General features: G+C 33.2%; 2 protein-coding genes and 1 long non-coding RNA gene across 4 annotated transcripts; 1 reads left to right on the top strand and 2 right to left on the bottom strand.

Moving 5' to 3' along the window:
* Nucleotides 1-21,532: 21,532 nt before the first annotated feature.
* On the bottom strand, nucleotides 21,533-63,478 carry LOC132744967 (uncharacterized). 2 transcript variants are annotated; one of them, XM_060733777.1, is made up of 9 exons: nucleotides 61,082-63,478; nucleotides 59,095-59,122; nucleotides 57,636-58,208; nucleotides 57,312-57,386; nucleotides 54,055-54,444; nucleotides 36,776-36,997; nucleotides 31,307-31,422; nucleotides 24,270-26,398; nucleotides 21,533-23,990 (listed from the first exon to the last, which is right to left on the bottom strand). In XM_060733777.1, the coding sequence occupies exons 1-8, from the start codon at nucleotides 61,697-61,699 to the stop codon at nucleotides 24,314-24,316; spliced, it is 4,107 nt and encodes a 1,368-aa protein (XP_060589760.1). In that variant the 5' UTR covers nucleotides 61,700-63,478; the 3' UTR covers nucleotides 21,533-23,990; nucleotides 24,270-24,313. The 2 variants fall into 2 exon arrangements, with proteins under 2 accessions (XP_060589760.1, XP_060589759.1); XM_060733776.1 differs by having other exon boundaries at nucleotides 21,533-26,398.
* On the bottom strand, nucleotides 41,057-44,106 carry LOC132744966 (uncharacterized). Its single transcript, XR_009627773.1, has 2 exons — nucleotides 43,789-44,106; nucleotides 41,057-41,191 (listed from the first exon to the last, which is right to left on the bottom strand). It is a non-coding gene; the product is annotated as an uncharacterized LOC132744966 (long non-coding RNA).
* On the top strand, nucleotides 44,839-46,479 carry LOC132744964 (uncharacterized). The gene is made up of 2 exons (XM_060733775.1): nucleotides 44,839-45,245; nucleotides 46,035-46,479. The coding sequence occupies exons 1-2, from the start codon at nucleotides 44,990-44,992 to the stop codon at nucleotides 46,241-46,243; spliced, it is 465 nt and encodes a 154-aa protein (XP_060589758.1). The 5' UTR covers nucleotides 44,839-44,989; the 3' UTR covers nucleotides 46,244-46,479.
* Nucleotides 63,479-72,089: the final 8,611 nt, after the last annotated feature.

Here is a 72,089-nt window from a genome sequence, read left to right as displayed (position 1 = left end):
GTAAGAAACATGCGAAATTTAAGGTGAATCATTGCGGACTTTTCTTATGAGCATAAAGTTAAACATGTAACAAATTCAACGTTGAATAGCGCCAAAAGTTTTTTTCGAGAATGTAACATCTCACTACTTTATCTATAAAATACGAAAGGGCGACACAAGACTTTAAGAAAGTATAGGTGTATTTTATCTGTCCCAGACAGGACACCGTATATTTCAGCTAGTAAAAGTTATTCAAAGACGTAAGAAGACACTTTTTGAATAATAGCTCTGCTGGGGGTATAGTCGTATAATTACTTTGATATTCTTCTAGGCTTTATAAATAGCCTTTTTCAGTTAATCTGTATTTTAACTATATTGTATTTCTGATTATGGTGTAAACTTTAAAAAAAAAAAAACATGTGTAGCAAAGGAATGAAAATAGAAAAATATAAATGTTATTTGTGAAAAGTACTGCATGATGGTAAAAAAACGAAAAATGCGTATGCTTAAAATATATGTTAATTATATTATCTGTATTTTCCATTTTAAAACGTTTTAGTAAATATGCATATTTATTGACGTTAGCCATGTCAAACAGACCGAGCTAAAGTATATAAAAGAAGAAACAATGTATGTATTGTAACGGTGCCAAAAAAAAAAACTCCTAACGCCTTCATGGCACGTACACTATGTACAACACTCATAACCGCAAAGTTTGTCAAACTAGCCAAAGAGTTATAGTATAACTCACCTTCCATGGGCTACTGTGCTCTGCTAAGTGGCAGAGCTGCAATGTACCGTTTAATTTTTCAATATCATTTTCATAAAGCGGTTCAAAAATTCCATGAAAAGCATACAAGTGTATTGTTTTATTATGCATTTCATTAAAGCATCCATTATTTTCATTTTATAAAATTCCTGCAAAATTCAGGCAAAGTTGGAAACTTCCCTCGTTTATTTAAATAATATTTATACAAAAGACCCTTAAAGCCCCATTGTCTAAATCTACTGGTTAGTTTCATTTAGAGTGAAATAAAGTTTGTTTCCCAAAACTCCATTTAGAAACAAATATCCTACAAATGATAGAGTGACAATCAGTTTATAAGTTAAATCTGAAAGTTAAAATATCGTTTTACCTAAAATGCAAGTTGCGTAATGAATTAGTTTGAGATTTAGTTATTTTATTCGTTCTCGTTAGTAGTATAGAGATTTTTTATTTTTTCTAAAAGTTAATTATGCTGGAACAAGAAGTGTTTTGCCAATACCAGCATGTTAACCAGGTATTTTACTGTTGGCACCTCATTTTTTTGTATTTTGTCAATGAAATCCCTAAAAATGCAAATGGACCGTTCCAAGTTCAAAGAAGGAAAAGTCTACTACACAAATTGAGGAGGTTATAGGTTAAAATATAACAAAAATTAATCACACGTAAAGTCGATCAAGATCGAGTGTTAACAAAACGGCGCATGTAGATAAATAATTCTTATATCAATTGATTTTCTTCAAAGCTTTATAAATAGCCTTTTTTCTATTGTTAACAATTTTTTTGCATTTGTAAGGGAGATTTATCATTACGACATAAACTTTTTAAATACCATGTGTAACAAAGGAATGAAAATAGAAAATTATAAATTTTATTTAGAAAAAGTAATTTATGATGGTAAAAAAACGGAAAAATGTGTATGCTTAAAGTATTTGTTAATCATATTATCTATAGTTTCCATTTTAATACGTTTTGGTAAATATGCATATTTATTAACGTTACCAATGTCAAACAGACCGAGGTAAGGTATATAAAGGAAGAAACAACTCGCATGTTGTGACGGTGCACAGACTTCGAAACACGCCTACGTGGCGATTTTCAAATACAATGACGCCGTTTTCGGCTACGTCAACTAACGCCTTTCGGCACACCAACCATGAGCTACTGCGGTCCTGCTAAGAGGCAGAGCTGCAATGCACCGTTTACGTTTTCAATATCATTTTCATCAAGCGGTTCAAAAAATCCAACGCGCGCATTCTTAAAGATATACCATGCCCAAATTTGATATTACAAAATATGAAATGGATACAGTGCCGTTTACTATTTCAGTATCATTTTCATCAAGCTGTTCAAAAAGTCCACGACAGTCATACAAGCGTATTGTTTTATTATGCATTTCATTAAAGCATCCATTATTCTCATTATATAAAATTCACGCAAAGTTCAGGCAATGTTGAAAACTTCCTACGTTTAATTAAATAATATTTATACAAAAGATCCTTAAAGCCCCATTCTCTAAAACACAAATTGATTTAATGTTCTACTGGTTATTTTCATTTAGAGTGTAATAAAGTTTGTTTCCCAAAATTAGATCCTACAAATGATATAGTGGCAATCAGTTTATAAATTATAGCTGAAAGTAAAAAATATTTTCTTCCTAAAAATGCAATTTGCGTTATGAATTAGTTTGAGATTTAGTAATTTTATTAGTTCTCGTTAGTAGTATAGAGATTTTTTGATTTTTTTCTAAAAGTTGATTATGCTGGAACAAGAAGTGATAAACTTTTGCCCATACCAGCATGTTAACCAGGTATTTGACTGTTGGCACCTCATTTTTTTGTATTTTGTCAATAAAATCCCTTAAAATGCAAATGGACTGTTCCAAGTTTAAAGCAGGAAAAGTCTATTTCACAAATTCAGCATGTGATTGGTTAAAATAGAACAAAATTAAATCAGATGTAAAGTTATCGATATCGATTGTAAAACTCCCATAGATCTACATAACTTACATTGATCTTTTACCCATACGAAAAAAATTCAGTTTGTGTATTTAAACTACATTTAAATGTATTTTTAAATTTTTTTATTAAGATATTACTTTTTATTAACCATGTAGAGTAAAAGAAGGAAAATAAAAAATTACAAATTTTATTTGGAAAAAGTATTGCATGATGATAAAAAACGAAAAAATTGCATATGCTTAAAATATATGTTAATTAATTATCAATATTTTCTATTTTTAAACGTTTTGGTAGATATGCATATTTATTTACGTTAGCCATGTCAAACAGACCGAAGTAAAGTATATAAAGGAAAAAACAATCAAAATTCCACGATGGTGCACAAACCTCGTACGCCTTCGTGGGGATATGCTTGAACGATATGCTTGAACGCGCATTACAGAAAGGCCTAAAACGGCAGACGTGGTGTTCCTACACTAATTAACCATGTGCTACTGCGGTCCTGTAAAGAAACAGTGCTGCAATGTACCGTACATCTTTTACTTAGTTATTGAACTTATTGTCCTTGAAGTGAGATGGCCGGCAGTAAAAATTTCATCTAGCCATGGCGGTGTGGGACGTTGGTCGAGAAGCCTTGAAAACTGTGTATTGCCTCCAAGAAGCTATCATAAATCACAAACCTGAAACAAATGCATTTCATATTTAATATATTTATATGTATCTCACTACAAACAATAAACAATACATGTCAAACTTGTGCATTTCTTGTAGACAGTCATTTGTTTTATATTGTTTTGGTCGCGAAAATAAACAAGAAAAAGAGTGGATTACCCCTATTCACAAAAAGACAAAAATATATTAATGTCGATAATTAGAATCACAAGCTATAGTGTTTCTTCCTTCTTAAACAATGCACAATCTTAAAATATCACTCAAACCGGGTGACATGCACCTTTTTTTCACTGTTTTAATGTGTGTGTGTATTTAAGTTTATTTATAACCATTGTCCGATATTATAGCATCCTTGCCGGTCCACTACGGTAGTCACATCGGGGACGTCTTTTTCAAGCAGAAGCTTCCTGGTAGCCCATTCTTCGTTCGTTGGTGGTAAAGAAGACGACAATACTGTCAAGGCATCAACTTCCTGACTGACGACAACAAAAACGGCCTTCGTTAGCGCCAACCCTCCAGAGATAGTCACGACAGGTCAACCAATCACCTTTGGTACTTAAGATGACTTGACCTTGACCTGCCGTGTGCCTTCTCCACGACGTGCACGCCTCTGGAGGGATTTGGAGAAGGACTGTTTTAAGTCTTCTGCATAACCTTTAAATGGAAGAGATGATTCACAGGCGAGCTCCAAAAGCCACACATTCGCATCCGACAGGTGCTCTCGCAAAATACAAGGGTACTAAATTCAATTTTACTTATATTGAAACACAATATAGTCACTAAAAAAATTAAATATAGTAACAATCAATATTTAGAAGTTTAAATATCCACTTCAATTTCAAAAGTGTCTCTTATTTGTAAATGATCCTGGCCAATTCGAAACTAAACAACCGAAACTGTGTCACAGATCAAAGCTAAGCTAAGTGGCATCGCTGATATAAACGTACAAATGTATCATTTTTCTAAGCGGGTAGTTTTAAACATGGGTCACTGCAGTCCTGCTAAGAGACAGACCTGCAATGTATCGTTCCCTGTTTCCATACAAGTGGTTCAAATAATCAATCATCCAGCGCCCGTATTCTCCACAATTTTTCCGTTATAAAGCTACATGTCAATGTGGCCATACCACGTGACTTTTCGGGTACGGAACACGCCGATTTTTCCCCGATTCAGATATGTTTTTTATTCATAACTTATTTATTACTCAACCGATTTTGATCAGATAAGGCGCAGAGTACCCGTAATTATATCAGTTATCCACGGTATATCAAAATTCTGAAAACCCCTGAATGGTTTTTGAGAACATTCGAGTACAGTTTTCTTTTCATAGCCTGGGCCGAGGGGAACGGTACACACTCATTTGACATAACAGGCGATTCTAGCAAGTTACATGTATATGTTTTTTGACACTATTTCATAGAAAAATACATGTTAAATCTGATATATTTACTATGTCCAATGTATTTAGTGAATGCAGTGATGTTTTAGCATATTTTCATAAAGTTATGTTGAAATGATACGGAACACACTGTTATTTCAAAAGATACGGTACACACACAATTTCTGTCTTTGAAACAATTCTAAAATAAAATATATAAAAAAATTAATTTAAATTATAATGTGAGTGATTTTTTTCATAGTTATACATTTTATTAATTTAAACGAGAACCCTGGGACCTGTTTTGCAAAGTATCATTATGCCTACAGTTTGATGTAAACAGGATTATTCAAAAAATAAAAGAACATTTTGAGCAAAATTCGATTTTATATGTTGAGCAATTAATATTTGGCTATAAAATGTTAAAATTTTAGGGAGGGATACGGAAGACATTCAAAATTTTGTTTTGTTTTGATTTTCATTTGAAACAATTAGGTTTATTCTTTTGGATTATAAAACGAATTGTGAAATTCATGGACATCTGTTATGTGCGATTATTATTTCATTTAATTTGTTTGTTCGAATATATAAATGACTGTCTAAACGTAGTATGAATATATAAACAAACAAGAAGTTAGGAGTAAGTTGGAAATATATGTTCCTTGCAAAATGTTGTTTAAATAATAGAATTTGGAGAAAAAACGCTGGTTTTGATGTAAGTGGATTTTTTTAAATCACGGAAAGTGTAAAGTTTTTTTCGGCCACATGATATTTGGTATGAATCATCTGCCAGGGTCCCAAACTAACTGCATGTATCTTAATTATCAAATTATCTACATATGGACAAATATATTTCGCAGTTTTACGTGCAATCAAAATTAATAATTTGATAATTTGAAGAACCCATATGGGAACAATGCCTGTTATATAACGTAACGTAGTTTATACAAGGTAACCTTGTTACATATACATGATATACATGTTAGGAAATTTGGTCAAATTATGCCTATCTTGGACTTTCATTTCAAGATGCATTTAACACTTGAGTTCATGGATATGTGTGCTTGCGTGTTTGTGTTAAAAATAAAATGATATTTTAATAATACCCATTTTGTCAATCAAATGCTATGGATTTTGGAGACTGCGTTCTGTTTTATATACTACATGAAGTAGGTACGAGACCACAAGTGACTTCGATGTTTTGATTTTTTATGTGAGAAAGTTTTCTTACTACCGTACAGAATGTCGGTCGTTTTACTCAGGTGCCCGTTCGTTCCTTTATTTATACCCAAAGGGGCACTTGTAAAACTCGAAAGTCGCCACATAATAATGTCAGTTTTATGAGACGTGAAACCAAACCAAAAATGACCTAATTACCTGAATTAAAAGTTATTTTTAAAGCTTCATGCCTTTAAACATTAAAAATTTAAGCAATGGCGACTACAGTTTTATTTGTTTGGGTCGTCAGACCAAACAAATAATGGTAGCGAAATTTCAGGCTCTGATATGCTTATTTGCAAAATAAGAAAGTAGTCCGAACCCCTGGAAGCGGTTACTTACCTTTATATGTACTCTAACGCTGAAAAAATAAGGGGGGATCACTGTGTTAAGATTGTCAAATGACGGGCGCATTAATTTTCAAGCCTTCTCGGGAGAAGAAAAAGTAGTTCCCGATTGGTCAAAGATTTCAAATATTGTGTAATTCTTTACAGATATACATGTAATATTAAGCTCCATGATTATTTACATCAGTGTCAAACGAAATTAATAAGGGTTCCAAACCCTAATTTAGAATGATATGGTTTTCTTCAGGCTGTTATCTTATAACTTCCCCGTGGTCGAGGGGTTACACGCTCGTTTAGGAAGAGAGATGTCCTGAGTTCAAATCCAAGTTAAGGCAACTCATGTTTTTTGTTTTTTTTTTTTTTTTTTTTTAATTTTTTAAGCAAAATAAACAATGAATTACATATCAGTGTTGCAATAAGCCTTATAGCCAATTTACTACAGTTATGACACTAGAAACAACATTGGTGGCACTATACAAAAACAAATTGGTTTACAATCTCACAGCCTTCACCTTTCTGACATTTTGAGACCCAAACAAATTCAGCGCCTTCTGTGCTTTGATTTAATTAAACATGACCATGATATTGCAAAACTGTACCTAATGACTTGCTTATTATTAACAAAATATAAATATATATAAATTGTTATCAAGTAATGATACTTTTCAGCGATTTAGGTCATTTTTTCAGGATGAAGCAAAAAGACATATCTTACTTCACTTAAACTAAAAGAAATAAAAAAAAATAAACAACAATAAACACAGCATTTTATAACAACATTTTCTTTCTATAGAGCGCAACTACCTGATTCTGTGAAGATCGAAGTGTTTAACATACCCTAGGTGATTTTAAATAGGACAATTACATGGAGGTTGTAAATGTTAAGCGTGATCTCTTGAAATATAGTGCACAAATACATGTAAACATTAAAAGTAAGCATTATGATACATTGCAAAACAGGTCCCTGGGTTCTCGTTTAAATTAGTAAAATGTATAACTATGAAAAAATCACTCACATTATAATTGAAATTAAATTTTAATATATTTTATTTTAGAATTATTACAAAGACAGAAATTGTGTGTGTACCGTATCTTTTGAAATAACAGTGTGTTCCGTACCATTTCAACATAACTTTATGAAAATATGCTAAAACATCACTGCATTCACTCGATACATTGGACATAGTAAATATATCAGATTTAACATGTATTTTTAATATGAAATAGTGTCAAAAAACATATGACTTGCTAGAAATTGCTTGTTATGACAAATGAGTGTGTACCGTTCCCCTCGGCCCAGGCTATGAAAAGAAAACTGTACTCGAATGTTCTCAAAAACCATTCAGGGGTTTTCAGAATTTTGATATACCGTGGATAGCTGATATAATTACGGGTACTCTGCGCCTTATCTGATCAAAATCGGTTGAGTAATAAATAAGTTGTGAATAAAAACATACCTGAATCGGGGGAAAATCGGCGTGTTCCGTACCCGAAAAGTCACGTGGTATGGCAACATTGCATGTTATAAAATATTTTTACAAAAATGAAATATTTATACAAAATTGAGGTAGAGAAAATTATATTGGTTTCATAATCTTAAGGTCAATTCTTGAAAAAGTTTTAGCATAGAATGTCTCTGTTATTTAACACACATAAATATTGTACAGAAACTGAATGAAATTTTCCGTAATAAAATAAATATACATGTAATTCTACTATTTTAAGTAGGATTTTAACCGAGCAATGAGTTCGTGCATGTACAATCCCCATGCTACCATAAATAATTCATACAAGCAGTTTTGAGGCATTCTTCTTTAAAATTCAGACAATAATTGTAAAGATATTAAGCTTTAAGCAATGACTGAAGTTTCAATCTAAGGCTCCTGAAGCAATTCTAACTTATTATTAGTTCCTGTTCTCGGCGTTGACGCAGACGTCGGCGTTGGTTAACATTTTATTTAATTAAGGGATCCTTTCTTCAGGAAATACATGTATTAAAGCTATTGACTTTAAACGCATGCATGTTTATTATCATAAAATGCCACAATTTCAAAAAGGAAGATAATCCTAAAATTATTCTGTGGAAAGTTATGCCTTTTTAAAGTCCTGGTAAGCGATTTATATTTGTCCTTATTATACAGCCACGCCAGAATGAACATCCGTGTGAATCTGACCAGTTTATGTTGGTGGCTATTTTCATGCATTTTGTCAATGAAATCCCTTAAAATACAAATGGACTGTTCCAAGTTTAAAAGCAGGAAAAGTCTATTTCACAAATTCAGCAGGTGATTGGTTAAAATGTAACAAAATTAAATCAGACGTAAAGTCGATCGATATCGATTGTAAAACAAATAGATCACTCGTGTCGTTACATACCTACATCAATAGCGTTTTATGTGTTTATGTTTATTTTAATTACTCGGGGAGATAAATCATTAACGAAACAACCTTTTCAAATGTCATATGTAATAAAGGAATGAGTATAGAACATTATTAGTTTTCTTTAAAAAAAGGCTTTGTATGACGACGAAGAAACGAAAACACAAGTATGCTTAAAAATATATACATAATTTTACCTCTTTTATTCATTTAAATGCATTTTGGAGGATATGACTATTTATCAACGTTAGACTTGTCAAACTGACAGAAATAAGGTATATAAAGACACCTTTATCAGTTTTAGTGTGAGGACGGTGCAAATGAAACTGTTCACTTGCTCGTGAATTCGATGCAAGGATTAAATATTAGATAACTTATAATTCGATCGTGTCAATAAGTACACACATTCCCCCATGGATGAGAAAGATAGATAAAGATTATATTAGGTTACCTCACCATGGGCTGCAGTCTAGCTAACAAGCAAAGCTGCAATGTACCGATCCTTTTACTTCCGTTCCTTGTACTTGGTTCTTGTCCTTGATAATGAAATGGCCGGTGTAATATTAAATCTTGACTTTGTTCAAAAATGACCATGGGCCATTTTAATGCATTTACATTAATTTTCAACGTTGAAGTTTAATTATTATTATTATTTAATGATCACCCACGCGTAAAAAATTATCCCCATTGAAAACTAATCAACATTGTTGTAAAAAATGTAGAAAGATGTCAACTAAATTGTTGTTGAAATATTCATATAATCAAAGCACTGAAAGTACTGAAGTATACATTGCTTGATAATATAATCCATTTTTGTCATCTCACTGACCTCGAAAACAATAGGGGTGATCTTCTGACCAAGGTCAATGTCCCTAACAAGTGACTCACATGCACCAAGGCTTTTTTCTTCCAAAATTATTTATGAGACAAGGAAGATGTGATGTTCCATCTGTGTATTGCTAGGCAAGCTGAAAGATGAGCAATAAAGAAATCATTTTTTGAAACACCCGTTAAATGGACTGCAGTATAGTATATTGAAACAGTCATATTGAGTCTCCAGTGATGCTCTCCAATAAAATACATGATCTGACTTGAACTCTATACAAAGTCAATTAATTGAATCATCCTACAAGACTTAATTACCAAATTATAGTACGTCTATGTACTGTACTTTGATGCATTAATACATATATTCCGGTGTGTTGTACTAATCTCTACACATTAATTTTCAAATGCATTATTTATCGTTTATTAATAATAATGAAATCTATAATCAAAACAATTCAAATGTACTGTAATATTTTCATTATTCAATAATTGTTACATATAGTCTTCATATACAACCTTTCCAAGAAATTCATTTATATTTGACAGCAAGTTAACAAGGGTTCCATAATCAGGCTGTGTTACCAACTTCTTAACTTTAGATGAACCATTGAGCTAAAACATATTTTCTATTTTTTGGCTACTGTGACCTACTTCTGATTTTCAACCAAGGTGATCCATGTTCAAACTCGAGCAAAACCTGTCACACACATTCTTACGATGTTGTGTGACAATTTGGACAAAAGTTTGACCATAAGAGTGTTAAAAAACTAAATGACCAGCAGATTGTTAACAACTATAATGTCATCGTCGGATACACATGGTTGATTAACATTTAACATGACATAACTGATAAATGTAAATGGTTCGGCCGTGGGACTATCCGACGATGCTAAATATGGACAGACCAGACTTGACATAAGATGGATGGCCGAAATTCAACAATCTAAAACCTCACCCTTAGCCAACCTATAAGTTTCACCACTGACTTTTTCATACTGTACTTATTACAAAAAAAAATAACTGACATTTTACAAAGGTAAACGGTTGAAAAATGTATTTAGTAGCACTTTTTTTAAATATTTATTTTATTGCAAGTAAAATGTCTTGCTTGTTGTTTTGTTGTTGTTTTTTTTTTTTTTTTTTTTTTTTTTTTGCTTTTCTATGTTTTGACGCAGTAACATAGTCGAAAAACACTTTCATACAATGTTTATTACAAAAATATTACTGATATTTTACATTGCTTACAAATATAATGTTATAATCATTCATTTAGACAGTTGAAAAATTTATTTAATAGTTATTTTAAAAATGTCCATTTCATCGCCAGTAAAATGTGTTGTTGTTTTTTTTGTTGTTGTTTTTTTTTTTTTTTGGCTTTCCATGTTTTTGACGCTAGACCGTTACGTATCCGAAAAACACTTTCATATCGTATTTATAAAAATAATATAACTGACATTTTCCATTGCCCAGTAACAAAAGAAAGTAATAGTTATTCATTCAAAAGGTTGAAAAAAATTAATAGCGGCTCATGTTTTAACTACGACTATTTAAACGCCCGTAGAAATGTGTTTTTCGGCTTTTCCATGTTTTTTTTTTTGACGCTAGACTGTTACTTTGCCGAAAAACACTTTCATATCGCACTAAATACAGAAAAGAATCATTCTCTAATTTACACTGGTTGCAAAAAGAAAGTAAATTTTAATCATTTAAAGGATAGAAAAAGGTAAATAAAACTAATTTTGTTGGAATTATACCAATTGTATATATCATCGATTTAAAACTGATATTATTGAATCCATTTCTTTCTCTAATTTACACTGGTTGCAAAAAGAATGTAAATTTTAATCATTTAAAGGATAGAAAAAAGAAGATAAAACTTATTTTGTTGGAATTATACCAATTGTATATATCATCGATTTAAAACTGATATTGTATCATAGTTTGGGGACCTTTCTGTTGAAAAAGTGTCAGAGTTAAATCGTATACATATACATGCACAGTGCGGTAACTGGAGTGAAGGTATCAGTTACTCGCACTCCAGATAATGCCCGTGGATTGGTTCATTTTTGCCGGGGTTTACATATTGTGACGGCAGAGAAAGGGAAAGGGGCAGAACTATCATATTCAAATGCTCGTTCATTGGTTATTTTTTTCCGGGGTTTCATATTATGACAACAGGGAACGTGCTGTCATGTTTGACTATGATACAAAATAGAAAGAACACCAAAACACTCGGCAATCTGATTTATACTCGGGGGCTACGCCCCCTCGTACAAATCAGATAGCCTCGTGTTTCGGTGCTCTTTCTATTACTTATTGAACCCATTTCATTTTCTAATTTACACTGGCTGAAAAAGAAAGTAAATTTTAATCATTTAAAGGATAGAAAAAAGGAGATAAAACTTATTTTGTTGGAATTATACCAATTGTATATATCATCGATTTAAAACTGATATTATTGAACCCATTTTATCAAAGGAAGAGGCTTGCCGTACGGCTAGCCAAAAGGTCTAACCGTACGTGAGTCACGTACGACTAGCCTGGGCACATTGTATTGTCTAGCCGTACGGCACTTTTTCAAAATTGTAAGAAAGACGAAAATGTGTATATTATTTTGTATCTTTAAACCGGTTATTTTATCCAAGAATCCGCATTTTGTCCACTTTTAATGCTCCACCATTTTGTCAAAAAAAAAAAAAAAAAAAAAAAGAAAAAAGAATACGATGGAAATACAAGCGTTGTCATCTTGATAAAAGTGTCAAAGTTACATGGCGCATAATTATTCAAAGTACATGTACATCCGTTGTATATGTGTATGAAAAGTTATATTTATGATTAAATAATAATAAATATTTAAGTTATAATTAACGTCGTGTTTTTTTTATGCTTATGATTTGTTGTTTTATTTGTATGAAAGTAAATCATTTAATCATTTTTTGTTAATTAAACACATGGAATAAATAATCATATATATCACGGATTTATATTAATCTATATAACGGCCAAATCAAAATCAATTAGCCTAAATTAAAAGTGCGCTGTAACACCGTACTTTGGGGTCAAACGCACTTTGGGGTCGGACCCCAGAGTGCGTTACGCACTTTGGGTCTAATTTCGACCCCAAAGTGCGTTAAACAGGAACATATGCATTTTCTAACATCAGGCAAACGACCGCACTTTGGGGTCATAGAAAATTAATGTTCATTATGTTTTAAATAATATATTGTCAATGGTAAACAAAAAATCAAGGTATTATTGATTGATTGATTTTCTTTAGACCGGGCGGTCAAGGATAACCTACGAAAGTGCAAGCACTTATTTCCAGTAGGGTCCTTACCTCAGCAGACACTAGAGACAGCTATGAGATACAAGGAAATCCGGGAACCAGTCCCTAGCTCTTATTGAATAGATTCCTTGGTTCTTTTACATGCCCAGTGTATAGCACTGATACATGCGAGGATTACCTGGGTTTCGTACCAGTAAACCTCTAAATAGACGCAAAACATGTGCTCTGAATTATAGTAGAATCAATAGGGATTTAAATGTTCCTGATTAGTAAGTGAAGAACTTTCACTAAATAAATCACTAAATAAAGAATTTGTTTCAATTACAAAGCTTAAAATATTTTAAAAGAATCTACACCTTTCATTAACTCCATTGTTTTTAGCTAAATGCATTATTTTCTCGTTTTTTATTTACACATTTTATAGAAGTCTTAGCATAGACAAAGGTATAAATTCTGGGTAATTTTAGTAAGACATTTCAGTAAAAAATGTGCCTGATAATATGTTGAAAGGGCCATTTATTTAGCTAAATATGACATATAAGAAACTTGACTAGGTGTAGATGCGGCTATAAGAATATAGTCCGTACAGGCAGTACTAAAAATATCAACTATTTAAGTAGTCGCACATTAAGAGAGGAGCTTCAGAATAATGTAAAATTCCCACTGGGGTATAGAGGGGATTGTGGGGTATCGATTCCCCCGAAGGTTAAAAATAACGTTTTAAAGGCCCATTATGCTTTTATTTGTTTTCTTAAAAGCTTTTTTATTTTGATGTTCTTCTATATTATCCAAAAAACACATTGGCCAATTACCTTAACCATCTTTTTCATCTGTTGCTTTTTGGCAATGATGAGTACAGTTATAGTGAATTAGTATTTTATATGGAAGTCAAATACTACATTGTTTTGAATAGTTTTATGACAAATAATTTCACATTTCTCGCTACTTTATTCAGGTAACAAGCATCTTACATTTCTCTGAAATCATTTTTTTAACATTATAAAATTCATGTTTGCTCTTTCTAAAGAAGTATGTAAGATTTCCCATAAAAAAGCCTCTAGCGAACGGTTGTTACGGAGCTTACAAAAACCCTTAAGTTTGTTCATAATCTTAATATTGTATTTGGAAAAATCACTATATATAGTCCGATCGAAAAAAATTGATGTTTCGCCAGAACATTGCAAGAGAGTATATTTATAGTTCTTTGGAAAAAAATATTAACAGCATTTTATTTCATTCCCAACATATTTAAAATGGGGCTCAATATGGCACCAAAAGTTATCAAGTGAATGACAGATATATTTTTCGCAGCATCTTTTAATTTAAGGAATACACAATTTCTGTACTAGAGTATTTTGAACGGCGGCATAAAAGTGACATTTTCATTTTTTTTATACTTTATTGTTTTTCGTACATATTTTTTTGTTTGTTTGTCGTACATTTTTTTTTTAGTTTTGAATACATATTCTTTTTTAGTTTGCATACAAATTTATTTTAGTTTTGCGTACATATTTCATTTTAGATTTTTGTACATATTTTATTTTTATATTTTTACATGACGCCATTTGCAAAGTAGATGTTTGGATAATAACGCCATTTGTAAAACACCATTTTCAAATACTTCGCCATTTGCCATTTGCAAATGCCATTTTCAAATACCAACATTTTCATTTTTGGAGGCATCAAAAAATAACAACAATATATATATATAGTCCGCAGTAACCCAAAGAAAGGTTCTGCATATGGTCTCGATGTGGTTAATATTTGACACAAGATGCCTTAAAATCCTTCATGGGGTTTAGGAAATAAGGAGCGGACATGAAACCCAAGACCTGTAGGTGTGACCCCGACCTTGAGCCGGCACACCTGGCGTATAAGTTCTGCACATAATCTGGATGTGCGAAAGAATTGACCCAAGTTTCATAAAAATCCTTCAAAGCTTTAAGCATTTTTCTCTAAGTCAGTGGAATATAAGGACCTATTTAGATCTTTTATTGTGTATTATTGTAATACACCAGTCATTTGTAACCACCTTTCTTGCCCCCGGGGGTGTGTGGTTAAAAGAGAATCGTGTGTTGATGTTTGCGCTGTTCCGGAGCATAAGGCAGGAATGTTATAATCTGAGTATCCCCTGCAGGGCGAAGATTTTACCAGTGGTCGGCTTGGTTTAAAGTCAATGCCCCCACCTCCCGCTATTCTCAGAGGGTGGGGTTGAGTGGTGCATATTCATGGAATAATAACTGATCACCAATTAACAGCCCTTTCCAAATAGACACATATATAAAAGTATATAATAATAAAAAACAATAATTATATAAAATACATATAATTTAAAAAATTGGCCGAAAAGGGTCGGCCGAAACCAGACTTGCCGCCGAAAACGAATGGGCCGATTCTAAAAATGGGCCGAAATTCGTCCAAACCACTGTGCTAGTTTTATACTCAAATATAGGCTGTTATGAGATGTGAATGCTGTTTTGATTGGCTTAAATATTTACGAAAAACAAAAATAAAATATGTACGAAAAACTAAAATAAAATATGAATGCAAAACTTAAAACAAACAAAAAATGCAAATGTCACTTTTATGCCACCGTAATTATGTTATATGAACACAATTTTTAGATATTTCAATTAGTAAAATTAATAAAACTTTTGTCACTTAAGCATCATAAAGTATTGACCGCCATCTTGAACTCTACCTCAAATATTTCAATGTCGCAGATCAAAAATAAGTCAGTACTCAGTATTTAAGCAAAACTCAGATGACACCTTTAGACCTCTGGAACCCAAAGTGCGTTGATATGTAGCATATTAACGCACTTTGGGGTCAATTTCTCGATTTTGGCCCCAAAGTGCGTTGGACCCCAAAGTGCGGTGCGAAGTTTAACGCACTTTGGGGTCGGACCCCAAAGTGCGTTTGACCCCAAAGTGCGGTGTTACAGTGCGCTTCACGGAACATGCAAACTTTCCTTTAAAACTGTCAGTAATTGATTATTAGAGTCCAACAATAAATCAAATAACCATCAAAAACCCATTTCATCAAATAACCATCAAAAATTGTTTATATTGCTGAATTTAATCACAGCCTTAATATTTCTTTGTATTTTTTTTTTGGTGTTTTTCGGTTTTTCGGTATTTTTCGGTAATTCCATGCACCCATTAATATAAGCAGATTAAAATAATTCCTATTTTCTGAACATAAATTTAATGTATTTATTTCTTAATGCTTACACTGATTTACAGTTAGTTTCAAATAATTATTTTTTATCGTCGAATCTGGCCACATATGCCTATATTTAGCTCCGTGCTCTGGCTTAATCGTCAATATCCCAAGTTCGACGAATTGTTATGGGTCGAACGGTCGAGCGGCCGAATCTTTATTTTTACCCGTACTGAATCAGGCAATCTTCGCTGAATTTCGAAACATATTTCTTTTCAAAAATCTAAGGCGTTCTGTTGTTCGGTAACACATTAACCTGTATCTATTTCTGAGATATAGCTTATAACTCTGTATACATTGCAAGCAATGTATACAAAAACTAAAGACAGTTTTATTGTATATTAAATCGAGATTTATTATCATTCTGAAAAAAGTAAGAGCACGTGATAACAAGAAAACCACTCTCGGATAAAAATTGTTGTTTACTTACATGATGTTATTTCATGACCCGGTCATGCGGGGATGGGGGAGGATAATCTTTTCTGCGCATGCCCGAATATTGAGGCGGCCCTTTATGGGTTACTTTTGATAGGTCTTACTTTTACATCTTCTCTATCTACGCTTTCTCAGCAGACAGTCATAACATAATTTAATGATAAAGAATATATTTAAATTTAGTCCAAACATTATTCTGTTGTTGTCTTTACAAAGAAATGCGAGTTAAAAAACACATAATGCCAGATTTTTAAAAAAAAAGGAAACTCTACATGAAAAGTAAACAAGAGCCATCAACGGACGGGGACAACGCTCGACTTTTTACTTTTTCTAAAAGCAAACATAGAAACGTTTGAACAAATCTGGACAGTTCCTTTTAAAAATTTGAATAGGCCTGTTTTGTCACACTAGTTTTGTCAAAGTATTAATCCTTTCCATAAATAAATGACCATGTTAACCTTTTCCCGCGTGAGCATACTTGAGGCAATGTTTATGACACATTCGCTTTTAGGTCTCAGCTCCCCAGCTTCTGATTTGACAGTTATTGAAGGTTTAAACTTGTCATGTGCATATTTTGAGATTTGACTAGTGACTTTTCTTGCATTATATTTTTGGTATTCTGATAAATTATTGAAAAAAAGCCACTTATTGGCTAAATACCTGAACCATCCTTTGCTTATATTGCCTTTTAGTAGTTAATAAGTAGAGTAACTGTTATAGAAATAAAGTATCATGTAGGGAAGGCAACATTTCCCTTTTTGGACAATAAAATACCTTTTTCATCGCTACTTTTATTTGATGAACAGTTATTTAAACAATATCAAACTCATGTTTGCCTTTTAAAGAAAGAAAATGATGTATAATTCTGAGAAATAATGTGTCTTTAATCAAATCATAAAAAGGCTTAGAATAAATATATCATTTCCATTACACAACATTACAATAACATACAATCGTTACTACTTAGAATTTTTATTTGAATAAAAGGGTTGATATTCATTAAATGTCAATTACAAAACTGTGTTCAGCATACATAAAGAACATACCATTAGCAAAAGAACAAAAAAATCATTATAATATGACTTCTTTAAAATGGATCAACATATAAAGAAACAAATTATAACAGCCAGGATATCTAGTGTCGTTTATCTAGATGCTAACTTAAACTAAAAAAATGACTGTCTGTGGAAATATATATTGAATCAATATATTATATTTATTGTCGTGATAATTTTTACAACAATTGCATCAATATAACCATAAAAATGTTTGGTTTTCAATGATTTTTACGGATGACCCTCGTATCAATTACATTAATAAAATTGAATACAACCCAACAATCAGTATTAACATGAAATACGAAATACGATAATACTGAATTTTCTTACATTATTATCATGGTTGGCCACACAATTATTTTCATTTATTCCACAAAGAAACCTAAAAACGACAGAAATAATGTAATACAAAAATTATTGGTTTTTGTGCATAAAGATATACAAAGTTTTACATTTAGGTAAAATACATCTTTTAATGAAATCTAGGGTTTTTTTTACTGAATTTGTATAATTGGAATAAGATACATAATATCAAAACTGCATTATTCAATATTATTTTATGCTTTTCAGTGGATTACTGATGTATCCGTGAAAATTATATTTGATAATTTCACAGTGAAAATTATCAAAATATAATTTCACACTTTTCAATGACGAAACTACTTTTTTAAGATTTTCCCCATGTTGTACCTCAATTTTATTTTTATTTTGTCAGGCTGTTTAAAGAAAAGCAAAGCTAAAATTGATAAATAACTTAAATGTCAAAAGTAATAATAGGAAGAAATCTTACTTCTATTCATTCAAATTCCAATCAGCAAATTTCGTCTCTAAATTTTTTGTTTCATTTTTACAGTCTGAAAAATACATTCCTTCCACATGCAAAACTGCTCTTGATGACATTTGGGCATATTAAAGTATCCTACGAGCAATAACTGCCGTATGCTTTATGAAAGCTTGAAAAGCAATGACAGCTATCCCCGTAGAATAAGTAAACAACCCAGCGTCCCTGAGCCAGCCTTTCATTAGTTTGAAGTTTTCCATTTTCCTTGCTGCTATTTAAATGATTTCACATCTGTCAACACTTATTTTTTGTCTGTTACAATCCTCAAATAAGTTTTCTTTCTTTTAAAAAGGTGTATTACCAACAAATCCAAATGATATCCTTCTGAATCAAACACAATTATTTTCCTCCCGTAAAATACACAACTTTAAAAAATGGCTGCCGCTTACAATAACAAAGCCAGGTCTAATATAAATTCGCAGTAAGTAACGGAAATATGGATGGATGGTTGGACTTTTTCTCCTAAAAGAATTGTTTGTTTTTATTATTAAAACAAGCGATCATTCATATTTTTTTTTATAAAATGAATATTATCACCGTCATTTAACGTTGATTGTGGAACTAATTTTTCAGCTCAAGACTTCTTGTATTTAATGAGAATTCCGACTAAATGGGGCTCTCAATGGGGAAAACAGATTTAAATATATTAACGTTAATATTATGAAAATTTCGTTTTAACTTGTTTTTAAGCATAAAATAAAAATAAAATGTGTTTGTTTGTTGTGTAAGATGTAATTTTATTTCATCTCGTGAACTTTAAAAATAGTATTCTCACTCGTGGCTACGCCACTCGTGAGAATACTGTTTTTAAAGCCCACTCGATGTAATAAAATTTCATCTTACACACAAAACAACAAATATCCTACATATTATCAAGTTAATTTGGGTCTTTTATAAAAAAAATATGCAGGAATTTTTGTAATGATATTGTGTACTCATACCGATAGCGTGTTTACCGATAACGTTTAGAATTCAAAACATAACATTAGTATCTTCTCTTTGTGAACTCAAACTTATTTTACATTTGAGAAGAGACTGTTCAGCAAATATAAGTATTTTCAAATATCATTTTTTAACATTGCGCATATCAACATACCTAAATTAATGTGTAAATAAATTCAGTACAGGCATCAAAGGATAAGATAAACAACTTGCTAAAACACGTTATCAATATATAAATATAATACATACACAAAACTTAAAATAAATGACTTAATACATGACTAATAAATTTGAATTTTCTAGCAAAACATATTTAAAGATATTTCTTACACTCATAGCACATTTCACTCACAGTTTTGACTTCGATGGATTTTTAATTAATTTTTCTTTTAATTGTTTAAAAGCAGTGTAACCTTTGTACACATGATTTTGATAGCAAAATAAATGGCGTAACTCATTAAAACCCAAGAAAAAGTCGGAATATATTGTAATATAGATAACATGCAATGTGAATAGATAACGTACTGAATATAAGCACAGCATATGTAAACTTTTAACATCATAATAAGAATGCATATATATATGTATGTATTCATTCTAAAAATGCATCAACATAGATACTCGTAGATAGATAGATAATTTATTGACGTATACATTCAGTACATAGTCATATTACACACATTTATATAGTACAATCAAACACAATATAATGGTACATGAACAAAGTTGTAGCACAAATTTTCAATTTACATATTTTTGGAGAATGAACGTTAACACCATATAGTACTAAAGTGAGCAAAGCTATTATAAAGCGTTTCCATTCTTAAAGATATAAAAACATATGATGACATACATTAAAATACACAAAGTATTATAATCAACAAAAGGTTTAGTATACTTATTAAAAAAAGGACAAACCAACTCATTTGAGTCCCTTTAATAAGCATTAATAATAAATCATATCATAATTTATAGTTATTTCAGGGCATAAATAAATCATCATAATTATCAGTGCTCAAGAAACACAAATCATCAAATTTTACAGAACGTCAGTATAAACATTAGCATAAACAAATCATTATACATACAAACCCTTTATTACATATCTGACATTGGATAGTATTCTTTATCTGTTCTGTTTTCGAATTAACTGTTGTATATGTGCTAGGTTCTTTACTTGATTCTTTTTGAAAAAATACACCGTTTGTAAAGTCCGCTATTTTGCATATTGTTTCGCAAACTATTATGATAAAGTTATGTCATTTTTGATGACGTCACCAAATGTAGATTATGATAGTCCTAGCTTAAAAAAGATTCAACAGTTATATAGTAAAGGAACATGAAATTAAAATCGGAATTCTTGAAACAGTTCTTCTATCGTCGACATTGAATGTTACCTTTGGTATATTTCACTCATAAAACATCCGCCGATTATTAGTCCCCTACCGGTTTACCGGAGGGGACTTTAGGTTTACCCTCCGTCCGTCTGTCCGTCCGTCTGTCCGTCCGTCAGTCCGTCCACAAAACTGGATCCCGCGATAACTTGAAAAGTACTGAAAATATTTTTATGAAACTTGGTATATGGATAGATAGCAGTATGGAGATTATGCACGTCTTTTTATTTTCTTCCTATGTTGAGAATTCTGGTTGCTTTTGCAACAAATAGGCTGAAAATATGGCCAATTTTACACATAAACTGGATCCAGTGATAACGCAAAAAGTACTGGAAATATTTTTTATGAAACTTGACATATGGGTAGATGGCAGTCTTGAGATTATGCACGTCTTTTTCTTTTCTTCCTATGTTGAAAATTCTGGTTGTTATGGCAACAAATAGGCTGAAAATATGGCAAATTTTACACATAAACTGGATCCAGTGATAACGCAAAAAGTACTGGAAATATTTTTATGAAACTTGACATATGGGTAGATAGCAGTCTTGAGATTATGCACGTCTTTTTCTTTTCTTCCTATGTTGAAAATTCTGGTTGCTATGGCAACACATAGACTGAAAATATGGCAAATTTTACACATAAACTGAATCCAGTGATAACTCAAAAAGTTCTGGAAATATTTTTATGAAACTTGACATATGGGTAGATAGCAGTCTTGAGATTATGCATGTCTTATCTGTTCTTCCTATTTTGAAAAAATATCTGTTGCCTTGGCAACAAATAGGCTTAAAACATGGCAAATATAACAATATTTGTGATTAGTCAAAAAGAGCTGAAAATTTTTATAAAATTGCATCTTTAATTCAAGAGTTATCTCCTCTTTAAGAATTTTGCTTTTAAAATGTTATATTTTGGTAACAGGGATGTTTCAAATATTAACTTTAGAGTGTCCTTCAGTCCGTCTGTCTGTCTGTTCATAACAACTGTTTCCTGTGATCACTTTTAAAGAACTTTTCCAACAAATTTACTTAAAATAGAGAAAAATTGAAACATTAGTGAATGGCCAATGGCCCTTCAGAATGTTGATGGGGTTCTAACCGGTAGGGGACTTATGGATTGCTTGCAATACTATGATAATTGCTTGTTATTATTTATTTGGATTTCAAAAGATGAACAAAATATAGTTTGTTATTAATTGACAAACGATATAATAATTATAGACTTATGCCGAGGTTAATTTTATGTTTTAAGTGATTTTAGTAATATACACTGAGTACACAAAAAAATAATGGATTTGTATAATAAAAAACCACTTCTTTCAAATTTACAACACATCAATTAAAGTTGCATGCCTCCAGATTAGCCCAAATATTTCAAGAAAAATAAACTTGAGGGAAACGTATTAAGAGTTTAAGAAAAGAAAAAAGATTCATGATTCAGTCATGCTATGTGCGACTAAGGACGGATCTTGCAGTTGCTGTATGTATTCCCATATTTCTAATGCGTGAATAAGGCAGTAAGGGCTTGCTTATTTTGACCTCTTTTGGGTAATTTAAGTTGAACGTAAGTGTCATTTGCAACGTGTAAAATGTCTTTTTTCTCTTCAAATATTTTCCTCATTAAAAAAACATTTTTCAAAATTTTCATGAAAATAAGCATGATTCTGGAGGCATGGTACTTTAACATTTTATGTCACTCACAGCTAAATATTTCTTTAAATATTCACACAGAAATCATCTTAAGCACGCCATGATAAAAAACAATCTTAAATAACTGTGATGTGAGAAAATAAATATAAAAAGCTAATTGTTAAAATGTACAAATACGTTGCTTTTTCAAATGTGCAACAATGATATTTTCAATAGGTACTGCTGGCATGATTTTCAACAAACAAAATGTTACATTTATAAAATATGAAAAATTATTATATAATAAGATACAAACATTATGGTAATTAACCCAATGGTTTATGTCTTTTTTTCGATTATAGCCGACTATTTTATTTCCAATGGTCAATTTTTTTTCAACATGAACAATAATTATAGGAAGGAAAACTCTGTAATTCGTGCTGAGCTTATTGAATACACATGCTAACACAGCTGTACTTTACTTTCCTTCTACATTTTCATAAAAAATCAATTATATCAAAATATTTCAGAAGTTGTAAAGTTGCCGGTCCATAAAAAATATAAATACATGTATTCTAAAAAAACATATTATTAGAGTAAAACAAAATAAATCAAAGTATGTGATTAGATATAATAGTTCATACATCAATTTTTTCTAGGGTTTACAATCTTTCACATAGTGGCGAACGTGGAAGGAATAATGAATGAGAGGTTTTTTTTCGGATACTCGCAGAGTTGTTACACATATGTTGTCGTTCACATTTTAAAACAAGGGGGCCATTGGCCCAAACGCGCTCACCTGGGTACTAAATGCAATTGATATACAAAAGTGAAGTTACCAGGTCTTAATTCAAATTTGACCCAAGGGCTATAATTTGAACCAATCTTGGTAGAGTTCAACTACACAATGCAACATGCCAAATATCTAACCTCTAGCCTTTGTCAATTCAAAGGAGAAGATTTTCAAGTTTTTAGAATATACATATAAGGAAAACCTATGACCCCCTGGGGCGGGGTCAATTTTGACCCCAGGGCTATAATTTGAACAACTTTGGTAGAGGACCTATAGATTATATTATATACTAAATATCTAAGCTCTAAGCCTTGTTCCTTCAAACAAGAGAATTTTTTAAGTATTTACTATATACATATAAGGAAAACCTATTAACCCCTGGGGCGGGGCCAATTTTGCCCCCAGGACTATAACTTGAACAACTTTGGTAGAGGACCTATAGGTTATATTACATACCAAATATCTAAGCTCTAAGTCTTGTACTTTCAGACAAGAAGAATTTTTAGTTTTTATTATATACATATAAGGAAAACCTATGACCCCCTTGGGCTGGGCCAATATTGACCCCCGGGCTATAACTATCAAATTTCTATCAACTTCTCATTTCTGTCGTAAACGTTATGTTTCTAAATCTTCATTTATATGGTTATAATTTTTAATCAAATATGAACTTTGAACGCCAACCTTTCTTGTATTTATATATTTTATTATTATTCTTTACCCGATTTAACTAAAATGTAACACTCATTATTTCTAATGATAAAATGTTCTTTTTTATCTTCAAATCAGATACGGTACGACTTTTCTGCTCATCTGAGTAACGCAGTCATTGTCATATTTAGTCTCTTAGATTTCACGCACAGTACCTTCAATAACGAAGGAAAACTATAAATCATAGGAAACTGATAAATTAGCTTATTATATCTAAATTATAAATAAAATATAAAACAAAAAGTATGATTTGTATTATACCATCAACACATTTACATTCTGGAAAAATATCTTGGGTTAATATATATATATATATATATAAAACAAAAAACACAGTCCATGAGTTAACTTATTTAATTAAGTGTTCTGCTAATTCGATCAAAGTTTTAAAAAATTTCTCCGACACTTGCCGAGGCAAATTTATAAATTCTTACTTGTCTTTTTCGCTACTTTGATGTTATTTTTGGATGCTATTTCCTCAAATCAGTTTCCAATCTATGTTCAGGTCATCTGGAAACCATTCATAAAGTGCCTTTCGTGTGTTTATTGTATGACCACTCACGATATCTGGGCATGGTTCAACCATTGTTCCTTTAAGGTCTTCAACTGACACAGTCTGTTGACTTCCATCTAAGCCGTGACTTTCGTGGTTGCACTTAAAGCATATCTCAAAGAGGGTTCTTCGCATTGTTGACGTCTGCCTATGTTTTCTGAATTCGTTCATGACGTTTGAAACCACAAATCGCCGAAACAAGTCGACAATAGCAGCACTAATACCCGAATTACAAAGGTTTTGCACCCGTAAATCAATAGAACCTTGGTGAAGTTCAATTATTCCGACATGCTGACGATCAAGTTTGAATACACCCAGATTATCAAACAGTAACACCTGCTTCTCCAATTCGGAAACTTGAACGGACACAATCTCCCATTTTCCAATCAAAGCTGCAATGACACGATAGTACACTAATTCCACAACCGGGTAGATATTAAAGGACATTACAAACTTCAGCATAGTCTGTTGTCTTCCGGTGACAAATTCTTTTAGAGTATTATTAGTTCTGTATGAGCGAAGAAAACATGGTACAACATACCACCCAAGTCCTTTAGTCTCTTCAGTTCCGTCGTCATAACTCAATGCTTCCAAAATAATATGAGTTCTTTTCATCAGCATCAGTAGCACGTCTTTGTGTTCCAGAAAGTTGTTTTTAGCATCGGTACTCCAAACTTTCTCCAGCAATAGCATGTTTAACTTTGCTTCCTGTCTAAGAGTCTTCCAAAGAGGGCGATATGTTGGTTCTCTCTTGCAAAATCTCTCTGATGTTATAATACATTTAAATGCGTCAATAACATACTGCGTGTCCAGAACAACGTATGCTGCTAGTGGTTCTTCGTCAAAGTAAATTAGGTTTCCTTTTGTATGATGATAGAGGAGAAATTGTTTTATTTTTTCTTCGTCTTTTAGCGGAAACTCGTTTTTTTCATCAATTTCCACGACTTCGCTATACAGAATTATGTTCTTATGTTTCTTTGCAAGCAATTCTTTTTCAAGAGGTGACCACCTTGCAGGAATAAATTGTCCATGTAAATTAGAACTAGAACCAAGACGTATAATTTCTTTCCGCAGTTCACCAATACTACCGTCGCAAGGATTGGTGCAATCGACAGTGAAATGCTTTCCCTGAATGTGATTGATCATTGGCGTATCCTCAAAAAGCATCCTTATTTCTTCAAAATAATGGTCTGCAGAGTTCTGATTCATGTTTTCATTGCCTTTGAGTAAGTCTTTATGAGTACCTACTAGAATGACTGGAGGTTGTAAACCATCGTCGGATCCAACGTAAGTATGTATAGATCTGATCCAGAATTCTGCACTCTGTTGTATGCTTTTTCCTACAGATTCATTTGGAAATTCAGGATCCTCTATAACATCAGATAACGATTTGGTTAAATCGAAAACCATGAGATAAACAGAAGCCTTACTGTGAAATAAGGTATGTGTTGCATAAAAGACAAACTGACCCCCAAAATCCCAGAAATGTACGTCTCCATCAGCATCCAAGGGGTCATATGGCAGCAATCTTGAAACTTCACGATAATCTCTTGATTTAGGTGAGCAATTTCCAATATATTTCTTTAGTCCTGTTCTTCTGATGTTTCCTTGCAAGCTTCCACTTTCTTCGTTTAATTTGATAAGTTTTGAATTGTCGGTACTTTGATTTGATTTGTTCCCAACTTTCAAAATATGTTCGAATGACCCACAAAACCTTTGGTATTTGATGTCGTCCGATGAAGATATCTGTGAACAAAACTTAACACCTTCGTGATCATAAGAGTATTTACAGCTACTTATCTCAACACTATTGGTGCTTTGAACACTCTCCAAATCTTTTCCAACAAGAATATTGACCAATGATGTCTTGCCTTGGGCGAAATTACCAACAACATTTACACGAATGGAATTATCTTTTTCTACACCTTCAGATAAAACTTTTTGGTAAATTTCATAATTTTGTACATCATAATCGAACGAATCAAGGACATTGGAGTGCCTGCGTTTTCTCTGAAATAAACATGTTAAAAAGTAATGCTATAAGAGTATAACTTTGCAAATTTAATATACAAATATATAACCTCATTTGTGTAACCGCTCTAGAAATGATAGGTCAAAAGGATAGATATACCTACATAAGTAAATAGTTGCGATATACGAATTATATATAAAGTATTGAAATAGCAATTAATTTAAAATATAGTATTCAAGATAAATGTGTTAAAATCGACCTACCGTTCAAAAAGATCTTTAAAAGTTAAGAAATTCATAAAACAAAATGAGAATTATTCTTGTTTTACAAGGGAAGCTGATACTAATATAAAATGCACTGTACTAACAAAAAAAAAAACATAAAAAAAATTAAAGTCCGTACCATTTCCGCGAAAAATGCACGCTTGATATTGTCTTATTTCTAAATCAGAATGACATCGAACCATAAATATTGTAAAAAAGATGTTTCGAAGAAAAAAATCATTTTTCTTGTGCAAAATAGAGGTAAAAACAGACCAGGGTCATACTCATATTAAAGGATAAATATGCACTCAGAAGAAAATAATTGCGATGTACAAATATATATAAAGTATATCAAATTGAAATAAATCAAAATCACATCGGACGAAGAATATTGTAGAAAAGAATGTTCGAAAAAACAATCATTTTCTTATGTAAAATATAGTAATTTAAAATACAGTCAAAGTCATTTACAGATCAAGGTCTTTCTTAAATTATTCAAAATGCCGGTGTGGCCATGTTTGAAATATTTCTCATGTCCGTTATATCAAAGATGTTGTTTTGTCCAAGAATTAATCAAATGCATAGAAAATTGAGTGTTGACAATTTCAGCAGTATACAACAAATTCGACTTTAGCGGTCGAATTGATTTAAAGGTAAATGGCTTTTTTATTTTTGAAATTTTGGTTTTATCATAAGTATTCCTCTACCTAATCTTTGAAAAAGTAAATAAATAAATTAAGGCAATTATAGCCAAATTTCTTACAGATTAATCTTATCAATATTTTAAATATATATAAAAAGGTGTTTGGATGTAATTGTACATATCAATTCGTATTATACTGTTAATCCTGAGACTTTTGTTAAAACACAGTCCATTATTTAGAAATTTGTAAAGAAAACGTCTTATTTTGTAAAGGGCACATTATGCCTCAGAAATCCATTTTAAAAATATAAAACATGCCTTGAATAATATTTTTATAATGGATTTAAAGGATATTTTATGTTTAAATACCGACGAAAGTACAGCTGAATTCACAGTTATGTGTCGTTAAGGTAGCAAAATGCAAACAATGTAGTATTTTGTTTTCTGTGGATGTTTCTTAATTCAAAATTGCCCCATTTGCTTGTTCAAATCTTAAATTATGCTTAATCCGATGCTTGGAGTGGGCGTGGTCGGTTACTTGCACCTTCCTTTCATGAACAGACTCAATTACACCGAGTCTGCAAAATTTTCAATTTTGAGGTGTTGGACTTTCTTAAGGGATTTGTTTTTCTCTATTCCAGACAAAATACACATTCACTTTCATTATAACAATTTCCAGCAAACAAAAGAAGCAAAGACAGTTTATCTCAATGACAATTAAGTAATTTTTGGAAACTGTGTTTTTCATCAAGACATTTCTTTTTTTTTAATTTGTTCTTTTTGTTCCATGGCAACCATTTGCAACGAATGAAGCAACATAAAAAAAATTGATAGAGCTTGAAGGAACGAGATGTCTGCAATATTTTATGTCCTTGTTAGAAAAATATAAACACAAGAAACATGGCAATGCCATGAAACCAGGTTTTCAATTATCACCATTGTAGATAAATATGTTGTATTTGAAATACAAATACAAGCAACAAACAATGTAACTATGTGCAATGTAAAACATGAATAATGTAGGAGGAATTGCCACTGAAGAAGTGTTCACTATAATATTATGTATAAGGAAAAAAATAAAGGGCCATAATTAGGTCAAAAACTATCCAATCACAAAACCCCGACAATATGTGCCAGGGTGCTTGATGACAAAGCTTCTGTGAAAGTTTGAACAAAATCCGTTGAGAAATGTAGGACGAGTTCAGCACAGAAGAATTTGTTCACTATAATTATATTGATAATTCTGTATAATGAAAAACAAGTTACAAAGTAGACATGAAATAATATATCATATCTTTTTTAAATTACCTCCAAAGATGATATGACCTTTGACTGCCAAATCAAGTTAAAATCATGTAAACAGGATTTTCAATGTTAATGTCACTGTGACCTTGACCTTGGAGCCAGCCATGCGGAACATGCGTTCTGCACGTCATCTTGATGCGGTAAACATTTGTCTGAAGTTTCATCAAAATTCTTCAAAGGGTTGAAGAGTTACAGAGCGGACAGGATTTTCAATGTTAATGTCACTGTGACCTTGACCTTGGAGCCAGCCATGCGGAACATGCGTTCTGCACGTCATCTTGATGTGGTAAACATTTGTCTGAAGTTTCATCAAAATTCTTCAAAGGGTTGAAGAGTTACAGAGCGGACACAATTTCGTTTGACGCCCGAAGTTAAAATCATGTAAACAGGATTTTCAATGTTAATGTCACTGTGACCTTGACCTTGGAGCCAGCCATGCGGAACATGCGTTCTGCACGTCATCTTGATGTGGTAAACATTTGTCTGAAGTTTCATCAAAATTCTTCAAAGGGTTGAAGAGTTACAGAGCGGACAGGATTTTCAATGTTAATGTCACTGTGACCTTGACCTTGGAGCCAGCCATGCGGAACATGCGTTCTGCACGTCATCTTGATGTGGTAAACATTTGTCTGAAGTTTCATCAAAATTCTTCAAAGGGTTGAAGAGTTACAGAGCGGACACAATTTCGTTTGACGCCCGAAGTTAAAATCATGTAAACAGGATTTTCAATGTTAATGTCACTGTGACCTTGACCTTGGAGCCAGCCATGCGGAACATGCGTTCTGCACGTCATCTTGATGTGGTAAACATTTGTCTGAAGTTTCATCAAAATTCTTCAAAAGGTTGAAGAGTTACAGAGCGGACAGGATTTTCAATGTTAATGTCACTGTGACCTTGACCTTGGAGCCAGCCATGCGGAACATGCGTTCTGCACGTCATCTTGATGTGGTAAACATTTGTCTGAAGTTTCATCAAAATTCTTCAAAGGGTTGAAGAGTTACAGAGCGGACACAATTTCGTTTGACGCCCGCCCGCCCATCCGCCCATCCGCCCATCCGCCCGCCATACCCCAATCTAATAACCAGGATTTTCAAAATTGAAAACCTGGTTAAAAAGACGGACATAAGACGATGAATTATCCATGTATGTATATATCGCATGTAATTACCATTCGGTGAGCATGCAATAATAGAATTGCAGATTTGGTTTGTTTTTTATGAAAAAAAAATGAAGACAAGCAAATTCGTTGAATTTATATCCCCCGCCGAGTACTGGTTATTATTGACACAACAACTGAAGACATAAGGCTTTATTTATATATTAATCATGGCATAAACAGTAATATTCTTTGAACTTGATAAATATTCAGGGCAATAACAGAGCCATAACTTTGTGTTAAATAGTAAAATCTGGAAATGCCAATGAGATGTATGCATACTACATAACTAATCAAGGGCCATAAATCTGAGTTATAAGTATCTGACTGGAACAAGGCGACTATATGCACATCTCCTCTTAGTATCCCATAAAGTTTCATTGAATTCCAGCCAGTAGTAGCAGAGAAGTAGCGAGAAAAATATTTTTCTATATGGATACTGCATAACTAATCAAGGGCCATAACTCTGAGTTAAAGTGTCTGACCGAAACAAGCCGACGATATGCGCATCTCCTCTTGGTATTGAAGGTTCCCATAAAGTTTCGTTGAATTCCAGCCAGTAGTTGCAGAGAAGTAGTGCGGAAACGATTTTCACTCTATATGCATACTACATAACTAATCAAGGGCCATAACTCTGAGTTAAAGTGTCTGACTAGAACAAGCTGACGATATGCGCATCTCCTCTTGGTATTGATGATTCACATTAAGTTTCGTTGAATTCCAGCCAATAGTTGCAGAGAAGTAGTGCGGAAACGATTTTTACTCTATATGTATACTACATAACTAATCAAGGGCCATAACTCTGAGTTAAAGTGTCTGACCAGAACAAGCCGACGATATGCGCATCTCCTCTTGATATTGATGATTCCCATAAAGTTTCGTTGAATTCCAGCCAGTAGTTGCAGAGAACTACTCCGGAAACGATTTTTACTCCATATGCATATTGCATAACTAATCAAGGGCCATAACTCTGAGTTAAAGTGTCTGACCCGAACAAGCCGACGATATGCGCATTTCCTCTTGGTATTGAAGGTTCCCATAAAGTTTCGTTGAATTCCAGCGAAGTAGCGCGGAAACGATTTTTACTCCATATGCATACTGCATAACTAATCAAGGGCAATAACTCTGAGTTAAAGGGTCGGACCGGAACAAGCCGACGATATGCGCATCTCCTCTTGATATTGATGATTCCCATAAAGTTTCGTTGAATTCCAGCCAGTAGTTGCAGAGAACTACTCCGGAAACGAAATTCGGACGGACGGATGGACGGACGGACGGACAACGCCAAAACTATATCCCCCTCCCGATTCCATCGGCGGGGGATAACTAGCCGGGTTATATCAGTATTCACTTATAAAGTACATGTATTTTGTGATAAATTATCTAAAATTGCAAAAACACAATTTTTAATGGCAGATAATTAAAAAAAAAATTCTCCGGGATTTTTTTTTATGAGGTGTTTTAACTTTGAGTGCAATTTTCAAATATGCACTAGTTTAAATTTTCCTTCTTGGTCTTTGTAAAAATTACAGTACTATTAAAAATGACTTTAAGATTAAAAATTGAACTCTTAACTTACCGGTGTCTGGTTTGAAGTCCATACTTGTCGATGTGCCATCTCTGAATTTGTGTCATCGACATACATTTCAGTAGCATTTTTATCCACGTTTCTTGTGCCATTGTATTCGAATATTTCTGAAAGTCATATTTTTGATAAAATGAATAAAAGTCAAAAACATGTTCAGTTGTCTTATTTGGAAACAAGAGCAGTTATGCAAGTGACGAATGCCTCCGAAAAGATATCTTAAGCATGCAGGCATTATGGAAAGAAAAGAGAATGAAAAATACTTATTTCTTAATATTGTTCTTGTGAAATGAAGTGCTATTTATAGCAAACTTAACACCTTAGGACAAGGGTCTTGGATGCGACCAATCATCTTGGTGTTGTAGAAATTCATGCCAAGTTATTTCAAATTCTTCAATGCATGACAAAGTTACAGTTTGGAAACAAATGTGTACTTTCAAACTTTTCTTATGGGCATAAGTACCTTCAAACTATTAGAGTGACCTTGGGTCTTACAGGTTATCCTGATGTGGTAGACATTTGTGCCAAGTTATTTTAAAACTCTTCAATGCATGACAAAGTTATAGTCCGGACACGAATGTGTATTATTATAATATCTAATTGTGAAAGTGTGAACCTTCAAAATATAATAGTGACCTCGACCTATGAAGAAGGGACGTCGTTCTTGGACGCAACACAGCATTGTCATGTGAGAGACATTTTTGCCAAGTTATTTCAAAATCCTTAAGTTACAGTCTGGACATGATTGTTGTGTAATTGGGTACGCATAGATGGACGGACGGACAGACGGACATGAGCCTTAGCCGCGACACACCGGTTTGATGTGGTAGACATTTGTGCAAAGTTTAAAATCCTTCCATGCATGACAAAGTTTCAGTCCGGATATGAATGTGTATCTAAAAACTAAGTACCTTCAAACTTTAAGTGTGACCTTGACCTTTGAGGTAGAGACATGGGTCTTGGACGCATTATGTTGTTTTGATGTGGTAGACATTTTTGCCTTTTTATTTTAAATGCATGACAAAGTTACAGTCCGGACACGAATGTCTGTACCTATTTACTCTAATTGTGATAAAGTGAACTTCAAAATAGAAGTGTGACCATGACCTTTTAGGTAGGGACGTGATTCTGAACGCAACACATTGTCTTGACGTGGTGGACATTTTTGCCTTGTTATTAAACAAGAGGGCCATGATGGCCCTAGATCGCTCACCTGACTTATCAAAATCATCCAAACAATTACCTAGACAAGCATTCTGACCAAGTCTCATGGCAGGTGAGCCAAAAATGTGACCACTACAGTGTTAACAAGGATTATCCATATTTGAGCAGTGCGACCTAGTTTTTTACCCAGGTGACACATATTCAAACTTGACCTAGAAATCATCAAAACAAAACAAACTTTCAGACCAATTTCCAGGATACTTGGATCAAAACAGTAGCAACTAGAGTGTTAACAAGATTTTTCTATTTTTAGCTCCGGTGACCTAGTTCCACATGCGATTTCAAACTCATCCAAGCAATTACCTAGACAAGCATCCTGACCAAGTTTGATGATAATTGAGTCGAAAATGTGACCACTAGAATGTTAACAAGGTTTTTCCATATTTGGGCGGTGTGACCTAGTTTTTCATCCAAGATGACCCATGTTCGAACTTGACTTAGAAATCATCAAAACAAACTTTCAGACCAATTAACAGAATATTTGGATCACAACAGTAGCCACTAGAGTGTTAACAAGATTTTTCTATTTTTAGCTCCGGTGACCTACTTTTTCATCCGAGATGACCCATGTTCAATTTATTCCCAGGAATGACCTTGACAAGTTTCCTGACCAAGTTTGATGACAATTGAGTCAAAATTGTGACCACTAGAGTGTTAACAAGGTTTTTCTATTTTTAGTTCCGGTGACCTACTTTTTCATCCGAGATGACCCATGTTCGTACTCATCCGAGCTATCACCTAGACAAGCATCTTGACCAAGTTTGATGATGATTGATGCAAAAATGTGACCCTAGAGTGTTAACAAGGTTTTTCTATTTTTAGCTCCGGTGACCTACTTTTTCATCCGAGATGACCCATGTTCGAACTCATCCGAGCTATCAACTAGAGAAGCATCCTTACCAAGTTTGATGATGATTGGGTCAAAAATGTGACCACTAGAGTGTTCACAAGGTTTTTCTATTTTTAGCTCCTGTGACCTAGTTTTTGATCAGAGATGACCCATGTTCGAACTCATCCAAGCAATTGACTAGACAAGCATTCTGACCAAGTTTGATGATGATTGGTTCAAAAATGTGACCGCTAGAGTGTTCACAAGGTTTTTCTATTTATAGCTCCTGTGACCTAGATTTTCATCGGAGATGACCCATGTTCGAACTCATCCAAGCAATTGACTAAACAAGCATCCTGACAAAGTTTGATGATAATTGGTTCAAAAATGTGACCGCTAGAGTGTTCACAAGCAATTGTGGACGTACGACGGACGATGGACATTCACCGATCCTAAAAGCTCACCCTGAGCAAGCTCAGGTGAGCTAAAAGTCATTCGATGCATGACAAAGTTACATTTCGGACACAAATGTGTGTACCTATAAACTCTAATTGTTACAAAATGAAACTTCAAAATGTTAGTGTGACTTTAACCTTTGAGGTAGGGTTGTGATTCTTGGACGCAACACATCGTCTTGATGTGGTAAGCATTTATACTTAGTCATTCTAAAATCCTTCAATGCATGCGAAAGTTTCAGTCCGGACACAATAGAAGTGGGGACACACAGACAGACAGACGGACGGAAGTTCTAATGGGGCAGTAATAATGTGGCTATTATATTGTTCTCTCTATTGTTCTTTTTAGCCACACAAAAGAAAATAGCCACATAAAAGCATTACGGAATGAATGACATCAAAAGAAGAAACAGATAAAGTCTATAAAATACAACCACGGAAAGTGCAACAAGGATTATAAGGAGAAAATTCAAAAATCAAGCACGGCAGCGGAAATGAATTTTAGACAGCACACATTCCCTCTCTAGTTGATATCACAATGTGATATGTTAATGAAACATTCAATACATTTCAGGTTATTACCTTGACAAAATTATTAAAGTTTCATACAGGTAAATCAGTCAAACACTAAGTTATGTAGAGTTATTGTTCCTTAGTGGTGGTGGTGTTTGTAGCTTTCACTCCGGAGCACGGCAGTAGGCCAAACTGAATTTACCAGAGCACATATAAGCAATGCATCGTTCCTGGGAAGTGTTTTAAGTCGTTTACCAGTAGCAGTTGTCTTAAGGAACTTATAACTTCTGTACATGACAGAGCAGAGGTACAGTGCGAATGACCGTAGTAAAAAATTCAAGATCAATTGCAACAAAAGTGATCTGCACCGTTCGGTTTGGATTCAGAGTCCAACGCTATGCCTTTTGAGCTAACCGGACAGAGCTAATTGTTTTTGAACACTGCACTTGCATTACCTAGTTTTCGTAACCGTGCGTAGTTTCAGTAAAATCATTAAGAGATTTGGAAGTTATACTCCGGACGGGATTATCAAATACTTTAAGCATCAAAAAGGGCGATAATTCGAAAATTAAATAATGTAGAAGTATGTTTTTTGTACACTGCACTCCCAGCACTGTGCGAAGCTTTCATCAAATTCCTTCAATATTTTTCAAAATATTCTCCGATCAAGCATTATAAAATATTAATATGGGAGATACTGTGAAAACTAAGTATTGTAGATTATGGTTCTTTGACATTTTAATTACTCTCTTGTCTCTACTGTTTGTAGTTCAATGAGCATTTTGAACTTTAGGGAGATTATATAGAAAAAACAAGGTAGAGTTATGCTTCTCTAAAATTTCACTTCATCACAATGGACTCTATCACTATTCATTCGAAGTATAAATGATATTCCTGCCCAAGTTATACTCCGGACATGAGTGTGACGAACGGACAGTGACGGATGAAGGGAGGAAGGAAGACCACACGTATTGAAAGAGGTATGTCCGCGAACAGCATACTCTTCTTTTCTCAGTGCTACATAGTTTGAAAAAAGGAAAGACGAAAATTCAAGTTATTTTTAACAGAACATTTTAAATTGCTTTTAGGAAATATACATTGATTAAAAGGTTATCAAGACATTCAGAGTCAAACAAGAGGGTTATAGTGGCCCAAGATCGCTTACCTTAGATACGTTGCAAATAATCAGAAATAACGATACATAAGGGTTTTTTGTTTTTGTTTTTTCTCTTGTTTTTTTATTGTTGTTTTTTGCCCTTACTGCATTTTTTTTAAATATTTGTATACAACTGCTAGGAATTATTAAATTCAAAATACCAAAGCTCTCTCTCAGATACGTTATTGCAGATAATAAGACAAAAATGTACTTTACCGATCAAATCGGTGTTTGAGGGCGTGGGAGATGTTGCACTATTTCATTATCCCTCATGTACATACTCAAATCAAAGCGATTTCTGCAATTTTCGTGTAATTTGGTTGTAATTAATGCTTCCGAGGGATCACACTTTTTTCAGATTTTGATTCTATGTCAGCCCTTATTAACTAAGTTACTTCAAGACTGCACCCTTTTTACTCTTGAGGCATGATTGAAAATAATCAAATCAAAGCTCTGGACTTATAGTTCGTACATGTAAACTAAAAAGTGTTTCATGTGGATTTAGCCGAAGAAGCCCAAGTGGCGGTGCCTATCAATAAACTACGGGCTTGATTTATATAGCTTCTTTAGAGGACTACAAGGTGTTTCTACATGCAAAACATCTTAACAATTAGCATTGTTATTCTAAGAAGAGGAATTTTAAGAAATTTGTACTTTACATACTATGTTAACTACATGACCCTCAAACCAGGCTTATTTTGACCAAAGGGCTATAATTTATATGAATTTTGTAGAAGTCAACAAAGAAATGCTACATACCACAATTCGTACACATGGCATTGTAGTACATGTTGGGATAGTTAACATGTTGACGAAGTATCAAGTTAAACATTCTGAGAAAATGACCCTCAATAAAAAAGATTAAAAAATAAATAAGTAACAAAGAATTATCTGCAAATTATGATGATTAACATGTAAACAAAGTTTGAAGTGAAAAGCATTGACAGTTTCTGAGAAAAATACCTTCACAAACATGTTTGCCAGTGCCGATGAGATCATAATTATTTTGCTGTCGAAAAGTGGAGCTCCAAATATATGAATATATATCATTAAGATCATTATATACAAATAGATAAAACAGCGTTCGATATTTTTTTAATTTAATCTTACAAAACAATAAGGCACAGAATCTCATTAGATCTATAAAACTTTGCGTAATGTCCGGGTATTATCCTTTAGAATACCGAGGCATATATGTGTACAAAAATCGAAATATGTAAAGAACAAGATTAACAAAAATATTTAAAATACAGTTGACATTGTCATTTTTAACGCAATTAACATACCTTCCATTCTCGAAACATCGCCTATCGTCAGGATATCAGGTACGATATCTACTGAAATAGATTCTTTGATTTCTCTTGAAATCTTGTCAGAGATGTCAATTAAGCTTTTTTCAGATGATGCATCTCCAGCAACAGACAAAACGTGCTGAATTCCTTCAATCGAGGAGCATTGAATCTGTAGACTAACACCTTTATTTGGTTTTGTTTCTCTAGAGTCTGAAACTAAAAAAAATATAAACTATGTATTATTAATATATCAAACGAATGCATTTTGTAAGTTTTGAAATTGTCAGTGTTTAAAAGTTTCGGACTTGTTCTTCAAAATTAAAACATCACACCGACTTCATTTACGTGTATTTAACTCTTGATTTACAACATGATTTACGACTCTGTTTCTTAATCAGAGTAGTATGGAATATTTCATTAATACATTTATTTGAAAGTAATGTTATCAATACATGTATATTCTATGTTTAAATGAAAACAAATTGATTTCACCTTTGAAGGTTAGGTTGAAAGAGCTGAACGACCATTTGCAATGACAACAATGTCATTTGTATGACTTATTTATGTTTTTTTCTATTTGAAAACATAGTTATATTTACATAATGATTTTTTATAAATCAAATAAATCCAAGTGAAAATCGTATATCTATACTTATTAACTAACAAACTAAAATTTCATTATTTTGAAGCGAAGGACTTTTATTGATCATGGGACAGTATACAGTAGAGGCTTATGTCAGGCCATAACTTTTTAGAATACCGGTTTTTGTTATTAAGCAATGATATAAATATATGAAGAAGAATAAAAAAGATTTGGGAGAGGAGGGGTGTTTACTATCAGGTGAACATTTTAATTAATTCACTTTAATCAAATCACAGAGTCTTTGTCATCAGTAGGATGAGTCTTTATAATATCAGTAAGATGAAGACGGCATGTAATAGTCATAACTATTTTGCATGGCTTTTGATTACCGTTTAACATTTTTCAAGTACCAGGAGGACCTTGAACTTGGTGTAATTAAGTAATAATGTGTGTTAATGAAATTTCGTGCAGATAAGGGCACATGATATACAGATATCATTTCGAATAGCCAAATTCTATTATTTCTTTTATTTATTGATTGTTTAGCCGTCTTTATACCTTAATATCACTATAAATATAATTTTGCTGGTGCAAATTGTATGGAAGAGTCAATTATACGCTGATAGAGAAGCATTAATTCATTTTTCTGATCATCCGTCCTCTGGTACACCCGATACACTTTTTTCCAAAAGAAGCGAACAAAAATCCCAGCAAAATAGTCTTATCTCTTTAGTTTGAGTACTTACGAATCTATACTGACAAAAATAGTTTCGTTTGTTTGTTAAACAAATGTTGACCTCCATTTTTCGTATGCATTGCCAAATAAGTTGCCTGATAGAGTTGACGTAACATTGTTTGAGTGCGGTTGTAATATATTGGCCATTCCAACAGGTGCGTATTTCAGAGGTCAAAAATTTAAAGGTTTCAATCTGATAATTTGAACTAGACACCCAGCCTAATTCACACTAAACATTTATGATCTTTATGTAAAGAAGGCCAAGGTAATTGTCAATGTTTTTATGCAAGAAATTATCTGGCTAAACGTGATGTCTGACGCCTTGCTGAATACTCCAAAGTTTAGAATTCTGTATGAATAGTAACTTGATATTTTTAAAAATTTTGTCATAGCGTTGACCATTCGTGTTACTTTAGATAATGACCAACTCAGTTTTCAGATTCCTCCATTTTCCTACCCTGTCTGGCTTTTTGAAAACGTTGACCCGTCCCTACACAGTCCAGATTTAGATTGCAAGTAAAACGTAAATGATGTTGCGTCCATAGCAGTGTTGCAGTCGAATAACGTGCTGTTTTAAATGTGTACGCCATATTATCTTGAAGTGATGGTTGCAGGCAAAACAAATGATAACTTATGTAACGTTGTTGCACGTGCCCGAACGCCTTTGGCGATCTCCTACAGACAGTATCTGTGTTGAAAATATAACACCCAATGCTGTACACGTGCAAAGCACTTTTATCGCTAAGTGTTGAAATTCATAGTTCATTTTAAAACTAGCGATTGCAAAGTCGTCAACACTTATTAAAATATGACAATACTTTTCACCAATAATCATACCGACAACACATATATTCACGTGAATAATGTATAAAGTTTTCATTACGGGTGAAATATTGTTTTAACCATAATGGTGACTTGTCACACTGCCACAGTTTTTGAGGCGAAAATAAACTGGGTTTAATCCTTAAACTTGTTGCATGATTTTAAATGCACATGTCCAGCTTTTATATTGGCCGGTTACCGAGACGAAAACGAGCAGTATAGATCCTGGTCAGACTAATGGCTTGGCATTACACGTAGCAAAGACTTATCAATCAATCCCGGTTACAGCAGGCTAATTTTCAACCTTCTGCGTGTCCCTGCACTGTTGTTAAGCTGTTGAACAAAAATAGCGGGCGATATGGTATGGTTTTATATGGTCACTGTATGGTAGATCACTTAACAACGTTAAATCATCCTATTTAGCCAGGACAGAACTTGTTTCGGGGGTGGGGGCTGATAATCCAAAGCCTTGAGAGGATTACTTGTCGGAATTCCAGTCACTGGTGCAGAATGTTTAAAATTGTATCTCTTGGGTAATGCGTATTCGATACTTAAAATGATTATATCACTAAAAAGACATATAATAAAAGGTTAACTTTAAAAACTTTAAAAGTTAGCAAAATAATGTAATAAAAGTTTAGTTTGATAAAGAATGAACATGGACGGCGTTGATAAGTGCAATATACCTCTCAAATAAACATTTAATTTGGCAGAATTTATAACTGATAAATGATGAGTTTTTTAATATAATAACAACCTCAGATGTGTTCGTATGACGGTGATCATGTTATCGTCAACGCAAAGCGTTCATGTCATTAAATTATCTAAAAATCAGAAGCAAATACCAGAAAATAATATACTAAATATCCCTTTTAGGAAGAAAAAAGTGTACAAGTTTAATAATTTAATTAATATAGGTATTTATTATTTATATGTCTCTCGTAGAAAAAAGTGTTTCATTTTAATTATAAAGTTATTATCGGTATTAATTGGCTAAATTATGCCAAATTTATTATTAACTTTAAGCTTAATAAAATAAACACTAGACGGTAAAAGTATTTTATATTTGACAAGACCATCCAGTTTGCATGTACCTTTTAGAAAATTTAGGCAATCTTTGTACACAGGCTCTCATTTTGGTAAATTTTATGGATATTTTGAACAAGGCATTCAAGTAGGAAAATGGTAAAACAACTATTTAAAATGTGTGGGGTAGGGTAACATTTTTATACATATTTCAAGCATTTTGAGTAGAAACAAAAATAGCATAACATGGTTTTGACATTGATGCATACATATTTTTACAGTATTTTATATAATAGTTAAAATAAATATTAAATAATGGCGGAGTCAAGAAAATGGAGGACAAATTTTTCTGCAAATGAACTTGAGGTACTTGCGAGAGAGGAAACTGAGAGCAAATCACTTCTTTTCAGCATGTTTTCTAAAATCATCACGAGTGAAAAGAAAACAAAAAAAAATGGTCCAGATAATAGCAAAAGTAAATTCTGTTTCAACCTGCGACAGAAGCTGCACAGAAGTAAGAAGAGTGACGTGTGATATATGGCATTATCATGAACAACAAATAATTTCTTATTAAACCCTTAAAATGAAGAAAACGACAATTTTTTACTGTTTGCAACGACGCGGGGGTAACATACGCACGTAAAAAAAATGACGTCAGACGTTCAACGGCTGCGCAAAAACGTAATTCAAGTTTATTGTCATCATTGCGGTGTAATTTTTAGTTGGTATTTGAAGCGAGAAATATGCCAACCAAAAACAACAATTACTTATTATGTAAATTAACAACTTAACTGAATTAGGTATGCCAGAGGTTCGTCAAAGCTACTTCAGTCATAGCGTGAGTGATGGCCTGTGAGTGATATCTCAGTTTTCACTAGTTAGCATTAAAAAGATAGAGCATATTTGTTAATTGTGAGCAAATATGCTATAATACTGGTATCGAAGCAGTATCCGTCGGGACCGCCTCCGTGGTCGAGAGGTTAGAGTCAGGCTTTCAAGTGGCCAATAACAAAAAAGTAGGGATAAAAGTAGGAATTTTTTTGTAAAAAAGTAGGGAAAAGTAGGGATTTTCAGAGCCTAAAAGTAGGGAAAGTAGGACTCTCTACTCACCTTTTTTCCAAAGTTGATGCAAAAACAAATACAGACCCTTATCAACTAATATCCATGGCATTTTCTTCATTTAGGAAACCAGTCACCAGTGTCTCAATAGGGATTCCACAACAGGATGAATCTGGACATGAACCTGGAATTGGTATTTTTTTATTAGATCAAATTCCAAATAATAACAGAAAACTATAAACAATGAATATGTCTGAACACAGACTATTAGCAACATTAAAACATTAAGTAAGCATGTTTTTTGAACACAGACTAGAAACAGGAAATGTTTAAAACCTTGTTTAAGATAGCATGGTTGTTACAAAATACAAACAAGAAAAATGTTATGTGCCAAAACATGGTTTTAGCTAGCATAATATGTGAAACACAGACTAGAACAAGGATAGGTGTTAAAACATGATTTTTTTAACTAGCATTATAACACACTAGAAAATGAAAAGGAATAAATGTAAAAAAAAGCAAAGGTTTACTAGCATCCTAGATATGCATGGAGTTTACATGGGCATAGAAAATAGATACTTGTAACAACCAAAAGTAAATTTTAAGATATATACACAAGCAGTTAGTATGCAAAGTTAGTACATGCGAAACTGACAAATCAAAGCAAGAGTTTACGCTTCATAATGTATTTAATTGCAAAACTATAGATAATAGTATAGTAAAGCCTGCTACCAAATAAATAGATGCACCCAACTACAGAGAAAAGCATATACATTAACATGCATTGTCCATGTGGCATTGTGAAGTTAATTTTTATAAATTAATGGACCTGAAATAATAAATTGTTAGTAAAATGGAATTTAAAAAGAAACTTAATGACACTTAATTACGAGAAATGTAAGTAGGTCTCAGATAAATGAGTATTTATGCCATATTATATATACATATTTAAAGATAGAGAGCAAAAACTTTGGATGTAACAACAATCTCTCACATCTTTAATGGTTATTACACTGAAAGCCTAAACACACAGTTAGTTATTCTTAAATTATCTGTTATAAGATAAAGATTCCTAATCCCCTACCATATTAAAGCTATCAAATTCTATCTAATTAAAGCATACATGTTTTTCAGAAACACTCACTACATTTTTCCAGTATCTTTCATTCAATGAAAATTCAAGACAAAATGATCACAGTGAGCAACTTCAATACTTGCCAATATGCCAAACATTGCCTAAAATCTATATATGCTCAAAGATGTTGGGTGTATTGTCCCTTAGCATAAGTATCATTGGGAAACAATTGAGAAGCTAGTCTGTGTACAAAAACATATTATAATTTTGAAATGAAACAATTGAGAAGCTAGTCTGTGCACAAAAACATATTATAATTTTGAAATGAAACAATTGAGAAGCTAGTCTGTGCACAAAAACATATTATAATTTTGAAATAAAACAATTGAGAAGCTAGTCTGTGTACAAAAACATATTATAATTTTGAAATGAAACAATGAGAAGCTAGTCTGTGCACAAAAAACATATTATAATTTTGAAATGAAACAATTGAGAAGCTAGTCTGTGTACAAAAACATATTATAATTTTGAAATGAAACAATTGAGAAAGCTAGTCTGTGCACACAAAAACATAAAAATTTTGAAATAAAACAATTGAGAAGCTAGTCTGGTACAAAAACATATTATAATTTGAAATGAAACAATTGAGAAGCTAGTCTGTGCACAAAAACATATTATAATTTTGAAATAAAACAATTGAGAGCTAGTCTGTGTACAAAAACATATTATAATTTTGAAATAAAACAATTGAGAAGCTAGTCTGTGTACAAAAACATATTATAATTTTGAAATGAAACAATTGAGAAGCTATCTGTGCACAAAAACATATTATAATTTTGAAATGAAACAATTGAGAAGCTAGTCTGTGTACAAAAACATATTATAATTTTGAAATGAAACAATTGAGAAGCTAGTCTGTGTACAAAAACATATTATAATTTTTGAAATGAAAACAATTCAGAAGCTAGTCTGTGCACAAAAACATATTATAATTTTGAAATGAAACAATTGAGAAGCTAGTCTGTGCACAAAACATATTATAATTTGAAATAAAACAATTGAGAAGCTAGTCTGTGTACAAAAACATATTATAATTTTGAAATGAAACAATTGAGAAGCTAGTCTGTGCACAAAAAAACATATTATAATTTTGAAATGAAACAATTGAGAAGCTAGTCTGTGTACAAAAACATATATAATTTTGAAATGAAACAATTGAGAAGCTAGTCTGTGCACAAAAACATATATAATTTTTGAAATGAAACAATTGAGAAGCTAGTCTGTGCACAAAAACATATTATAATTTTGAAATAAAACATTGAGAAGCTAGTCTGTGCACAAAAACATATTATAATTTTGAAATAAAACAATTGAGAAGCTAGTCTGTGTACAAAAACATATTATAATTTTGAAATGAAACAATTGAGAAGCTAGTCTGTGTACAAAAACATATTATAATTTTGAAATGAAACAATTGAGAAGCTAGTCTGTGCACAAAAACATATTATAATTTTGAAATGAAACAATTGAGAAGCTAGTCTGTGTACAAAAACATATTATAATTTTGAAATGAAACAATTGAGAAGCTAGTCTGTGTACAAAAACATATTATAATTTTGAAATGAAACAATTCAGAAGCTAGTCTGTGTACAAAAACATAAAAAATAATTGAACACTAAGTAATATTTCTTTATAAGCAAACTCACCTAAAGTCGCTGATTCTGCCATGTCAGCTCCAACCATCCTCATCATGGAACCCCTCTTGCACCACTGATGACCTGTACTTCCATCAACTTTTTCCTACAATTAAACTAGCATCTGATTCTTATTTAATTTGAGATAAAGATTATATCAAAATCAATCTACTACTTATACTGGTTTTTTAATCAATTATCCTCGAGCTTTTTTCTTTAAAAAGTAGGGATAGTAGGGCATTTCAAAAAAAAAAGTAGGGAAAAGTAGGGGTCAAACAAAAAAAGTAGGGAAAAGTAGGAAAAATAGGAAAAGTAGGGCCCGCTTGAAAGCCTGTAGAGTCGATGACTTCTAATCCAGTTACCTCTCTGGCGAGGGTTCGATCCCCGGGAGATGCTTTGGCAGTTTAGCGCGGAGGAAGGTAGTCAAGTACTGGTGTAACTCTCCAGGAACGATGGTTAGGAAACTACCCGCCTGTATGACTGAAATACTGTTGGAAAAAGGCGTAAAATGACACAAACAAACAAACAAACAAAAGTATCCGTCAGCTAGTAGTATCCGACAATAGGGTTATTTTCGTTTATCGCAACTCTTCAAAATTGAAGGTACGGCTTTTTTCAGAACGCTATCATCAAAGGAAACGCTCGACTGAATTTCTTCTATCAGAGGTAAACATTAGATATATCTTACCTTTAGATTTTACAATCAGGTGTGTTTACATTTTTCGCATGGGGGATTTTACGTGCTACTAATGCGCATGCGCAAAGGATAACTCTATTAGGCCCTAATAAGAAATTTTTTCCCCCCTTTGCCGGCGAAAAACAGACGACTTTTCAAAAGTCGCCAAAAATCATTAAAATCTATAATAATCAATCAATATAAGCTAAAACTTTGTATTTTGTCGTTTTTGACCAACAGAACTGAAAAATGAAAGCGAAAAAGGCATAAAATAGGAAAACCGCTGCTCAATTTTTCTAACCAAGGGAGACAACTCTGTATATCATTGTCTGTACTTGACACAGTAGGTTGTTTCCCGTAAAGAAGGCTATTTTTATTCTGGGGCACCATATGGGGTGTTTATGATGTTTAACAAAAATAAATTATAAAATAAAAACGGAGTCAATTTGAATTTTGTCATGCCGATTTTACACCATATGTTAAAAAGTCATTTATTCTTTTTTTGTAGATGCCAAAAAATACAATGATGACGATCTTATGCAAGCCGTGTCGGCTGTTAAAAGAAAACAATTATCAATATCTAAGGCTGCACGAGAATTTAATGCGCCAAGAACAACCGTGCATGACCATGTGAAAAATCCGGATGTTAGGACGAAAAAGGGCCCAGAAAAGCAACTCACAAAAGAGGAGACGGATGGATTGGTAAATTTTGTATTGTACATGGCTGGACAGGGGTTTCCTCTTACAAGAAGGATGGTGAGATGCTATGTCCAGGAAATTGTGAAACGTTCAGGTATGTAATTTCAAATCTAGTTGTTTGAACATTAACATATTCCTACATTCAGGTGGAACTAAATATGTCCCCAATTAGAATGATCAAACTAACTCTTTCTTTTCTCATAACAATTTCAGTTGCTATAGTGTCTCACACATATCAAATCAAATTATCATTTCAATGAAATATATATGTAAATAATTTTAAGGACTAATGGAATCTTAATATAAACATAACATAATTTTCTTTATGAAAATCCGAGATATTCACGAATTCGAAAACCTAGCTAAACGCCGTTTTCCGGTACATTCTGTACATAGCTCTGGGGAATTCACCTAGTGGAGTGTAATAGCGAACTCGAATATTTTGGCCTTCTTTTAAAAATTAAATTGAAATGAAACAGTTTTTCCTTTATAAGAAAATAATCAAATATCATTGTAAGAATAATTCCATACAAAAAATAAAGTAAATGCACAAGTTTACGCAGAAAATAACCTTATTTATTATGGAAGATTCCACTACGTCTGTTTTAATTTTATTGATTTTCATAATAAACAATTTATTTTTTGAAAAATTTGCAATAGATATTAAAGGAATATTGATAATTTTCAAATACATCAATTTTTTCACCTTAAACGGTAAAATAATGATAGAAAAATAGAAATATCATGTAACTTTGTTATGTACTTCATTTGGTGTAATTCCCCAGAGCTAAATCCGTAACGTACCGGAAAACGGTGTTAAGTTGGTTTTCGAAAAGGTCAATAGCCATATAGTCAAAGTAAAGTTTTTAATGTTTCATTACAGGACGCAGTTCGCTCTTCAACTTGAGTAAAGGTCCAAGTGACGAGTGGTTCAGGAAACTGATTGCTGATTATCCGCAGCTTGCGTTTCGGAAGCCCGAGAGCCGGAACAGAGGCAGAAACAGGATGTCCAATAAGACGGTTGCTAGTGATTTTTTCAAATTTTGGTCAGATATGTTGGAAAAGCATAACGTCATGGACAAACCATCCTAGGTGTGTTGAGAGATAGCAAAACTTACTTTTGAAACAGAATATTCTTTATAAAGATACCCTTTGTAAATCGTATGCACTGGACAGCAAATCCGAGTAAAGTTTTAACAAAGTGTTAGACATAAATACTATGAAATCAAAAAAAAGTATATATTCAGCTCTAGTATGCGTTTTCTTTTAATTAGATCCGTTTACAAAGAAATGTTTGTTTTCTCCAGCTTTTGCCGACTATTCTGACTATTCTATATCCGTTTTGGGCAGCTTATTTAATTAAAATATTAAAATAATACCGACTAAACTTAATATATTGTAAAGAAGTATTTAAGAGACTTAGTGGATTTAAATCAACGTACTGCAATCACGTTTATCCTATTGTAAAAATAAATATTTATTTAAGGTGTATAACTGTGATGAGGCGGGGTGGTCGGGCAAAGAGTGTGCAAGAGAGAGGGTTATAGGGCCAAAGTCTGGTCATGAATTTCGACAGAATAACATGACAAATGACCATGTAACTGCCCATTTGTGTGTGTCAGCCGATGGGAGTTTCATACCTACCATGATCATATTTAAAGGTGGTTTCCCGCACCGGAACTACAAAGATGGTCTACCAGGTAATATATCTTTAACAATTTATATCTAAAATTACATGTGAAACATGTGGGCAGTTTATTGGACAAAACCCACTAGTGAAAAGAGGTGTGGTTCCTGCCTCTTTGGCCGATATATTGGTACCACCACCTGCGAAACCAATGCCTTAAAAAAGAGACCCAGCAAGGCTGTGACAAGTGCTCGAGTTCTATCTGGAGATGAAATGCTTGAAATATTAAAGGTAACTTTTAAATCAAATATTATATTTACCAATACAGATTTATAGTAAATGATGTGTTGAATTTTGTTAAATTCCAGTCATCTTTTATAACAGTGTATTATAATTATGTTGTTTAAATCTCATGTTTTTTATATTCTTATAAATTTAAGACCCACGCATTTTAGTTTTATAATGAAAATGTAATTAGTTTGACTTTTCAAATTTCCAATAATTGCAGGGACGTGAAGATGCAGAAGTGAAAAGACTGGAGGAGAAGAAGCAGAGAGAAGAAGATAGGGAGATGAAGCGGAAACAGAAGATAGCTGAAGATCACGGTGATAGGGCGATTACCACAACTTTTCCGCGCAACGTCAAAATATCATCCTTCTGACCGAGACACCGTATATTTCTGGACAAAATATTAATGGCGGGATAAACAAATTCCAGGTAATAGCTTACAAAATATCTTACTGCTGGACCTTGCAAGATTATTCCAATTGTTTAAGTATTCCATCGAATTTTTGAGACAATTTATTGTTAATTTAGCACAATACAATTCACAAAAAAACACATACTTCGAAGAAATAGTGTTTACAAAAGATCGTGTCTACCTCAACATGATACGTACTTGACACAAAAACATGTGTTATAACGACGATGTCTTTGTTCAATGACCTAACGAGCTCGTATATTTATTATGGCTAACCCTAAGTTCAAGTTCCATACAAAATTGTGTGTCTCTATTGTAAATTTCAGGGAATATTTGTTGAAAAAGGCCTACTGACCCGAATATTGGAGCACCGTACAACACTGAATTCAAACACCGCATTCTTTTTTCCGTTAGACCGATAAATACTGGAACCGTCTTCTTTTGAATTATACAATCTTCTTACAAATAGGTTTATAATAACTTTTATTTGATGAAAGTTTGATGAAAGATTGTTTACTTGCTGTTATGTTATGTTGCTGTTATATCATACGTTATGTTATGGAAAATTTCTGAAGGTCTGATCTGTGTTAAACTACCAGTTAGATAAGTGCAATAGTATCTATATATAGATAAGGATGTCTTTTCCTTTTCGAACTTATTCAAACTGATAAACCCCACATGGAAAGATTGAAGTTCTTGGCAGACTATACGTGTGGTCATCAAACAACATCGAGAAACAAAAGGAATGAACTATTTGTTAATGGGAATTTCTTATTGCATACTAATTTGATAAGTTGCAAAAGTCACAACACACATTTTCATGGTGTAGTTTTTGCAGGAACCCGGGCAAAATTCCATAATCTCTTCAGTCATCGTCTCCAATGTGCTTTTTAAACAATCTTTTGCGAAAAGTTTGACTTCATACTCTTTTTCTTATGTGGTGCGTTACGCATATCGTCCTGAAATACAGGGACGCGCTGATCCATTGGCGTACTGCTGATATCAGAAGACTTAGTTGGGCGCTCTCCAGTTGCTGCAGTAACTGCAGCTTTGCCAATTTCGCACGTTGCTTTGGCTTGTTCAGACATAGGTTTGAACGTCTTCTTTTTCTGTAAGCAAACATTAATATCAAAAATCAACGGTGCTAAAAAGACAGAAAAATGCAGTGATTTTAAGGAGGAATAATGCGGTGCCCTAATCTTATGATTGACAAAGTTGTGCGGTGCCTTAAAATACACACGTGGAAACATAAGAATCATACCAAATATACAAAAACGGGTTATTTATGTATTGTAACTTGTTCATACGACAATAATGTACATATTTATATTGTATTTTGACCAGTTATATGAACTGAACGAACTAGAAATACGTTATATTTCGTAATCAAAGCAAGATTTTTTTCAGTATACCCTAATTGTTTTCACTATCCTGACTTAATTAATGAAGCATTTTGCATGTAGTAAAGATAAATAAGTTTCAAATTAAATAGCACATTCGATGAAAAAGAAAAATGATGAGTTTACCTTGTTTGAGCAAATTATATGCTGTTTTCGTCTCGGTTACAGGCTTGCTGTCCATTTTGTACCACAGAAATATACGGTGTCTCGGACAGAAGTAAAGAATTTTGACGTTGCGCGGAAAAGTTGTGGTAATCGCCCTATCACCGTGAAGATGAGCTGAAAGCAGCAAAGAAACAGAAAAGATAGACTGAGAAAAATGAAAGGGAGCAAGAGAAGTTAAGAGAAAGAGAGAGGAAAGAGAAATTTGGAAAGTTAGCTGATAGGAAGTATACGTGTGGTGTGTGTGGTGTTAGAGGAAGAGTGTTTGATGAGCAATATGGTGTTGAGTGGTATGAATGTGATAATGATTTGTGTGTTAAAACTGGTTGGTATCATTTCGAATGTTTGAGTGAGAGCGAGAAGAAACTTCTTCGAGAGAGTTTGGATGAAGATGATGTGCAGTGGTACTGCAAAGCCTGCTTCCCACGTTTCTATGAGGAAGAATGATGAACACAATTATATGAAGAACTAAGAACAAAATAATAAACTTTATTTAACTTGTTTAATATAAAACGGCAAGTTTTTGCTTAAAGTATGTTGGATATTTTTATTCATGTTCTGTTGATTTTTTTCTTTTTATTTGTGTTGCAGATAACATTTATGCAGATAGAATTTATTTAGATAGATATTTTGTACTTGTAAATTAATGTGTTATTCGTGAATACAATAAAGTTACATTCTGGGTACTAACATACAAAATACGGCTGTGTAAAGTAGTTAGTCTAGTTTCAATTACCATGAGTGAAAATGAATCACAAGTATTCTTTTTCTTATGTATACATGTATACGTTTTTAAATTTTGTCATCACATATGATACGTAATGATACTTTCGGCGAAAAATCACTGCATATGTCATATTTTATCTCATCAGAATTTCTGAATATTTCATATTAAACCCCTATATAAAATAATACTATTTGCCTAAATAGGTCTTCAAAAAGTCTTATTATAAAATAAATATCGATACCGATTTAAAAACCCGCAAAATCAACGATTAAAAAAATGTGTCGGAAACTGCTTCTTTAGCGCGTCAATTAAGGCTAATTTACACCTCCCATTGGAGCCCCTTTTGTAATGCGCATGCGTACTTTAGGAATCCGGTTTTTATTTACAATAACAAAGCGTGACCTGTACTTAGTCATATCAAAAGTTTATTTAAATTGGAGACGTGGTATTTGGGAAAATTTTAAATAACCTCATATTTTTATCGGAAACTGCTTCGATACCAGTATACCGGTATCCCAATATAATTGCAATATTTTCTCACGTCGATGTGTGATTTATATCATATTCACGAAAAACTAACACATTTGAGCCGCGTCACGACAAAACCAACATAATGGGTTTGCGACCAGCATGAATCCAGACCAGCCTGCGCACCCGTGCAGTCTAATAAGGATCCATGCTGTTCGCTTACAAACCCTATTACAAGTAGAGAAACTAATAGCGAACAGCGTGGATGCGCAGGCTGGTCTGGATCCATGCTGGTCGCAAACGCACTATGTTGGTTTGTCGTGACACGGCTCATTTTTTTAATTTAATGCCTGCAAAGTGTAGAAAACGGCAATAATGACGCGCGGGAAGCAAACACACGTTTAAAGATGACGTCAGACGTTCAACTGCTTCATGGACGCTATGTAAACAAACGTTAGTTTAAATGTATAGTCACAATCGCGGCGTAATTTTTAACTTTTTTATCAAACAAAGAAATAATGACATTTGAAGTGAAAAATGTGCCATTTAGAACAAAACAATTCAATCACTTATTAGAAAATTTTCAAACTTACGGAATCATGAAAATTTAAATTTTCGCCAAAACAAGTTCAGCAATCTACTACGCCGTTATCTCCCCTTATCAGTACAATCTAGTCCCAGTGTGAGTGATATACTGTGCATGATAATTGATATGGATTTTATTTCACTGGTAATATGAGTTTATTTTACGTTGTTGTGTTAAATACTGAATTCTAAGCGCTTTGTCAAATATAAGTTTTGCAGCTGTGTAAGAGTGCAATAAAACCAGAGTATTGTCAATGACATCTTTATTTCACACCATTTATGTTTTGACAAAACTTTTTTTTTATTTGCCTACAATATGGATTTGATATGTAATTTTTGGACTTGCAAAATAAAAACGAGGCTATCTTGAGTTCAAATTATGCATTTGATACAGACTCTTTGGATTGTAAAAACGAAAAAAAGGCTTGATTGAGTACAATATGCATTTGACATGGATTTTCTTTTACTCTTAAAATGAAAATGAGGCTAAATTGACAAGATGGAATCCAATTATATACGTGATTGTAGACTTACGATGTTCTTATGGGGTCAATTTTTTACCGTAACTTAACAAGATGTTTACGATGATTCGTAAATTACGAACTGTTCGAGACAATCAGAAAAAATGCTACAATGGTCTTACGTTAGTGATACGATCGTCGTAAGGGATACGAGGCTTTCGAGACATCCACCCCTGATCTTAAGCACAGTTACTTATCCGAAATGCGCATGAACACAGACTTAACATTAAAAGGCATTAATTTTGCCAGGCAGTTTGTTAGATTTTGAATACATGTATCTAGTATAAGGATATCTTCTTATCTATCTTTATATTACACCGTGTATTTCCAGTAACGCCGGAATGTGAAAATAACGCACGATTCATGCAATAAGTAACGCAGAATTCTGCAATAAATGGCGGATACCTGACAGGATTCCCAACGCGGTAAGAAAACTGACCGATATATTTTTATTTAACCGAACTGAAAAAAATCAATAGCCGCATACAGCTGCGAAGATATTACTCTTTATCCCTCATCAAGATTATTTCAATGAAATTGTTAACATTTCAAGATCATTCGTGAAAATGATGGCTTGACCACCGTTTTGAGCGAGAGTTTTGGCTTTTTGTCGCCTCTTTCAAGTACAACAATGCATATTATTCCGCATAATTTCGATTTTTCGGTAGGCAAGTGACGTAAACTTCTTGCGATATAGAAAATTGAAAATAAACAAATTGAATGCGATTCAAACCGTTTTTATGAGATAACGCCAATGTACGTGAATTGTGCTTCGCGGTATTGCCGGAAAATGTGATTTTTTTCTTATATGGTACAGAATTATAATACAGGTTTTATGCCTTTTATCGGCGAAAATAATCAAGTTATTTGCGATCTATAGTCAATGTCTTTTCTTCGTAACTTATTAAGAAATACATGATAATTAGATATTGAAAAACTTTCAACATTTTGATTAGTACAATTTGAAAATTGTTTCTTGAAATAAAATTATTATTAACTTGCTGCCCTCGTCTGATCTTGTTAGAAAATGAAAACAATAAACTTCCTTTGCAAATAAAATAATAGAAAACAATCAAGAGAAGAAGTGTCTGTATATTTTATGCCTGAAATAATGTATATTTTATGCCTGAAATAATGCACCAGTAAAGCTTCAAAGTCTCCATATGTCCTTTATTGTGTCGGCGTGATGTGAAACCCAACCAAAACAAATATTTGTCTGTAACAATTAACCTGGTAAACCTCTGTGAAAATGGATTATTTATTTGATTTATTTTTTCTCTTATGTAAGGAAGTAACTTGTATTCAAAAGATATTTTACTTTGAAACTATAATCTCCAAAACTTGTAAAAGCATAACCTTATTGTACTCTGCTAAAGTTAAATAAATTATAACCCTTGTGGTAAAGATTTACCCTACTCTTAGGGTTTCTTATCTACATGTTAACTTTTATTGGAAAAACATGAATCTACCACAAGAGTTTATGCTAGGAATTACTATAGACGTTTATAAAAGTAATAGGACTAATGACCATAAAGAAGGCCACCAATACAGAGCCAGGTGACATCCATACAGAGCGCTCACTCAGGTAGCTCATTTGTATAAATACATTAAATATCTAATACCAAGCAAAACCATTTCATAAATTACCAGGTAAAAAGTCACATAGACTAAAGATAGGTTGAATATATTTTGGTTTCTTTACCCAAAGTACATGTATATGGAGGGCTAGTGGAGATGTGTTTGTAGAAGATTTCATCTATCCATGCCATGAAGGTCTGAAAGTGGACTTCTTCTTGTCAACTATTTAATAAAGAGTGGAAAAATAAAAAAAGGCTATAATTTAACAAAGCCCATTTTCATAACTATCATCTCAATATCAGGTATTGAGAAATTGCTACCCCGTTGCTAACCCGTTGTTTCCTAGAGTGAGATTTTTTTCACGCATTGCTCCGTACGTACTCACTTCAACAAAGACTTGTATTACGAAGCTTATAGCTCTGCGGTTTCAGGGACGGATTCAAGACTGTGTCTTTTTTCTACGCAATCAAACATTTAAATTCTGTATAAAATGAATGTTTCCCCACAAAAATATATTTGAAAAGTTCTGATACTCGTCGATTAATGGCGTTAAACCTGTGTACAACAGTTCAGTACCATATATGAAAAGAAATCGCATTATCCGGCTTTAGTACAGTTCATGTACATCGGCGTACCTAAAAAAAGACTTGAATCCCATTTTATCAGCTTATTTCAATGTTCTATATCACCAGCAGTTGGATACCGCGTTGGAAATCCTGTCAGGTATCCAACATTTTTTAGCACAATTCTGTGTCTTATTGCACGAATCGTGGGTTATTTTTACATTCCGGCGTTACTGGATATACACGGTGTATTAGCTTAATTCATTTAATCAAAACGGTAAAATTTCGCGCCCTAAAGTTTTCTGTTAAAACACATACTAATATGATATTTGATTAACGTTTTAAAACATTTTTATTTAACTTACGATTTAGAATTATGAAAGCTTTTATTGTTTACTGTATAATTATAACTGTGCTACTAAGTATTTCGTCTGTAAAAACTTGTATTTATCGTTCGTTATGTTAAGCTTAAAACGTGCGTGTGTATTTTTACCTGGGCGTGAGTTTTGCGTGTTGACCAGAATGTTCAACCTATTGTTAGTATGTTTAACATGTGTGTTAAAATCACTTACCCTTGAACTGTTGTAGAACTCTGTCAAGACACTCGAAGGGAATATGCCCGTGCAATAAACATGTTTCTCCATAAAGATAATACAACTCGGCTGATAAGCTATCAAGAATAGATCGAAATTGTTGACTTTCAAAAAGTTGTATGAGATACAAAAGTCCATGGATTGTTGAGGTTCTAAATGACAGAATTATACAGCCTCTTTTCACACCGGTAATTGTAACAGTTGGGTTTGCTGTTATTTTATGTAATAAGCTGTCGGTTTGCTCCCGAATGCAATTAACCGTTTTTTTAGATTTTGCCAGGGAGGCTTTGAAATGCTCCTCTAGAACGTCTTCTACCAGCTCTCTTGTCTTTTCGTTTTTGCAATCAACCATTAGTTTGAGGTCAAGATCTATAACATAAATATATATTGTATTTAAGTGAAGTATAAATTGTAACTAAAGGACATAATTGGACTTATGCTGCAAAATTACTGTATTTTGTCAACTGAGATTTAAAATATAATGCCAACATTAAAATTTCGTGTACTACTTTCTTTGATTTATTCATTGGCAATCTCACTAATTGAAATCAGTATTCTTTATAGCCATCATATTTAATGCAGAAGACTTTGAGTAACCGTAATTTATTTGACAACTGAATTTGCATTGTAACCACTAGAAATGTAATAGGTTTAATTGTTTAAGTAACGCTATCTATTTGAATTCAAAAGAACTGAAAATGTATTGCATGCAAACACTGGTCTGAAAATCTGCTAAAATTGATAATGTTGAATATGTTGCTTTAATATATTGCAAATGTGTGTGTGTCTGAAAAAGTTTTGTTCAAACAGAAAGCTAATTTATGTGTATTTTTGTCAGTTTTGGTGGCAGAAATCTAATCATTAGCGAGGAGACATTTCAAAGTATGTGTGATACCAACATAACACATACATTAGCCGCTCTGTAAACATACATATTGTTTGTTTCTGCTTTGTTTTAGATATTTTCCGTTTGCACTTATTATGTATATTTTATGCAGTTAACAAACAGTAGTACATTGTTTTAGAAACTTAAACTTTCTCTACGGAACAGTGAAGAAACATCAAACATGTCACTGAAGAGGTGAATTCTTCTATCTTTTTTTACTTTCCAAAAACGCCACTAAAATACATTCCACAGGGTGCAAGAAAAGATTACAAGCCATATTTAACTGAGGACCTGAACTATATTCAGAATTCCTAATTAAAAATAGAAAAAGGCGGAAACACACTCACCCAAGACAACAAATTTAGGTAAAAGAATAGAAATGCCAGAAGCCAAGACCAGAAAAAGCTGCAGTAAAATGTACCCTATATCTGCAAACATTTTTTCTCAAAACTAAAAAACTACCTTCGCAATGAAGGTGGCAGCGAAAGAGTATCAATAACAAATTAAAAGACAATTAACCAATATACTGACAATTTCAAAGATAACAAGAATTTGTAACAGAGTAACCTACGTCCCCCGCCTCGGGGAAGTTTTATATGACGCATAAAATTGTGCTATTTCAAAAGATTTTAGGTATGGATCTCAGGACTTTCTGTCCAAAATTATGATCAATGCTAGATCTGCAAAAGCAACAATAAATTTATTAAAGAAATATAAGAAATACGAAATTTAAAAATCTATCATGTTAAGCTTTGACTTCTTAGTGTGACCTTGACTTTGGAGGTAGGGGTGCAGGTGTTGTGCATGACATATCGTCTTATTATTCTAACTTTTTTTGCCAAGTATTTTCAAAATCCCTTGAACTATGAAGAAATAATAGATCGGACACAAAATATACCCTATAACAGATTATGTTAATCTTTGACCTTTAAGTGTGACCTTTGAGGTAGGGACTCATGTTTTGCGCCTGACATATCGTCTCATTTTTTGATTATTTGTGCGAAGTATTTTTAAAATCCCTTGGTCTAGGAGGAGAAAGTTAAGGACTGGACACAAAACATACCCTTAAACAGACTATGTAAATATTTGACCTCTAAGTGTGACCTTGACCTTGGAGGTAGGGACACAGGTATTATGCATGACATATCATCTTGTCATTGTGACTATTTGTGCCAAGTATTTTCAAAATCCCTTGATCTATGAAGAAGTTATGGACGAGACACAAAATATACCATATAACAGACTCTTGTTAACCTATGATCTATAAGTTTGACCCAAACCTTCGAGGTAGGGGTGCAGGTGTTGTACTTATTATTGTATTATTGTGACTATTTGTGCCTAGTTATTTCAAAATGGCAAACAAGTTCTAGATCGGACACAAAATATACCCTAAAACAGACTATGTTAGTTTTTGACATCTAAGTGTGACCTTGAACTTTGAGGTAGGGATGCAGGTGTTGTGTATGACACATCGTCTTATTATAGTGACTATTTGTGGCAAAAATTTGAGTCCTGTGAGCTATGAAAAAGTTATGGACCGGACACAAAATATACTAGTACCCTATAACAGACTATGTTAATCTTTGACCTCTAAGTGTGACCTTGACCATAAAGGTAGGTGACTGGTTGTTGCGTATGACACATTGTCTTATTATTGTGAACAATTGTGGCACGTATTAAAAAAATACCTTCAAAGAGAAGAAAGTTATGGACCGGACACGACATATACCCTCAAATAGACAATGTTGACCTTGAATGAGCAAGTGCGACCTTGATCCTTGAGGTAGGTGTCTGGTTGTTGCGCATGACACATCGTCTTATTGTAACAAATATTTGTGTCAAGTTATTTCAGATTCCTATGATAAATGACAAAGTTATGGGCCGGACACGAAAGTGTGACGGACGGACGGACGGAAGTGCCAACATTTGGGGTTTATGTGCTTTTTCTTTGAATTTTATGTGGCATTTTTCCCCATAAAAGTAAAATTGCTACATAAACCAGTCGGTGAGATAAGCCGATAAAGTTCCAGTGATTTTCAGACCACCAATGAAACAAAAGTATCCTTGTATAGCAAAAAAAAAAAAAAAAAACGAATGCAAAAGAACAGTTTCATTCGCCCATTCCTGGAGCTAACCAAACAATATGCCTCTTATTTCTTGTCAGTGAAACACATTTTGTATTTTATAATTATTATATATAATTAACCAGAAGAATGACCGACGATTTATTTGACTATTAAGGTACATATCAAAATAATGAAGTTGTCAAGTTGTGACAAAGTAAACAATTACGCCTAAAATATGTTACAACTATATATGCATATTGGTATGAAAGAAAAATACACTGTACTTAAATATTCTTTTTTGACTTTTTGCCCATTCTCTTCCAATTCTTCCAAATACTTCACTAATCGTGCAACTGTTTCTGAAAGAAATAATAGTTTGTTGCAAATTTGACACAGGACAAAATAGAATTAAAATAGATCATTATATTGTAATCATTGAATTATATTGAAATACTTAATGCATTTAAAGAGAAATGTAATTTGGTAAATTAAACATCTTCAAACACACGGTTTTATTTTTATAATTTCATCAACTAGTTTGTAAGAGAAATATATCTGTATATACACGGTGAAGTTTGCAATCGGTCTGCTAACTGGATAATGAATACCTTTATAAAAGTCTTTAAGTGTTTTGGTAGTAACCCGAGAATTAGTCAATTCTCTGAAATACCGATCAGCATCTGCATCTTCGGATTTATTTTTATATCGATCAATAAGACACTTGACTTCAGATTTCTTTCCTCTTTCAAGCGACGCTGATAAGCTAGTCAAACTACTGACCAAGTCAGTCCAATATGGAATAAAGTCAGCACTGTCTAAAGAAATCAAAGCATGCTCTAAGTAATCTCGTCGTGCATTCTGTATAACCCTTATGTTACTGGCATCGTCTTCAGAAAGGTTTGGAGAAAGAATAACTATAACGGATGCAAGAAGATCAATGTCCCAACTGGCAGGGTCTAATTGGTAGTTGTTGTTTCCTCCAAACATTTTTTCGTGAAAATCGCTATGGACCTGTACCATCAGAGTAGGTCTGTTTTCAAACAAAAGAGTTGCCAAATCTTTTTCAACTTTGGCAACCTCTTTTTCGAGAAATCCATGTAAGACAACACGCCCCCCTTCGTAAAGAAGTTTTACATATCTAACATACAACTCAGGAGTTTTCTCGAAGTATAGCTTCAATTCTGAAATAATGAGGAAAAAGACCTAAATTTTAAACAAATTACTAAAACTTAGCAGCTTTTAATTCCATATTAAAATAAGTATTTACTAAAATCAAAGATTATTAAAAGAAAAATAATGTATCATTTAGAGAGATTTTTGTTTGACTAACTATCGAATAAAAAATGTTCAAGTAAAACTACTAAATCTTTAAAATGTTCAATAGATAATAATATTAGAATATTCTTATTTTGAACTATTTGTGGCATTTGTATAACATTGTTAAATCCACTTTCTATGACTTACTCAGAATCATTCTCAATACTTTGCAATTGTATAGACTTTGCAATTGTATATAACTATGCCGCCAATCTAGATGCGTCCAATGGATATCTTCAGTTTTATGCATTGTTAAAATTAGCCCTATTTAGCCTAAATAAACTGCAATCATATGCCTTTTTGAGAGAGTCAGATTAATAAATGCTTAAAAATGTAAACAAAGGAAAGAAAAAAACTTAGCCATAGCTAAACTCTTAGTCCGATCTTTCGTCATTATGGACCAGAGTCAGAAGGAATCGCCATCGATTTATGTTAGTAAGATACTTTAAAGGAAATTAAACTAAAAATTGCCATGGACCGGTTATAGGCTAATATGTGAAAACATAAACTGGCCTGATGGATACAGTACTGAGTAGTTGATTAAATTTTGACATACAGTCGGATCATAGATGTCTCTGTGCAAAAAATGTCATATGTTCAATAACGATATTTAAGGAAGTTCAAAGTTTTGAAATCATAAAATGTGATACGTAAATGATACATGCATACAAATAACATTTAATTTAATTTAAATACGTACTAAGAAACGAGTAAAAGGACAAGAAATAAAAATTGACAAAGAAAACAAACCTTTGACAGTTTTCACCAATTCCTCAACCTTGAAGAAAAATAAAAAAAAAATTCAGGTATGCATCTTTCTTAAATTCGTAATTAAAAAAATCAAATTGGCAACTAACGTTATTATTTTTTTCCATTAGAATGTTAATATAATTATATCCATTTTAATATACAGCAAACTTGTCATATGTCACTTTCCATAGGACTATTCTAAAAAGGTCACATATGAAGGAAATCTTTTGAATTGATAATGATACGCTCCCCAAAGCGACACGCTTCACTTTAGTTACAATTTGCCCTAGATTTTTTTAATTAGATAAGATATTTAATATATATGTTTTATATATTTGTGAAATTAAACGCCTTTTTATTTCACTTTAAAAAACAGAAATAGGTCATTTAAACTTTTAAGTTTATCAACCAACAATCGTGTAAACGTTTATACTTCTTAAGCTACACATCACACCTTTTGACAAATACATATAAATTTATACAAAAGTCAAGGGCAATAACTCAAACAAAACTGAATTAGTCAGCATTTAACACCCAAGATACACAGGTCATCATTGTTCCTTTAAAGTTTGTTGATTGTAGCACAAGCAATTTTAAACGTACACATGACAACATTTTGAAACATTTTTTTTTGTCGAGGGCACTTTCTCTACCAACTATGATTAAATATGCAATAACCACTTTCTCCCCTCAAACTGCACATCTACAAATGCTGACCAACATTTCTGTAAAGTTTCATGACCCTGGGTCAAACATTTCTGAGCTACGTACGACTGAAGCTGAAATTCTTACTAAATCAAGGGCAAAAAGTCTAACAAAACTGAATGAATCTACATACCACACCCCAGAACTTCAGATGCAGCTCAATATTTCTGTAAAGTTTCATGACTAAAGTTGAAAATTGCAAATTTGTACTAAGTCAAGGGCAATTACAATACAAATATAGAATGCATTCACCAGCAAAACACCAAGGGTACCACTGCATATTCTGACAAACATTCCTGTAAAGTTTCATGACTTTAGGTCAAATACTTTTTGAACTACGCACGACAAAAGTTGATTCTAACTCAAGTAGTTTTAGAAATACAAGCGACACAACAGAATAAGGCATGCACGGACATACGATCGAAACGGAGGAACAGGCGGACGGACGGAATAGGCAAATCTAAATGTCCTACCTAAAGTTTGTGCACAAAAAACTATTAAAGCATTGAAATGCTAACTAGATATACAAATGCACATGTTAGCTATAAAAATATGAAACTGTTTTAGAAAGGCAATTAATCTTAAAATTAATTTATGCAGAAATGCCCATTTTCTTACTTATTTTTTTTCTATTAGGGTCAATTTTTCAAAAACTGTCAAAGTTATTAAATCAAAACTTTGAATACTTGTTATATTTCAACTTAAGGGCAGGTAACGTTTTTATCTGTTTATCTTAGTAATGCCCATTTCTTGCTTTTGGAATTCATGTAACTTTTTTGTTCAGGTACATTTCTCAGAAAGTTAAAGATATTCACTAACTTTTGAGTTCATGTTTACTATGAAAGGGATTTCTAAAATAAAATGGCTTTATCATATCATTTTGTCAAAACATGGTTGCCTATTACTATAAAACAATATTCAAATCAATCTAGAAATATCTGTTGACTATTTAGGGCAGGTAGTCTGCTTAGCACATTTGCGTAATTATGCCGAATTTCTTTGTTTTCTTTTTAATTTTATTATTTAAATGTCGTGTCAGACAGACCACTTAAGATAGTCATAAAGGAAGTCGTTTAATTCCTTGAGTCGTTACGACAAGTTTGTCTGTATTATGTATTTCTATTTCAACACATTTTAATGTAAACGAATGCGGAAATACTAAGAAATAGAATGCTGAGCGTAATTGCGTCATTCATATATTTATCTACATATACAATTGCATGCAAGTGTAAAAATATCACAATCAAGGTTTATATGTGAAACAAATTAATTTATAACTTACCTCTTTCTTACGTTTTTCATTGTTTTTGTAAACAGCAGAAAGTTCCTCAATGTATTGTTTTATTTCAGACTTTTCTGTAACCACATTTAGTTGTCTGTACTCTAAAAGTCTCTCATTCAAACTTTCCTTTGACTCGTGGTCAATCTTTGCAAGAATTCTCGTTAAGATTGCTTTCACTTTAGCAAAGACTCTTTCACATTCATCCTTTGATAACTTAGCTTCATTTGGATCATGCGCTAGCAACTTATTTCTGATATTTTTTAACCGAATGAGATCAGCTCCTGTCGATTCATCTGTAGGATTAGGGTCTGTGTGCCATCCGCGTTCTGGTTCATCAATATCACCAAGGTAGATAATAAGTTTGATCAATAAAGCAATATCAAACTTGTCTGGATTCGGATTAAGTGTTTGCAGTTTGTTAGAATCAGCTTTGTTAAAAATTCCATTTCTTATAAACTCCTGAAGTTTTATTTTAGTTTCATGTGAAGATAAAAATTGTGAAATGTCCTCGGAGTGTATCGCAAATTGAAAGGTCTTTAAAATGACCTCTCTAACAAGTTCTTTATACATCGAAATTGTTTGCAAAAAATAAGTTCTTTCAGTGGGATTGTCAGACATGTTGACTTTTTTGTACAGCTTTGGCCTTCTAGAATTTGTTAAACACTATGTTGTCCATCACTCGTAAGTTTTCCCAGTGTATTTAATTAATATGGTTGATGCCTAGCTCTGTTAGAAAAAATATCATATAATAAGATGTCATGTAAACAAACCAGTGTTTATAAAACAAATTCAAAACATGATCATTGTTTTATTATGAAAATATGCAAACAACATATTGTTTTTAAAACAAGTTTTACAGAAATTACATGCTAATATTTTTGTTTATTTAAATTCATCTGTATTTTTGACTTTAAACAAATATTGATACATTTATCTTTATTCTTTTCCCTTTGAAGCTTCCCTATTTTATCTAAATATTTTAATTTTGATAGTATCACATTTGGTGTATAATACACTAATAAATACACAAAAAATGCTATAGACAGGACTTATTTTAGGAATTTAGCCCTGAAGAGGAATACTATAAGATGCTAGAAGCTTTTTGTAGTGTCTTGGTGTACTTATACATATTTTACGCATGCTGAATCCCATAAATGTGAGTACCAAACTGAAACACTCGATATTGAAATGGCCATTTAAAGTAACAACTAAAATCCCGGTTAAACTGCTTGGTAATGGATACTATATCAAAATAATATTCTAAAGATATGATAAACCTGAATTTTTTCACAAAGCAATTACTGGTAAAGACAATTTAAAGAGACAAAACCAGAATAAAGAAAATCAAATATGGCGAACAATCTAAGATATTATTTGTCTATAGGCCAATGTAGAGGAAGTATAATTGTAGTTAAAACTTCTGAATGTGTAAAAGCCATTTAAACAAAAATATACAAAGATACAAATGAAGTCCTTTCTCCTTTGTAAACCTTAACTATATTTTTAGTTCAGGGCACTCACCACTAAACGTCTATTTTTCCTATCTGCTTGATTACAGCAGCCTGCTATCATTTCTTGCACACTATGCAAGGATGAAGAGTGGCATCCTGGATTTCTGCTTTTATATGTATAGCACCATTTGCCTGTTTTTCAACAACCTGAGAAGTCTTAAATGGTTTACGTATACCTCTTACATCCCATTATGGACACAGAGCTGCCCAAGCACGCCTACTAAATAGTGGATCTTTTACATTTTGGTTACCTGTTTAAATGAGAGCCCTCCACAGTTCCGTTGTACAGCCATCGACAAAAACAAAACTGTAAAAGGTATACACAGTTTCTAAAAATATCCAACTTTTAAGAACATGCTTGTTTTTTTCAAAAATCGAAGAATGCCATGTAATGTAGAACATTTTTCTCGTCCTTTGGGATGCAATTCCGGTACCCAATACCCCAAAATGACGTTGCTAGAACGTTTACCAAAAATCAACTCGTGTTTTTTCTTTCGCAAGGAGACACATTTTGAGTGATTTCTCTACCATAAAGTAAGTATATGTTGACCCACATAATAGCCAAGTAACATTGCGCCTACCTCATATTTTGCTCCACACAAACAATATTTCAAAAAGCTTGGCTAAATATAAAATACTTACATTAATTCAAATGTGATCGAGCCATCGGTAATGTGCTGGGGCCATCGGCAATGTGAAAGAGCCTTAGAGCAAATGGGTTGGAGACAATACAAACATTCAATAAGTGTCGATATTGTAGAATATTGACGATTTATAAAAATAATCAAAATTACATTGGTTGGTAAACACTTATATTCATGAAATGATTAAGTGTAGCGCAAGTTTCGCTAAAGCAAAAAAAAAAACGACCTGTTCTATATCATTTGCTGAATCTTACTTTAGTTTAAACAAATTTATTTTTGTTCGATTGTGTTGGAAGCTTTAAGCTTATTGAAATACTATCGCATCAGATCCTAGAATCAACAAGTACTAAGCAATGAATGTAAAATTGACAGGTTTTGAACCCACGCGGTCAGCAATCCTTAGATAACTAGTCCGAGGCGTTAACCACTCGGCCACTTACTTTGTGCTTTAATGTATGTTATATATCAACGGTTTGGGATATTCTCATTATTATTATTATACAAAAAAAACAAGAATGTGTTTGTTTAACACAAATGCCCCCGGCTCAGATTCTTGTCAGTAACTATATTTCAAAAAATGTTTACCCAGGAAAATGTAAACACAGTTATATAACTCGACAGAGTCATGGCGTTTTGTAATTGTGAAAAATACAAGTTGACAAGTCCTTGCTATGACTTGTAATGAAGTTAAAAAATATTCAACTTTATCAAATACTAGTATCTTTACATGGAAATTCAAGACGTAACCTTGAACCCAGGAACCCCATCAAAGCTTTAAAGACCACCTTAGGTATGTTCCTTGTAAATATGCGACATTGGTAAAAAAGAATACAAAGGCTGTATAAAAAATTGTAAAAAGATTTATTGTCATTACAAGTGACATTGACTTTTAACTCCCAGCACTAGCCAATCCAAGGTATGTTCCTTTCAAAGATCAAAAACTTCATGCTATAAATAAAAGCTGTATCAGCCAATGTTTTTGAAATCTACTTTTGGCACCCTTGACTTTCACCCATTTACCACTGACTCAAACCCAAAAACTATGAAAGATATCTTCCTACCAACTATGAAAGACATCTGTTAATGAATAAAGGCTATATAGGCCAAAGTTTAAAAATCTATTTCTAGCACTTATGACCTTGACCCAACAAACCATAACTCGATTCAAAGACAGAAGACCGTGCAAGTTATCATCCTACCAAATATAGAAAACATCAATAAAAAAGTAAATGTTGTAGAAGCAAACATTCAGAAATCTCTTTTGCCATCCTTGACATTGACACACTGACCCCTACCTCAAACAAAAGGAAGAATATCATGTAAGTTATCTTCCTACCAAATATGAGATTCATCTGTCAATAAATAAAGGCTATATGGGCAGAAGTGTAAAAGCTATTTTAGAACTTGTGATCTTGACCAAAACTCCATCCAAAGGAATAATACCATGCGCCTGATATTCCTATCAAACATGAAATACATCTGTCGATAAATAAAGGCTGAACAGGCAAAATTGAAAAAAGAACTATTTAAGTTCTGGTGACTTTAACCCACTGATTACCTCGATCATAAGGAAGAATACCATTCAATTTATTTTCCTACCAAATATGAAAGACGTTTGCCCATAAACAAAGGTAGTATGAGCAAAAGTAAAAATCTATTTCAAGCACTGGTGCTTTAACCCAGGGACCCTCACTCCATCCGAAGAAAAAGACCATATTTTTATGTTCCTACCAATGATAAGAGACATATGTCAATAGAAAAAGGTTAAATCACCTGTCAAAACGTAAACATTTACTTTTTGACTTTGGTAACCTTGAACTTGACCCTAATAACCCCTTACTTACCAAAAGGAAGAGGACCACCCTAAGCAGTTTGTATTAAACATGAATGACATCAACGTCAAATCTGTTTAGTTTCTCTTCCAAATTTATTTAACCCTTTACCTCATATATACGCGAAACAGCGCACTTTCGACCCCGCCCCCTCTTTTAGGCTTCAAATAGTGAAAAAATGTCCTATTTGGGCCCAAAACACATGTTTTCGTTTGAGAAATGTTGCTAAAAAAGTGAGCACTTTTTCGGCGCCGCCCCCATCCAAAAGATACATCAGGGGGTTGCCAGAAGGGGGATGTGCCCCTTCTGTTTCGGGGGGGATGAAGGGGGCGGTAGTCCCCCTCATCGCAAAGAAAATTTCGGACTTGTGAGAGGCTAAAAATGACCCCAGGTCGATCATCAGGTAACGTGTAACCAACACTGAAAAGCCTTTGACTCTATCTCAATCCCTTGAGAAGTTGCAGCACTTTGAAAAAAAATTGATGGAAAAAATCAAGGCAAAATAGTGATTTTTGACAATTTTGAGATGTCCCCTCGTTGCCATGCTAACAGGAAATTTAATACTGAGCATGTCGTTACAAAGGTAACGGTCCAGTCAACATTTGTGCTAAGTTTGTTTAGTATTGATGCATTTTTCATAGTTTCATAGCAGTTTGTACTTGTAACAGAAGCTTTTCAAGGAAAACGGCCATTTTTCACAATAAGGGTTAAAGAAATTACATGGATTTCACTTTCATAACGGAGATGTTCCTGATTACTTAAGTAATCTATTTCTAGAAAGAGAAATCTTAGAAACTAAGATAACTTTGCAATTATAAACTGACAATCTCATATTTTTTTATTTTTTTTGTTTCTTCATCCGTGATGCTAGGGAACGATATATCTGTAAAAACTTTGTCATCTTTTAAATCCTTGTTTAAAACGAAATCAACTGTTCTATCTACACAGACACTCCAAAACGGTACGTAACAGGTCACAAAACTCTCTGTTTTACACTATAGACTGTTAAATGTATGCTGTAAACTATTTCTGCAATCATTTATCATAGGATGCAAGATGTTTTTGTGGTTATGATATAGAACTATTAAACCATTTTTTGTTCTCTTGTCAGGTCAGAAATATTGAAATGAAAGAATCGATCTCTTTAGAAAATTGAGGCAATTTCACCTGTTAAATGTCTAATGGTATCATAGAGTTCTCTTTAGAAAATAATAATAAAGATATTTTCACTGCTCAGCATTTCATAAAAATAAGCAAACGCTTTGATTCTAAAATCAAACCAGCACAATCTCATTTAATATGAATGTACTTTTCTGTCATTTTTGCAAGACAACAAACAACAAGGAATTATCATAGTATTGCAAGCAATTCATAAGTCCCCTACCGGTTAGAACCCCATCAACATTCTGAAGGGCCATTGGCCATTCACTAATGTTTCAATGTTTCTCTATTTTAAGTAAATTTGTTGGAAAAGTTCTTTAAAAGTGATCACAGGAAACAGTTTTTATGAACAGACAGACAGACGGACTGAAGGACACTCTAAAGTTAATATTTGAAACATCCCTGTTACCAAAATATAACATTTTAAAAGCAAAATTCTTAAAGAGGAGATAACTCTTGAATTAAAGATGCATTTTCATAAAAAATTTCAGCTCTTTTTGACTAATCACAAATATTGTTATATTTGCCATGTTTTAAGCCTATTTGTTGCCAAGGCAACAGATATTTTTTTCAAAATAGGAAGAACAGATAAGACATGCATAATCTCATATGTCAAGTTTCATAAAAATATTTCCAGTACTTTTTGAGTTATCACTGGATTCAGTTTATGTGTAAAATTTGCCATATTTTCAGTCTATGTGTTGCCATAGCAACCAGAATTTTCAACATAGGAAGAAAATAAAAAGACGTGCATAATCTCAAGACTGCCATCTACCCATATGTCAAGTTTCATAAAAATATTTCCAGTACTTTTTGCGTTATCACTGGATCCAGTTTATGTGTAAAATTTGCCATAATTTCACCCTATTTGTTGCCATAGCAACCAGAATTTTCAACATAGGAAGAAAAGAAAAAGACGTGCATAATCTCAAGACTGCCATCTACCCATATGTCAAGTTTCATAAAAATATTTCCAGTACTTTTTGCGCTATCACTGGATCCAGTTTATGTGTAAAATTTGCCATATTTTCAGCCTATTTGTTGCCATAGCAACCAGAATTTTCAACATAGGAAGAAAATAAAAAGACGTGCATAATCTCCATACTGCCATCTATCCATATACCAAGTTTCATAAAAATATTTTCAGTACTTTTCAAGTTATCGCGGGATCCAGTTTTGTGGACGGACGGACTGACGGACTGACAGACGGAAGGACAGACGGACGGACGGACAGACGGACGGAGGGTAAACCTAAAGTCCCCTCCGGTAAACCGGTAGGGGACTAATAAAAATCAAACTGCGTGCGTACGTGTGTGTGTGTGGTTACTTCTATCTAACTGATCGTCATTCTTGAAAAATATGGGTTTTTTGTTACTCATTGCATAAGGGAATAACTGTTGCAAATGTTGAGAGAACTTGTGGGTAAACCCGTTTGCCAAATAATTGTTATATCATTGTATTCTTACTGTCTTTACATGTATATGGTGTTGTTTGTTGTTGTTGTTTTTTCCATGATACATATAACGGTCTCATTGGCCTCCCGTGCATCAAAATAGTATCATCACAAAAATCGACTTGCATACATATTACGTATCATGCAGTGAATTAATGAATTCAAAATTTATAGGTCACCTTTCGGTAGATAATTTAAGGATATGATGTCCAGGGTCCATTCTGAAAAGGCGGATGGACGTCCATTAAGCCGTACATACATGATGAATTTGCAGATTCTCTTTAGTTTGTCCATGAATATAAATCGCAATATTCTAAAATAGCGATAGTAATTGATTGTTTGCATTGGCTCCGTCAGATTTACGAGGGCTCTTTCACAATGCCGATGGCACAAGCACCGTGTCGATGGCTACATTACATTTGAACAAATATTAATATTTTATTCTTATTCAGAATCTTTGAAATATTTTTGTGATGAGCCAAAGGGGGTAGGTTAAGATCATGTTCCATGCATGATAAATCAAGAAGACATTTACTTTACGGTAAAAAAATCACTCAAGATCTGTCTCAACGTAATTTAACAACACAAGAAATCATATTTGGTTAAAGTTCTAGCAACGTCATTTTGAGGTGTTTCGTATCGAAATTGCATCCAAACTAATGAGGAAAATGCTCTTCGTACCAAAGCATGTTTCGATTTTTTTTTAAAAACAAGCATATGTTTAAGAATATGATATTTTTAGAAACTGTGTGACCTTTTTCTGCTTTGGTAATATTACTAGACAATAAACACCAACTAGACCTATCACTGAAGGTGATTAATACCCCCACCTGCAACCTTGACTTTATGAAAAAAAAGTAGTCTGAAGAAAAATTTGAACACAAACGGTGTACAAAAAAAATATTTCAATTAATTGTAATCGCAACTGGGATCTTGAAATAAGCTTGCTATACACCAAGTTTGATTACAATATCTCATTTCTAACTCTACGTATTGTCCGGAAACCATTTTTCTATTTCAAGTAACACTGTAACGGTGACCTTGACCCTAAGGGTACAAATGCAATACCAACCCAGGTCTTTATATAAGCTTCCTATACCCCAAATTAGATTACAATATCTCATTCCTAACTCTATTTATTGTCCAAAACCATTTTTTCTATTTTTCCTAACGGTGACCTTGACCCCAGGGGGCCCAAATGCAATACCAACCAAGGTCTTCATATAAGCTTGCTATACCCCAAGTTTGATAATAATATCTCATTTCTAACTCTAGTTATTGTCCGGAAACCATTTTTCTATTTTTAGTAACACTGTAACGTCGACCTTGACCCCAAGGGGTCCAAATGCAATACCAACCCAGGTCTTCATATAAGCTTTCTTTACACCAAATTAGATTCCAATTTCTCATTCCTAACTCTTAGTTATTGTTAGAAAACCATTTTTCTATTTTTCCTTACGGTGACCTTGACCTTGACCCCAGGGGGCCCAAATGCAATACCAACCCAGGTCTTCATATAAGCTTGCTATACGCCAAGTTTGATAACAATATCTCATTCCTAACTCAAGTTATTGTCCGGAAACCATTTTTATATTTTTAGTAACGGTGACATTGACCTTGACCCCAAGGGGTCCAAGTGCAATACCAACTCAGGTCTTCATATAAGCTTGCTATACACCAAGTTTGATTACAGTATCTCATTCCTAAGTCAAGTTATTGTCCGGAAACCATTTTTCTATTTTTAGTAACGGTAACCTTGACTTTGACCCCAGGGGGCCCAAATGCAATACCAACCCAGGTCTTCATATAAGCTTGCTATACGCCAAGTTTGATAACAATATCTCATTCCTAACTCTAGTTAGTGTCCAGAAACCCTTTTTCTATTTTACTAACGGTGACCTTGACCTTGACCCCAGAGGGTCCAAATGCAATACCAACCGGACTTTCCACATAAGGTTGCTATATACAAAGTTTGATAGCAAAACCTCATTCATAACTCTAGTTATCGTCCGTAAACCATGATGTGGACCGACCGACGGACCGACCGACCGACCAACCGACCGACAAGCTGACTCCTGTATACCCCCCTAAACTTCGTTTGTGGGGGTATAATAATACTAATATAATCTTACAAAACGGCGCTGGCCAGTTAATAAACAATCCAGGCATACATATTTATTTTGTGGCCAATTAGCTAAAAGTTAAAGGATAAGCTGTGTTACTATTAATATGTGAAGAGGTCTCAAACCGAGTCTGCAATTCTTATGTTATTTTGTTGTGATTGATGCTTTCGAGGGATCACTTTGTTTCCAGAATTTTGTACTTCACAACAGCAGGTGTCAAGTGCCGTGTGGCAGCCGTAAAAGTTGCCCTGTTATATTTTCTGCTCCTTCGGGACCATTGATGCCAACACAATAAAGTGTTGAGAATTGAGTACCGCTCAAGCCGGTGTTAGGGGGCGTGAGGGATGTTGCACTTATTCATTATCCCTCATGTACAGATTCAATCAAACCGAGTCTGCAATTCTTATGTTATTTTGTTGTGATTGATGCTTCCGAGGGATCACTTTGTTTCTAGAATTTCATAACGGTCTTGTTAATGGGCTGAAGACTGGATATACTATTAGCCTGAAGCTTAATGGCTTTGCCTTTGAACTGAGGACTGTCATATTAACCAAAAGGTTTTGACCTATTGAGATTACCTGCCAGCCAAACAGATAAGTAACCAGGTGCACATGCAGCCTAGAATCGTTCAAGAAACTTGTACTTGCTGCATGAAAAACAAACTGTGCAGATTTAACTTCCCTGTCTTACTAGAAGCTAATTATCGTCTATTAGTGATACCTACATTTATACCAAATATCACACATTTTTGGCTTACATCTGTAGATCCTGTTGCTTATCCATAATTCACATTGAGGATACAATAACTCAATCTTTATTACAACTCCTATAGCTGTCATTTACCACAACTTTAACAAACCAGCGAGCCCCAATGGTCCCAAAGACATTATGCTCCAAGGGAAACCTTAAATATATAATTTATGAGCTACCCGTAGAGTAGAGAAAAAAAAACCACTAAAGAAAGCCCAACACGGCAAAATTGAAAATGTTGCAGGCTCGGTTTGATTGAGCCTATTCATGGATGGTACTGTCAACTGTCAAGTGCAAATTAACGTCCAACCCCTAGCACCCTAGAAGAAATGTCATATAGCCTCAGAAATATAATCAATCGGCAAAATGAATGCTCAACAGCTGTTACCACAACTAGTCTTTCATCTATATGCCTTTACTGCATGTCTTCCCTCTGAATTCCATACCGTGCTATACTATCACTTGTATTATAGTTTGGGGACTTATCTGTTGAAAATTGTCAGAGTTGAATCGTATACATATGCATGCACAGTGCGTTTGCTGGAATGCAGGTATTAGTTACCCGCACCAAGAGCATGCCCATTGATTGGCACTTATTTTCTTATTTACTTATTGTGACGAAAGAGAAAGGGATACCGATAGAAATGCTATATTCAAATGCCTGTTCATTGGTTACTTTTCTGGGGTTTCATAGTGTGACATCAGGGAACGTGTTTTTATTTCTTACTATGATACAAAAGAGTAAGAACATCAAAACACTCAGCAACCTGACATATACCCCTTGTACAAATAAGATGCTCTTTCTATTACACAGATCACTTTAAATAAGGATATATTTCCATTCTAACGGGTCAAGAAAAAATATAGTTGGACTACATAATTGGCTGTGAAATTTTTTTTCGCATCAAAGTTCCTAATAGCTAGGTCTTTTAAATAGAGAAATTCAGAATCCCTAAAGAAAGCCCAACACGACAAAATTGAAAATGTGTCAGGCTCGGTTTGATTGAGCCTGTTCATGGACGGTACTGGAAATTGCAAGTTACCGTTCACGCCCACTAGCACCGGCTTTAGCAGAATTCAACATTTAAACACTAAAATGGTGAAATTTTGAATTTAAAAATATCCGCAGATGTGTTCATACGGCGGTTTTCATGGATCCTTAAATGTGACACAGTAGTGTAATTCCATGAAAAGCGGCGTATGGTCCCCAAGTAAACGAATGCGTGTGCCCTAAACGAGAAAACAAAGGGTGGAACTAAATAAAATGGAATTTTGAGAGGGGATCTGAGGTTATGAAGCCTGCTTATCACAGAAAGTTGTTCCAGGAAGGTTAAATCTACCGTTTGCAAACACATTTGTAGAATAACAAACTTTGAAAACGTTTTTATTTGTATATATCTTATTAATACATTTTATATTTTTTAAACAAATTATAGAGTAATTTCACTGAAATCAAAGAAATATTTTAACTGTTTTGCAACATTAAAATAACGTTCGTTTTTGACGGTTTTTGCAAGCGTTGTTGGTGCTGCAT

The sequence above is a fragment of the Ruditapes philippinarum genome, unplaced genomic scaffold (genome assembly GCF_026571515.1).
Source record: "Ruditapes philippinarum isolate M1 unplaced genomic scaffold, ASM2657151v2 ctg610_1_1_1_1, whole genome shotgun sequence".
Lineage (NCBI taxonomy): Eukaryota > Metazoa > Mollusca > Bivalvia > Venerida > Veneridae > Ruditapes > Ruditapes philippinarum.
The sequence above is the reverse complement of the archived record's forward strand: the minus strand, read 5'-3'. Positions and strand labels throughout refer to the sequence as shown.

Coding starts and splice junctions, on each gene's coding strand:
- LOC132744964 (XM_060733775.1), top strand. CDS start 44,990: ATGCAAGCCGTGTCGGCTGTTAAAAGAAAACAATTATCAATATCTAAG. Junction 45,246..46,034: donor GGAAATTGTGAAACGTTCAG/GTATGTAATTTC, acceptor GTTTCATTACAG/GACGCAGTTCGCTCTTCAAC.
- LOC132744967 (XM_060733776.1), bottom strand. CDS start 61,699: ATGTCTGACAATCCCACTGAAAGAACTTATTTTTTGCAAACAATTTCG. Junction 57,387..57,635: donor ACTTAAAGACTTTTATAAAG/GTATTCATTATC, acceptor TATTTCTTTCAG/AAACAGTTGCACGATTAGTG. Junction 31,423..36,775: donor CGATGTTTCGAGAATGGAAG/GTATGTTAATTG, acceptor TATGACTTTCAG/AAATATTCGAATACAATGGC.